The sequence below is a fragment of the Ruditapes philippinarum genome, unplaced genomic scaffold (assembly GCF_026571515.1).
Source record: "Ruditapes philippinarum isolate M1 unplaced genomic scaffold, ASM2657151v2 ctg1115_1_1_1_1, whole genome shotgun sequence".
Classification (NCBI taxonomy): Eukaryota; Metazoa; Mollusca; class Bivalvia; order Venerida; family Veneridae; genus Ruditapes; species Ruditapes philippinarum.
This window is the reverse complement of record NW_026861434.1, coordinates 110,304-182,392: the sequence shown is the minus strand read 5'-3', so window position 1 is coordinate 182,392 and position 72,089 is coordinate 110,304. Positions and strand designations below refer to the sequence as shown.

General features: G+C 32.1%; 4 protein-coding genes across 19 annotated transcripts in view; 2 read left to right on the top strand and 2 right to left on the bottom strand.

Annotated features, from left to right (window-relative positions):
* Positions 1 to 20,191, top strand: part of LOC132715604 (kielin/chordin-like protein) — a 32,333-nt gene extending 12,142 nt beyond the window's left edge. The window contains exons 20-46 of one of the 3 annotated variants that reach the window (XM_060698620.1): positions 1 to 49; positions 189 to 305; positions 713 to 862; positions 1,110 to 1,226; positions 1,719 to 1,868; positions 2,080 to 2,196; positions 2,598 to 2,747; positions 2,959 to 3,075; positions 3,560 to 3,709; positions 3,922 to 4,038; positions 4,275 to 4,424; positions 5,107 to 5,223; positions 5,614 to 5,730; positions 6,008 to 6,151; positions 7,182 to 7,295; positions 7,587 to 7,703; positions 8,817 to 8,960; positions 9,406 to 9,519; positions 9,940 to 10,089; positions 11,838 to 11,951; positions 12,543 to 12,662; positions 13,133 to 13,246; positions 13,557 to 13,700; positions 15,322 to 15,420; positions 16,114 to 16,254; positions 18,066 to 18,164; positions 18,682 to 20,191. The exon at positions 1 to 49 is cut by the window's left edge and continues 101 nt beyond it. In XM_060698620.1, coding sequence (XP_060554603.1) covers positions 1 to 49; positions 189 to 305; positions 713 to 862; positions 1,110 to 1,226; positions 1,719 to 1,868; positions 2,080 to 2,196; positions 2,598 to 2,747; positions 2,959 to 3,075; positions 3,560 to 3,709; positions 3,922 to 4,038; positions 4,275 to 4,424; positions 5,107 to 5,223; positions 5,614 to 5,730; positions 6,008 to 6,151; positions 7,182 to 7,295; positions 7,587 to 7,703; positions 8,817 to 8,960; positions 9,406 to 9,519; positions 9,940 to 10,089; positions 11,838 to 11,951; positions 12,543 to 12,662; positions 13,133 to 13,246; positions 13,557 to 13,700; positions 15,322 to 15,420; positions 16,114 to 16,254; positions 18,066 to 18,164; positions 18,682 to 18,692 — 3,243 coding nt within the window. In that variant the 3' untranslated portion in view covers positions 18,693 to 20,191. The remainder of the gene's footprint in view (positions 50 to 188; positions 306 to 712; positions 863 to 1,109; positions 1,227 to 1,718; positions 1,869 to 2,079; positions 2,197 to 2,597; positions 2,748 to 2,958; positions 3,076 to 3,559; positions 3,710 to 3,921; positions 4,039 to 4,274; positions 4,425 to 5,106; positions 5,224 to 5,613; positions 5,731 to 6,007; positions 6,152 to 7,181; positions 7,296 to 7,586; positions 7,704 to 8,816; positions 8,961 to 9,405; positions 9,520 to 9,939; positions 10,090 to 11,837; positions 11,952 to 12,542; positions 12,663 to 13,132; positions 13,247 to 13,556; positions 13,701 to 15,321; positions 15,421 to 16,113; positions 16,255 to 18,065; positions 18,165 to 18,681) is intronic. The other 2 variants (XM_060698623.1, XM_060698621.1) reach the window with 2 other exon arrangements.
* Positions 20,192 to 28,758: 8,567 nt separating this feature from the next.
* Positions 28,759 to 46,933, top strand: LOC132715605 (PE-PGRS family protein PE_PGRS16-like). 14 transcript variants are annotated; one of them, XM_060698624.1, is made up of 20 exons: positions 28,760 to 28,927; positions 30,317 to 30,430; positions 31,169 to 31,204; positions 31,895 to 31,909; positions 32,554 to 32,646; positions 33,085 to 33,219; positions 34,394 to 34,558; positions 37,074 to 37,307; positions 37,823 to 37,900; positions 39,201 to 39,299; positions 39,635 to 39,739; positions 40,266 to 40,385; positions 41,098 to 41,217; positions 41,539 to 41,658; positions 42,376 to 42,495; positions 43,261 to 43,377; positions 45,094 to 45,207; positions 45,534 to 45,644; positions 46,121 to 46,210; positions 46,485 to 46,933. In XM_060698624.1, the coding sequence occupies exons 1-20, from the start codon at positions 28,861 to 28,863 to the stop codon at positions 46,616 to 46,618; spliced, it is 2,187 nt and encodes a 728-aa protein (XP_060554607.1). In that variant the 5' UTR covers positions 28,760 to 28,860; the 3' UTR covers positions 46,619 to 46,933. The 14 variants fall into 14 exon arrangements, with proteins under 14 accessions (XP_060554611.1, XP_060554607.1, XP_060554608.1 ...); XM_060698625.1 differs by having other exon boundaries at positions 37,823 to 37,902; positions 39,239 to 39,299; XM_060698628.1 differs by lacking the exon at positions 41,098 to 41,217 and having other exon boundaries at positions 28,759 to 28,927.
* A 2,526-nt stretch (positions 46,934 to 49,459) lies between these two features.
* Positions 49,460 to 52,175, bottom strand: LOC132715603 (uncharacterized). The gene has a single exon (XM_060698619.1). It carries the CDS (start codon positions 51,774 to 51,776, stop codon positions 49,680 to 49,682), a length of 2,097 nt encoding a protein of 698 aa, XP_060554602.1. The 5' UTR covers positions 51,777 to 52,175; the 3' UTR covers positions 49,460 to 49,679.
* Positions 52,176 to 56,930: 4,755 nt separating this feature from the next.
* Positions 56,931 to 68,234, bottom strand: LOC132715601 (ATP synthase-coupling factor 6, mitochondrial-like). Its single transcript, XM_060698618.1, has 4 exons — positions 68,106 to 68,234; positions 59,432 to 59,590; positions 57,933 to 58,066; positions 56,931 to 57,143 (listed from the first exon to the last, which is right to left on the bottom strand). The coding sequence occupies exons 1-4, from the start codon at positions 68,201 to 68,203 to the stop codon at positions 57,082 to 57,084; spliced, it is 453 nt and encodes a 150-aa protein (XP_060554601.1). The 5' UTR covers positions 68,204 to 68,234; the 3' UTR covers positions 56,931 to 57,081.
* Between the last annotated feature and the right edge of the window lie 3,855 nt (positions 68,235 to 72,089).

Here is a 72,089-nt window from a genome sequence, read left to right as displayed (position 1 = left end):
TGTTGCAGCAATGGCTGTGGTCGTGTTTGTATGAAAGCGATAGGTGGAGGTAAGTGTGTTTTTATAGTTTTATTAATGACATTGATATATAGATGTAATTTAGAAAAATGTATACTTCAAGACTTAAATAACGGGACTTGGAATTTGTTTGTTAGTTTATTAGATAATACACCATTTATCATATATAGGAGGAAGACCATGTGTTCACAAGGGAAAAACGTATCAAGATGGTGAAAGTTTCAAAGATGATTGCAACACGTGTAACTGTAACGACGGTATTGCTGGCTGTACTCTTATGGCTTGTCGTAAGTTGATTGGCCAGCGCCTTTAAAACTCACCGTTAATACTGTCTTTTTAATACCAACATAAAATATGTTAAATCTTATTTGAAATACGAGGGTAGTAAATGTGATTCAATTAAATTTTGTTCTGTTCAAGTTTTGCTTAAGTCTTATTATAGCGAGTTTTGCTTAAGTCTTATTATAGGGATAAACAGGCAAAACGTCACTTTTAGGGACAGGCAACTCAAACATATAGTACGGGACCATCACGTTTTTCCAAAATAAAATCTTAAAATGTTTTAATTTTGGTTCTCTATAATCATGCAAACTTCTTGATACTGGTTTTAATTTTCTTTCTTGGTCTATATTGAAAAAAAAAACTTTTAGAATCGTCTTTAAATGATTTTTTAAAAAATGCATTTTGTTAATAGCTGACAGACCAGGGACTTGCCCGACGCCCGTCGGAGGTAATAATACTGGTATTTGTCTAGACGAATGTTTCGCTGATAGGGATTGCCGTTATGGTGAAAAATGTTGCAGCAATGGATGTGGTCGAGTTTGTATGACAGCAATAGGCGGAGGTTAGTGTCAATTAATAAACTTTCCCTTGAAGTGATATAAAGATGTATTGATGTTTTTTATTTCTATTATTATTATTATCAATATTATTATTATCTGTAATATTAAATTTGGATTTGTACCACGTTACAAATTTTAAATCTTGGAAATCATTTCCTGCACTTTTATATGTAAAGTTACAGAAAAGATTAAGAAAATGGTATCTATATATTATTGTATGTAAGAAATCTACCCATTATTCAAATATAGGAGGAAGACCATGTATTCACAAGGGAAAAACGTATCAAGATGGTGAAAGTTTCAAAGATGATTGCAACACGTGTAACTGTAACGACGGTATTGCTGGCTGTACACGAATGGCATGTCGTAAGTTCAATGACAAGTGGTAATAAAACCCAGCTTTAATACTTCCTTTTATATCAGCACATTCATTATTAACTACTTATCTATATTTTACTAACTTTTTTATTTATGTCTTTACTTATGTGATTCAGGTAAAGGGAGCATGTTTTTTTTGTTGTTTTATATTGTTGGTTTTTTTTTTTTTTTTTTTTTTTTTTTTTTTTTTTTTTTAAAATTTTTTTATTTATTTATTTATTTATTTATTTATTTATTTATTTATTATTTTTTTTTTTTGGGGGGGGGGGGTGTTTTTTGTTTGTTTTTGCTATGATTATAATGACCTCATAGATACAAGAAGTAGGTATGATCTTTTTCAAGCAATAAGTTGAAACGTCAAAACTTCTTAACCTCACTTTATAACTATTATTTAATTCATTTTATAAATATTGCATAAAATGATAATCTTATCTACTTAATTGGCTTTAATGACGATGATGATATTTTTTCTTTTAATAGCCGACAGACCCGGTACTTGTCCTGTGCCCGTCGAAAGTAACTCTATTGGTGTTTGTCTAGACCAATGTTATGCTGACAGTGAATGTCCATACGTTCAAAAATGTTGCAACACTGGCTGTGGTCGTGTTTGCATGAATGCGATAGGCGGAGGTAAGTGTTGATTTTAATTTTCACTTGCATTTATATATAAAAGTTTTGAGTTTGATGTTCGGAACTTATTCAAAATCTGCCTTTGTACAATGGTATCTTTACAATCATTAGTCTCAATTTTCAATGTATAAATGAGAAGACATAAAAGAATAAACGACTTGGGTATCTTTCGTTTGATTATTAGATAACATCTTATTGCTCATGTGTTTAGGAGGAAGACCATGTATTCACAAGGGAAAAACGTATCAAGATGGTGAAAGTTTCAAAGATGATTGCAACACGTGTAACTGTAACGACGGTATTGCTGGCTGTACACGAATGGCATGTCGTAAGTTCAATGACAAGTGGAAATTAAACCCAGCTTTAATACTTCCTTTTATATCAGCACATTCTTTATTAACTACTTATCTATATTTTACTAACTTTTTTATTTATGTCTTTACTTATGTGATTCAGATAAAGGGAGCATGTTTTTTGTTGTTGTTTTTTATTTTTTTTTTTTTTTTTTTTTTTTTTTTTTTTTTTTTGTTTGTTTTTGCTATGATGATAAAGACCTCATAGATACAAGAAGTTGGTATGATCTTTTTCAAGCAATAAGTTGAAACGTCAAAACTTCTTAACCTCACTTTATAACTATTATTGTATTCATTTTATAAATATTGCATACAATGATAATCTTATCTACTTAATTGGCTTTAATGACGATGATGATATTTTTTCTTTTAATAGCCGACAGACCCGGTACTTGTCCTGTGCCCGTCGAAAGTAACTCTATTGGTGTTTGTCTAGACCAATGTTATGCTGACAGTGAATGTCCATACGTTCAAAAATGTTGCAACACTGGCTGTGGTCGTGTTTGCATGAATGCGATAGGCGGAGGTAAGTGTTGATTTTAATTTTCACTTGCATTTATATATAAATGTTATGAGTTTGATGTTCGGAACTTATTCAAAATCTGCCTTTGTACAACGGTATCTTTACAATCATAAGTCTCAATTTTCAATGTATAAATGAGAAAACATAAAAGAATAAACGACTTGGGTATCTTTCGTTTGATTATTAGATAACATCTGATTGCTCATGTGTTTAGGAGGAAGACCATGTATTCACAAGGGAAAAACGTATCAAGATGGTGAAAGTTTCAAAGATGATTGCAACACGTGTAACTGTAACGACGGTATTGCTGGCTGTACACGAATGGCATGTCGTAAGTTCAATGACAAGTGGAAATTTAACCCAGCTTTAATAGTTCCTTTTATATCAGCACATTCATTATTAACTACTTATCTATATTTTACTAACTTTTTTATTTATGTCTTTACTTATGTGATTCAGATAAAGGGAGCATGTTTTTTGTTGTTGTTTTTTATTGTTTTTTTTTTTTTTTTTTTTTTTTTTTTTTTTTTTTTTTTTTTTTTTTTTTTTTTTTTTTTTTTTTTTTTTTTTTTTTTTTTTTTTTTTTTTTTTTGGGGGGGGGTGGTTGTTTTTTGTTTGTTTTTGCTATGATTATAAAGACCTCATAGATACAAGAAGTTGGTATGATCTTTTTCAAGCAATAAGTTGAAACGTCAAAACTTCTTAACCTCACTTTATAACTATTATTTAATTCATTTTATAACTATTGCATAAAATGATAATCTTATCTACTTAATCGGCTTTAATGACGATGATGATATTTATTCTTTTAATAGCCGACAGACCCGGTACTTGTCCTGTGCCCGTCGAAAGTAACTCTATTGGTGTTTGTCTAGACCAATGTTATGCTGACAGTGAATGTCAATACGGTCAAAAATGTTGCAACACTGGCTGTGGTCGTGTTTGCATGAATGCGATAGGCGGAGGTAAGTGTTGATTTTAATTTTCACTTACATTGATATATAAATGTTTGGAGTTTGATGTTCGGGATCTTATTCAAAATCTTCCTTTGTACAATGTTATCTTTACAATCATAAGACTCATATTTCAATGTATAAATGAGAAGACATAAAAGAATAAACGACTTGGGTATCTTTCGTTTGATTATTAGATAACACCTTATTGCTCATGTGTTTAGGAGGAAGACCATGTATTCACAAGGGAAAAACGTATCAAGATGGCGAAAGTTTCAAAGATGATTGCAACACGTGTAACTGTAACGACGGTTTTGCTGGCTGTACAAGAATGGCATGTCGTAAGTTGCTTGACCATCGCCTCTTTATTGCTTTTAAAAGTATATTATATTTGTATTTTCTACTCACTAATGTGCTGTTTCAACCGTGTCCCAGAGGATATCTGAACTTAGTACATTAATATGAAGAAATTGATGATTATGAGAAACTGATATAATCTTCATTTTATCTTAATAATAAATCAGCATTATTAGTGTTCATCATCACTTATGTTGATTTGAAGCTTAATACACTATAGCTGACAGACCTGGTACTTGTCCTCAACCAAGGGAAACAATTGGTCTTGGTGCTTGTTTAAATGAGTGTAATGCTGACAGTGAATGTCCATACGGTCAAAAATGTTGCAGTAATGGATGTGGTCGTGTTTGCATGAACGCATTAGGCGGAGGTAAGTACTTGACTACCCACATCTAGATCCATGATTAGTATTTGTATATTTATGTGAACAAGTGTATACTTTTTACTCACGAGAAAGTTTTATCACGTTTGTTCACGTGTAGTCGTGTATACTTTTTTCACGTAAACATTTGTTTACCTTTTATTCACATGTAAATATGTTGACGCGTAGTTTTGTAAATTATTCTATTTTGTATTCACGTGTAGATGTATATACTTTTTATTCACGTGAAGTTTTATAACTATTCATGTGTAGACAGATATTTGTTTAACTTATACTGTATTTACGTGTAGATTTCGAAACATTAGTATGATTTTAAATGATTGAAAAATTTAATGATTCCCACATTACTATCACGAATCTTCACAAAACATTTTATGCAAAAGCAATAAAGCTAATGCCTAGATGTAGCAGGACTCATACGTCATGTGTTATGGTTACAGTAAAAACAAAAACGGGGGAAATTATGTAAGACGACTGTTAAAATGTGAGTTCAGTCTCAGATTTTGGGTATACAGAAACATTTCCCAGAGTTAGTATACTATTTATGTTAATATTGTACACACAATAGCAATAATACATACACAAATGTACTGTTAACATAATTAAATAGATGCCAATATATGAAACAAAAAAAGGGGCTATGCTTATTTGTTCGTGTGAATATATGTAGGTGGACAGTCATGCGTTCACAATGGAATTACCTACCAAGATGGCGAAACTTTCAAAGATGACTGTAACACGTGCAGATGTAATAACGGTTTTGCCGCTTGTACAAGAATGGCATGTCGTAAGTAAACATCCATATTATCGCACAGTATTGCAGTGAGTTATTTATTAAAGAAATCAAAAAAAATATTAAAATAACCAAATGATCTGACTATATCTCTTAATGCTGACGGATATGTAGTTGGTTAATATCTATATTAATATACACTGTTTATTTAAGCATAAAATTCAAAGGGTGCTCATTCGAATTCAGAAAAGATGTAGAAATTACTATGGTGATCATCTATGTTGCTTCTCAAATAGTTAATCAGGAAACACGTATAAAAGACCACTGTCGCTTTAGTATGGGTTTGTTAAAATAGAAAAAAGTCACTTGTTGCTGATAATTTTCACTCTTACTTGATTAAAATCATATATTGATATAATGTTTGAGCCTTTGATATTTATCCAGCAAAGAAGCCATGTGTTTACTATGGTATCACCTACAGAGACGGGGAAACATTCAAAGACCAGTGTAATGATTGTGTCTGTAACGATGGTAATGCGGCATGTACAATGAAGGCTTGTCGTAAGTGCCATTGCTCTATTTATACTACTTTATAATACAGTTTAACTGAATTTATATAGTTTGAAAATATTGTAAAAATACACTTTACAGCGTACTTCTTGCATTTTATTGCACTGGAAATGAATGGACTGAATGGCATTAAGGTGTCCCGTTATCATTCATATCCCTAATTAAAATAACGTTTTATTCCCAAAATTGCTCTGCTGAAAATCGCAAAAAGAATTTTCCATACTACCATACTGTACTTTTAATTATATGCATATAATATTGTTTTAAGCCGAGGTGAAGCCAGGACAATGTCCGCCTGAAATATCGAGTGGATCATGTGTAAACAGATGTACGACAGACTTAAGTTGTCCGGGTAGAGAGAAATGTTGCTCTAATGGTTGCGGGACTTTGTGTTTACCGCCAACTATGGGAGGTAAATCGTGTACCTTACACCACTTAAAGTCATAACATTATTAAAAATCTTTGTCGTAAACACTTTATGTTTCGAAATGATATCTATTGACATTTCCGTCGTTCTTTTAAAAGTTAAGACATGATATAAGATAAATAACGGGTAATAAAAAACAATAAAAGGGACATGATGATGGTTAGATTCTACAATAGATCTACTTGTATTACCTCCAATAATGCGTATCTAATTTGCAAAAAAATGTAAAGTTTCTATCATTAGGTATAGTTGTTAAAAATACCTGTTTGTTTAAATTTGTTATTAATGTAGTCAGTGTCAAAAATAAAGTTTTCAATAAGTTATTTCCAAAATGTCACTATATCAAGCTGGTAGAAAGTGATACTCAAATTCAACTGATTGGAAAATATATATTCGAAGATATGATTGGAAAAAGGAAAATATATTGGGTGATATGATTGGAAAAATGCTCTCATTTGTGAAAACTCTACCTTCTTAATCTCAATTAAGAGTTTCGGCATGTACCTTAAGACTCGTGTTGTGTAAGCTAAAAATCAATATTGGTTACTTATCTGAAAATGTATGTAAACTTTCAATCATTTAAACAATATAAATTAATTTAACTGTAATAGTTGACGAGAATGTTTTTTAATCTAGCGATTTAAAGACTTTTGCGAAAAGGTGGGAAAAAAGGATATTTGTAAAATAATATCTGGTGCTATTTTTAACCAAATTATAGATAGTTTTATCATGAAAATTTGTCTGTCATAAATATATGTGTGCAAATGGTATATAATGATTTCTATGTTAACGGATCACTTAAATCTTGATATATTGATGTGTTAAACGACATATTTGGTTTCAAAATTCAGGCATGACTTACTTTTTAATATTTTTTAAATTCTCTTTTAATAAAGCGCCATTGCCAAAAGCCATTGTCAGTGATTTTTTCTTTGGTCAATGGTTATTTTTTCTCGTATTATACTAAATATTTCTTTTACATTTAGTCTCATATTTTTTTAACAATACTATATAGGTCGACCATGTTATCACAATGGACAAACCATAAATGATGGAGATACGTTCAAAGATGATTGTAATACGTGTAGATGTAGTGATGGGAAAGCCGCTTGCACAATGATGGCTTGTCGTATGTATTATGATTTAATTTTTTTCTTGGAAGAATCAATGATATAAGTTTGCAAAAAAAAAAAATCTACAATGATTAACTTCCAGTCATCACGTTAGATTTGCAGGTAGAAAGTTCATAGAATTAAGAAAAGTATACCAATTTGGATGCAAAAGGAGAACATTTTTCCTTACATCGTACAATAACCTATCTAATAACTACATCAAGGAAGCATAGTAATATACAGTAAATAGCCGACAGAAATGTATGTTTACCACTAACTAATAAGTAAATTAAATAAATGTGTTTCAGCTAAGAAACCGTGTATGTACAACGGTAGACTGTACCAAGATGGTGAAACATTTAAACAAGATTGCAACACGTGTACTTGCAACAACGGACAAGCCGCATGTACGAAAATGGCGTGTTGTAAGTATGCTGTTGACTCAAAGCACTCTTATCCTTCAGGCGACAACAAATTCATCCAATGCACCAATGTAAACTGAAATCAGCACCCACATTTGTGCAGTCAGATCATTGTCTACACGGTCCGCTATTCAATTTGAAATATATAAAGTTGTATCTAGTGGATCATTCTTGATTATTTTCAAATCACTGAGGAAGGCTGCGTTTTGATGTGCATTATAACCTTTTATTTTAATAACAAATTGATAATTAAGAATTTCTTGTCTAGCTTTATTTAAGTTCTGTATTATATATTGAAAATAAAAATGTATTTTTGATGCTAAGATGTCAAACGAATGGTTTTTAATTTCAAAGTCTGTGTGAAGGCCATTATTCCCCTTCCTATGTCTTTGTTATCTTTTGTATATGCCCAAAAATATCAATTCGCATAACAATATTGTTCGGTGCTATTTAAGTAAATAAGACAAACAAATTCTAATTAAATATGTAGAAGTTATCAATCTCATGTAAAAGCATTTTAGGCGTTTCTTGTATATAAATACTAAAGAAACATCTTTTTTTTCTTTCATGAAAAAACAAAACAACAAAAAAACTTAGCGCACACAAAATCTTTGTCAGCAGTTAGTTCCCCTTATCAGAGCAGTACTTCGACAAGGTCATTGTGAACGGTGGGACTAAAAGTCAATCCAATAACCTTTTTGAAAAAGAAATCAGTTCCATCCTAGGAAGATGGTTCGTGTGAGAATTTAAGAGTTTAAATTAGTAAATTTTCAAAATTCGGAAAATCGATCCATCAGTGCTAAATATATCCTGCACTTTTACATTTTTTTATATAAAAATATGCTTTTGTGACAACAACCAATAATAGAGTTCTTTAGAATGGAGCCTAAAATGAATTGTAATGATTATAAAAGAGATAAAATGCTTGGGTATGGTTAAACTAAAATTCTTAAACAGATAATAAATAGATTATTTCCATACTGTTTTATTTGCTTTATAAGGTATACTACTGAATGACAGTGATGGTTGCTCAATTATGACCGCCCTTTTTTCACAATTTTAAAAGGTATTTAAAAGTTGCCTAATTTTGAGGAACAATATCTTTTTTTGTTTTAGATGATGAGAAGGTTGGTCATTGTCCCAAGCCTAATGGAACAGGTATCTGCATTGTGAGATGTACAACAGATTTAAGTTGTCCAAGAGAGCAGAAATGTTGTAGTAATGGTTGTGGAACAGTTTGTATGGACCCGGTTTATGGCGGTAATATTTACTTAAAGTCGTATAAAATATTGAAGTGTGGGTTCTACTACTGGTAACTTAACTCATTGTAATTGACCACAAAATAGAACAAAAAATAGTGAATAATGATACAAATGTATTTGATATCAGACTCCTTGTGTATTCTTGTTTAGTTTACGTTAATGATTTTCTTGGTATCCTTACTTTCTCAGACATGTTTAATAAACTAGGTGAACAAAAAACTCAAATTTGTTGTAACAAATTTTCATGTGACAGTTTATCTTCAACAAATGGTCATTTTGTTTAGTTGTCAATACTAGGTTTGTAATGGAAAATTATTTATTTAAATTATTGTTGTCTGTCTTTTTTTTAAGTTATTCCACATAGATAACTTTTTATATAATCTTTAATCGGTTATACTTATGCTTATCACTCTTTATACGTATATAAAATATATATTGTTCAGGAGGTTCATGTCTACATAATGGTGTTGTATATAAAGATGGTGAAACTTTTAAAGATGATTGTAACTCATGCACATGTGATGGAGGGAACGCTGTATGTACAAAAATGACATGTTGTAAGTGAGCCACTTGTTTATCACACATTTCTATTAATTATTTCTCATTTTTATTTCATTTTACATTTTTTCAGTGTTATTTGTTCACGATTGCTAATAAAAAAATATTCACAATGTTCATGTTGCCCATGAATAATATAGATATTTTTCTGTAAACAATTTCACCTTAGATACTTGTCTTGAATATTATCTTTCTCTTAATTGAATATTTATTTTAACATGACATTGCTTAAAATACATGTACAAGTGTTTCATTTCCATAAATAATTTGTTTCATTTGACAATATGGAATTGAAATTGCATATTTCAATAAAAGAGATCTCTTTTTTTGAAAATACTAGCTATTCATTACAAAATAGATATCGGTATCATACACATTCTTAATAATTTCATCATAAATATGTTTCTTTAACTTTATAGCAAAGGATAAGCCTGGAGTCTGCCCTGCACTTAATAATAACACTGCAGGTATCTGTGTAAATGAATGTAATAATGATGAAAGGTGCCCTGGTATACAAAAATGTTGCAGTAACGGATGTGGTCAAGTCTGCATGAGACCAGATGTAGGAGGTTAGTCACTTTCATCTCTTCTTGTCTTGTTTTGGTAAGGCGATTACTGTCATTTATGTGAATAATAGCGCCGAGACATTCTTGACCAGAGCATTTTCATGAATTCCAATCCGAGAACATAATTGATTATATTCTTTAATGACGAAGTAAGCAAGTAAAGACCTGACTGGAAACACTTCATTTTCCAGTCTGTTTTCTTTTTCTTTTTTTCCTTTTTGTTGTTGTTATTCTTTTTAATGTTGTTGTTGTTGTTTTATTGTTTTATTGTTTTTGTTTTTAGGTGGATTTTTTTTTCATGTCGCATTAACTGAATTGATTCAAATTATTGAATGATATACTAGTAAACTATTATTATGGAACATGTTTAGAAAAAATAATCAGTGACACTGATGGAATCTCAGCGACGACAAAGGCGTGATCATTGTCATACCTTACCGAAATGTAGATAATCAATTTCTAGGCCCAGTGGTGATCGCCTGTAAATTCAAAGATTGACGATACGTTTTCCAAAATCTTTCGGAAAAACATGAAACTAAACAAAACTAAGAAGTCTTTTGTTTAAATATGGTTTAGTGCGTTATGAAAATTAAGATAAATACAATGTATTGTCTTATATTTATAAAAAGCAATGGAAAGCACTGACAAGTTTCAACTAAGTATAGAGTAAAAAGTTTATTCTTTTTATGCTCCCACAAAGTGGGGAGTATATAGCGTTACACTTGTCCATCCGTCCGTACGTCTGTCCGTCCGTACGTCTGTCCATCCGTCCGTCCGTACGTCTGTCCGTCCGTACGTCTGTCCGTACGTCCCGAAATCTTGTGAACGCAACTCCTCTTAAACCGGATGACAATTTTGCTTAAACTTCCAGGGATGAACAGCCTTAAAGTGTAGATGGAAGTAAAGGAAGGAATTTTTGCTGCGATCAAATTAAACAGAATATTGGCCCTTTGTTGATTTTTTCATTATATATCATATAGAATTTTGTGAACGCAACTCCTCTTAAACCGGATGGCAGATTTTGCTTAAACTTCCAGGGATGAACGACCTTAATATGTAGATGGTAGTAAATGAAAGAATTTTTGCTGCGACCAAATGTAACAGAATTATGTCCCTTTGTTAATTTTTTCACTATATACCATATAGAAATTTTGTGAACGCAACTCCTCTTAAACCGGATGGCAGATTTTGCTCTTTTACGACTTTAATCTTTATTTTCAAACTTTTATTTTACTATTAAGCACTAAGAGTATTCAAGCATGATGTCCATTTGACAGTCCTTGTATAAAACATCTTATTTTGAAATGAATCGACAACATTAATAATATACAGGACTCCTAAATTCCTTTGCAACTGCAGAATAAAAAGTTCCACATAAAAATCTTACATATATATATGCTTGTTTACGAGCACATCTGCACAGTGGAGGCATCGGTGTCCTTTGGACACAGTTCTAGTTTTTTCGTTCTTTCAATACAACCTGAGGTTTTTTTTTGTTGCTGTTGTTTATTTTCGCGGCGGTTGTGGAATCTCGAAATCAATCAATTCGTCTTGCAGTTTGTCCTTGCATTTGTCTTTGTATTTGGATTGGACTTAAGTTTCTATTCAAACATTATATATAAGCTTTCTTCAAGCCATCATAGATATGTTTAGAAATACTTTTTGTCCTTATTTTAGCTGTTAGTAATAGTTACTTTAGCAATTAACGACTGTCGTTCTGGTCACCAATTCTTATGTATTTATAATTTCAGGACAACCTTGTCATGTAAATGGTTATACGTTTCAACATGGAGAAAGTTTTAAAGATGGCTGTAATACATGCATGTGTAGAAATGGTAAACCTGCGTGCACAAAGAAGGCTTGTCGTAAGTACCAAAAGTAAAATAACAGCACTATAATTACAACAAACAGTATGGTGATTTAGACTGCAACAAAATTCTTTCTATGTCTATATTTTTTGTAAAGATAATTTACAGGTTGGTTAAACATTTCTCTTTCATAAGCTAAACGAGCATTGGTATATACTTAAAATATTTCAGATATCAAGTCAAAAGATAGTAGTACAGTTATTTATTTAAAAAAAAGGAGTATTGTTTCGGAACATCAATGTTGTTATATCTGATTCAAGATGTTTGGCGAATTGTTAACAATATTTCATTGAATTATTAAAAGATCTTAAAAGGGGATTTCTGTAGGCGTATGCCTTGTCTTAAACTTATTCGTTTTTCTATTGTTGTTGTTGCTTTTATACTACTACTAATACTACTACTACTACTACTACTACTACTACTACTACTACTACAACTACTACTACTACTACTACTACTACCATTAACACTTACACTACCTCTACTACTAATAATAATAAATGTATAACCTTACTAATGTGTATGTTTTACCTTCACAGAACAGATATTCTATAACTAAACATAAATGGATCACTTTCTATATTACAGCTCCTATTTTACCGTGTTACCATAACGGTAAGATGTATTTAAATGGAGATAATTTCACTGATGAATGCAATCGCTGCATTTGTAGAGACGGGAATGTGGCGTGTACCTTTAAACAATGTGGTAAGTTGAAAATATGTAATTTATATAAATATCGTTACATTACCACAGTCACCGTTACACTTATCACAGTCACCGTTACATTACCACAGTCACCGTTACATTACCACAGTCACCGTTACATTATCACAGTCACCGTTATATTATCACAGTCACCGTCACATTACCACAGTCACCGTTACACTTATCACAAACATAGATACTATCAATCACATCGTTATGTCCTCAAACTCAACTTTATATAACAACACTCAACTTTATATAACCACAAATCGACGTCATTTTCTTTGTTATAAAATTATCTTATTACAGAATGTTAGGTTAATTCTTTAGTTTTGTCATGTTTTAGACATCTCAATTGACTTTGAATAAATGGCGTTGAATGTACCTCGTGGTAAAGTCTACAATGTTGATATGCTCTTGTGTGACTGTTTAACATATAGTAACCGGCATGTTTGACTTATGATTGCTAGGTAAGACATGCACACATCAAGGCAAGACCTACCAGGATGGTGAAGGGTTCAAGGACGATTGTAACACGTGTCAATGTAACGACGGCAGAGTCACGTGTACATTACTTGATTGTTGTATGTATATCCCCTTTTATCATTATTTACAGTAATTGACATTTAATTTTTCATAAAGGAATAATTTGGCAAAAAGGTTTGCTTACATTTCTAAATAGTGCATGCATGCCTTTTGTTTACTCTTTACATACATTTTATTTTTCGCAATGTTTGTTTTTGCTATCTTTAAAATGTGCGTATTTACTACAAAATAGATTCAAGAAATTAATTATACTATTAAGATTTTGATTTATCAACTTAAGATATTCGTTTACAAAGAAAAATAAACTTGAAATGGATACACTAATAAGTTAGGTTATTTTTATTTCAGCTGGAGCTAAGCCTGGTACATGTCCTAGGCCGCAACTTTTCCGTCCATGTAACGATCGATGTGTGAATGATAAGGGTTGCCAGGGAACCAAAAAGTGCTGTAACAACTGGTGTGGTTACACCTGCATGGAACCAGTCAATCGAGGTTATCTTGAATATTATTTTTTCTTAATATCAGATGTATACTTTAAGCTTGATCTTAAATAACCACAAAAATGTTTTAATCTACTGTATACTTTGGAACAGAGTGGGTATTGTAATCCTTTATATTTAGCACGTGCACACGTGTAATATGTGCATGTATTTACTATTGAGGTAAGTGTTAGTCTAACTCTTACCCTAATCGTTAATACGTGCGCGCGTGGTTGTTAATATCTAAAAAAAGCAACAATGTTCTTATTTATTTTTACTTGAAACTTTTCTAGAAAATGCTATGTTTTTGTTATGATCTCTATACTTAGATTTCCTTCATGTCTGTTTAATTCATGTCATTATGAAAATTTGTGATTCACAATAATACAGTTCATTTGAGATATAATCTGTGAAAAGAATTCGACAATAATAGCACACAGTCTGTGTACAGCACAGTGACACCGTCAATCGTACCTGAATGACATCAGACATATGCGACACCTAGCAACTGATAAAGCTGAGTGTGACTTGCCTTTTGTACATGAGACTTTACCTTTTGGAAACTTTTATGTCTCCAAAGAATTTAACCTAATGACTCTATAAATATTGCTGGCAACACATCTAATTATATCCCAAATACATACGGAATAAATCATATCATTTGAAATATTTAAAGCTGAAGTCTGAATAAATAAATGCATAAAGATATGAACCATGGATAAATTATTTTTACTCTATAAAAACGTGACAATAAACCATTTGATTCGAATGCATGTTGTCGTTAACAATTCATATGCAAGTACATTATTTTAAGCTTATTTTCCTTGTGCTTGACGTTACATCTTTAAAAAATAAAGCTTCTATAAATACATTTTGTCCGAAAACGTCATATGATCCTTAACCCTTGCAACGTTAAATATCATATATTTCATTCTGAACAAAAACTGAACAAAATTTTGAGGGAAAACTCAAAATATGAACTGACTAAATAGCGAACAGGGCAGACCATGATTAGGCGGCATTAGTCGCATGGGCAGATAAAGTTGATGCCAGCAGGGTAAAGTTTAACTTGAGACTTGATCTCCTTGATGTTTTGTTTTCTGGTCTTTCGGGATCATCTATTCCGTCCCATGTTGTGTTAATGGTTGCACACTACTTAGACGGTGCTAGGGGACAATGGTGATATTATGATTGTATTAAACGATGCTAGGGGAAAAGGTGATGTTATGATTTTTTAGACGGTGCTAGGGGACAAGAATAATATAAGATGGTGCAATAGTGATATTAAGCTTGTACTGAATGGTGATATGGGACAAAGTGATGTTGAGACTGTATACTACTTAGACCGATGCTAAGGAATGTGGCTGTCGAGATCACACTTACTGAAACGGATGTGATCTAAAAAAAAATCTTTCTTGAATCGCTCACTGAAGCTTTCTTTTTCCGACTTTGTATAACCGGATCGTTTTTTATACATAAATTGGTACTCTATCGAAAAGCAACGAAAGAAAGAATCAACTTATTCGTATTGGCATTGAACGCCCTTATTGAAACGTCAGTCAAGTTAAATGTAGTCAATAAAAAGATTCTATAAATGACAATATTCAGTAAGAACTTGTTTTGTTTATGTGCAGACAACTGTCAAGGTATAATTTGTCAAGATATGGAGTGCAACCTGCCAAATACGTTATATACTATTCCTGGAACATGTTGCCCGATATGTCGACCACCACGTGAGTCTTAATATTTATCACATTGTAATTTTGATTTACTTTTTACCTGATGATTTGATTATTAAATGTTGATTAAATTATAATTCGTATATTAAATTTAAATGCAATAAAAGGAAGCATGCACTTTATTGTCGCATTGCTATCGCTCATTATTTTAATTGTAGCGACATTATTCAAAATCTTGACACTTATGAGGCCCAATTGTTTCTAAACAAAGCAGTTCATAGAAGTTCGTTTAACCAATTAAATTTAATTACATTAAATAAACATTGATGAACTAAAATTACTTGGATTTGTGAACAGTAGGAAAAGCTGAAGTTCAGAAGCTAAGATTTATGATGGCGACCATAGGTAGAGAAAGCAATCAGAAAATATAGAAGCATGAGCAAATGGCTATTTTCAATCCACTAATGTTGCACAATTAAATACCTGACGAACACCTTTGTGACAAACACTTCTAATTGTACTTTTCCAAGGGGAGCGGTGGCCTAGTGGTTAAGGTTAAGGTGTCTGCCTCTCAACCCAGGGATCATGGGTTCGAACCTAATCGGGTCACGACCATGTATCTTCATATGACACCAGTACTGGTTGGTTCCAGGCAGCGGACTCAAAAGTGACTAATATAAGTTGCAAGAACTTGTTTCGCAATCGAGCTTAAATAAATATGTTTAATTGTACTTTTTGCTATTTAAGTCGGTGATAAGCCTGGCAGTTGTCCTCGTAACCCGAGAGCATGGCTTTGTCTAGACCTTTGCTCAGCAGATTTTCATTGTCCAGGTCAACAAAAGTGCTGCAGTCATAGATGCGGAAAATCATGTGAACGACCAAGATTTGGTAAGATCATGGTGAAATTACACTATTCTTACTTTTGAATTCATAACATTAAAATAATTTTTTAATAAAGTTTCCCTTTAAAAGGAAAGGCTTGCACAGTTGTGCCTTCATCCCAACCCTTTAAAATTGTGTTGTTTTTTTGGGTTTCAATTTATTATCACAATTTTTTGAATTACGGTATTTGTATATCATAAAGGGTTTATTTAGTTGTTTTTTTTTTTTTTTTTTTTTTTTTTTTTTGGAAACACGAATATTTTTTGTCAAAACGATTTGAAATCTATTCTCTATTGTATAAAACTAATAAAGAAAATGATCAATCGTAAAACGTGGATATTTTTAAATATCTATCATACTGAGGGGAAACAAGTGTGCACATTTTATTTCCCTTTTTCGCAGAGAAATCATTCGTTTGCTTTATAGACAAGTAAATGCACTAAAATACTTCGTTACGTGGTACCAATTAATAAGCATATATCAACTATGTTACACGATCACAAATACGATGCGCTATCTGTAGATCAGCACGTGGCAAGGTTAATGATATGCATGGGCTATTTTTAGATTACCTCACGCGTTCAGTAGATCTAAATATAACTCGATCATGCGTGATTTGGTAAGCAGGACCACCCTTTGAAGACGGACTACTACTACAGTCACCATTCTCTATTGTATAAAACTAATACAGACAAAAAAAACAATTATAAAAGAAAAGAAACTAACTTTTGCGTCTTTAAAAACAATTGAAACGGAACAATTTCGTTTATAATTTATTACGGTTTAAACCGATAAATCGAGTAAAAATAGAAATCATTTTTATATAAACAAACTGGGATTACCGAAGTAACTAAAATAGCTTAGATTTCCGTAATATTACTTTGTCTGATTCCGCAGTATGACGGAATCGCCCGAATTGTCACGATTGCAATCGGAACTACATCGGCTATTATCATTTATCCGAAGAGTGACGGAAAAGGCCGAAAAGTTGCGATTGGCACGATTGCAGCTGGTTTCCCGTTCAATCATGCACCAACAGATGTAAGCAGGAAACCAGCTAACCGGAACAAGTTTTCCAAATGAAATGGCTGCAAGCCAAAAAGTGCCAATAGGAAGACGCCAAACTACGTTGTCTTTTATTTACTTGCACCTATTTCTTTTTTCTTTTTTTTCAAAAAAAATTAGGTTTTGTTTCGTGTATTTATCATAATCTTAATTTTGTGTCAGAATCCGACATAGTAAAAAAATTGTCAAATTGTGTAAATTTTATTTAAGTTAAGGGTTACGGTGAAGCCAATGTTTTGAGTAATAATCGTGCAGCATTTCATACTTTTTAAGGTTTAATGCAGTGTTCTCTTTTCTTCGTGGTTTAAGTGTTCTCTCTCCTCGCTGACAAGAAAGAGAAATGAAACATGATAACAGTACTATTTTATGTACTATTCATGAAACAATATACATGTATAAAGCGAGGATTTGTGTTGTTAAGTATATTAGAAGTAGTCCGCATATTGTCATTGGAGAGGTTTTGTTTTTATAGTTCTTATATCTAAAGTTATAAATGAATATTTACTTTTTAGGAAAACAAGTATTCAATAGTAACTTTACCATTACCGATTGAAAGTTAAAATAAGGCTTTCCTACTGAAGTTAAAGATAATTGTCATATTGTGAGAGAATAGACAGCGTTCCTTGAATATACATTGTAATTTAATAACTACTTTTTACTTGAAGGTAACGTTTGAAATAGATAAAAAGTAAATTAAACAATTTAGCGATGTTTATGAAAACTTATTTTGACAAGATAAATTTTATTGCCAGATCGGTGTGAAGGTATACAGTGTCCCCCGCTAAGATGTATGATTCAGTTCAGACCTCCTGGACGGTGCTGCCCTGTTTGCCGTCGACGACGGGAAAGAGGTAGGGGACAACTTCAGATCCTTTATTCAGTTGATTGATGAATGTAATATCACCAAATTAAATATCCGCGGGTAGCTTTTATTCGCTACCTTAAGTATTTTACAGTACTAGTTTGATACACTATATTATTTAATGATCCAAGCGTTCTATGTTAAAGAAATTTGGCAGATACATTAAATTTACTTTGATGTTTAAAAACATCCGTTTATTTTTTTAAGGAACATTTGTTGAGTCTTTCTGACATAAACAGTATGGACTCTAGGACAGGAACGAAGTTAGGGCACCTTACGATAATAAAATATATACCCGTATCTAAAGATTCAGTTATAAAAGAACTATGTAATAATACCTTTGTATTTTACTTACCTTATCAATATTTAATACATTTAGACAATGACATTTCCGATTTTTTTATTATTTTCATAAGAGATTAATTAGCGGCTTCAAAGACCTACAATTGACACATGGTATACTAATAGTAAATGTCAATAAACTCTTGGTTTTCTTCTGTTTTCAGAACAAAATTAGAAACATTACAAAAGCATGGACGAAAAGACTTTGAACAATCTCTACAATGATATCTAATGTACAGCTATACCATATACAGTTGAAAAAAATATTTGGTACAGTCACACGGCAATTTATAACCGGCCGTGTATATCTTAAAGAAATTTATATTGCAGAAAATATGTCTTAAAATTATTTATTGAACATCGTTTTGTATTTCTATAAGATTGTGTAAAGTTATCATGGGGGAAAATGAATGTTTCCTGTGTAAGCTGCATCGTAACAAATAATAAATACGTCTACCGGTGAATGTCAAACACTATTATCTTTATTTTATTTAATTGTCAAATTAGCTTAAATTTTAGATAATAAATATTTTATGGTCTCGTATATAATTAGCAAAGGCGTCATTTAAGATAATTCTGATGTTTATGATTAACATGGCAAGTAATTTCCTTACAACAGCATTTGTACTTGACAAAATAATAGTTGAAAAAATAAGAAATTCAATTTCTGCTCTTTAACGTCCATCTCATCAGGAAATTATAACAAATGTATGACATCGGCCAATAACATGCAAAATATGTTTGCATATTAACGAATAAAACGATTAAAATAAATCCAGATATCCTTTGCCAGTGCTCATGTAAATACAATACTGTATGCCATGTCCGAAATATCTTTAATTGGATATAGCTTACAACATTTATTTTTGTGTTGAGTAGACAAAAATGATAAAGTACAGCAAAACAATTATCGCTTCAATTTACTTACAAACTAGTGAAAATAAAGTATGTTTTAGTTAATCAGATACAAAAATTACAGCAAGAATCTATTTGTAACACTGTTAAACCATTCAAATCGAGTGTTTCCGCATTGGGGTCAATATAAGGTTATGTCAGTCATTTATAATCAATTTATGTTATGTCAATCATTTATATAATTTGTGTGAAGAATTCAATCAATGTTTTCGTATTTGGGTGAACTTTATGTATGATTGAATAACAATTGTAGCCAGAGTTATGTAAATTTATGTATTGTATGACCTAGAGGGAATTAATCAAGATTAACATATCCGTGCTTCATGTTATTTTATGTTTGATTGACACCTGTCATAAAATTATTCTTCATTATTAATAAAACTTCTAAATGTCATACATTTTTAATTAAGGAATTATAAACTTGCCAAATACAATGAATTACAACATAATGATATACATCTTTCATTAAATAACAAATAAGTTTGTTACCTCTAAAGGAATGATGTCTATTCCCAGAGGGTTAAGTTAAGATTTTTGTGTATTTGTTTGACTTATTATGCAATTAATATGCATAAGTGTTAATTTTCAGCTTTTTTGCAGATAACAAAAAAGAACATTGTTCACTTTATAGGCGTGAAAGTGTTTGAATATTAATAGATATGTCTTTGTTACCTTTATGATAAAATATGACATTTTACAACGATTTGCATGGCTATTGTAACTATGACAAATGGGATTAAACAGTTTATATATTCTAAACTTTGTTTTTTATTATAATAACTCTACCTCTGTCAACTGTATGCCACAATGTAATAAATAAGACGTACTTTGATCATAAAATCATCCAAACTGTCACGATATTTCAAAGTAGTTTCGAATTGATTGCATATCTCTTAAATTACTTTTACATCAAATTTTACGTAATGAAGACCTCTTTATGGATGAAAATGAAATTATGCATATAAGCAGACATTATGTAGTAAACATTTTCTGAGACATGCGCAAATTCTTTATTTATTATTATATTAAAGGCCCATTATCCTTTAGAAGTAATTTTATTTTCATTTATCGTGTACTTCTATAGTTTCCAAAAAGTTACTTTTTGGTCAATTATCTGGACCATCGTTTTCCTTCTGTTGCTTTTTGGCAATAAGTACAGTTATATTGATTAAGTATTTTGTATGGAAGTCAAAATATTTCTTTGTTTACATTTTGCTATTTTGGTATTTTTCACTGTTAGTTCTACTTTATTCAGGTAACAAACAATCTAAAATGTTCTTTAACCATTATTTAAAAGTTATGAAATAAATGTTTGCCCTTCCTAGAGATTTTCTTTTCGTTTCTAAGGCATAATGTGTCTTTAATATGGAAAATAACATACACTGCACATGTCTTTGTTGACAGTATGTTAACAATGAATACGAGAAATTTGCGCAGTAATATTTTATTTTTTATGTTTTATTAATACAATAGGGTAAATGAAGGCCAACGAACAACCATGGGGAACAAACCTCAGAACATTAAGATTTTATTTGGTATTCAAAAGGAATCAAAAGCCAAAACGGAAACAATTAATATTTTGTGTGACAACAACATAACATTCTTATTTCATTCATGTAATTCTAGAAACAATTACAGTTAATGATATATTCCGTGCATGAACCTGTTGATGATTTGACAATGTAGAGTGCTAGTTCCTTTGGTAATGGAAGAGCTGTTAGACGTAACCGGCCGCCAATAATATGCTAAATCTGTCCAATGGTACTTGGCAAGGGCTTCTTTTAACAGTAAATTATATATTTAAATGATATGTTGGTATGTCTATCCTGGTCTGCGAAGTCACTTGGACATATTGCTTTGTTATTTATCCTAATAATATTTGTTCAGAATTGTGTACTAGTATGAGGTTATTATACCTTGTTTAGTACAATGCTGAATTCTTTTGGACGAGTACACAGCTGTCAAACCTACATTAGACGAGACGCTAGTTGAGTCTTATAAAGATATTGTAACTGTGAATGAGACAAATTTTGTCTTACTAAAGTCTTTATAAAATTGAAATCTGACTTCCCACGTACTAGCAAGGCTTGACACAGATGTGTGCTTCTGAAATGGTATGTCCCCTACAAAAGTAATAAAAATAAATGTTTTGGGTTCATAATTGGTTGTGTTTTAGGGGTAACGTTGATGAGATCTATGCTAAATGGGGTTCCATCCGCCCTTTCAGGCACTAAATGCAACTTCCGCTGTCGATTGCGGACCCCGGACATGTCCCCAGTCATGCCTTAAAGAGTTCATTTTAAAGCACAAAGTTGTGATAATTTACTGCAATGCAATATCCATGAAATATTAGATTTAAAGTTTGAGCCAAAAGTAGTTCACTGTACGGCTGCCAACGAGAACCTAAATGTACAGTAATCTGAGACAATATGAAATTGAAAAGGCGGTAGCCCTTAAAAGGGCTGTTGGTACCAAGCAAATGTCTCTCGCACTAGTACATCATGGTCCTTGGGTAGAAAAAGTTACTTTTGTTATACTGACTAAATAGAATGTGAAACAAACTATAAAAGTCCTCAATATTTTCAATAAAAGACATCAGCACTGAAGAATATTTACTTCTGCATTAAAGAATTATGATAGTTTAACACTTGGATCTGGGTCTTTCATGACCCTCTTGTTGATATTGCCTTTACAAGTAAAGAAGTGTTTTTTTCTATAAAATACGCGAGTGATATAAATAAAATAACAGAACCTCGTTTCTATGTAAATCAAACTTTACTCGTAAAATCTTATATCGTAGTTTTTATTTTAACTTAATATTGACTCTTTTCAAGTATTCACGTTCGTTTTGTAAATTTTTCCTACTGCAAAATTGATCAATATCATGTATTTCCGGAATTAAAACATTACTATCGTAATGAAGATCTAAAATCACAATTAGATATTATCTTTTGTTTTTTTGATAACGAAATGAATAAAAAAAGAATTACTTTCCACACTTATATTTTAATAAATACATGTATATAGATATACATATAAAACACTACTAGATATACAACAATAAGAAAAAAAGATGCAATTAAATAGGAATTTTAAATGTCATGTCAACGATCTATAGAAATCAATGTAGATTTACATTCTATAAGAACAGTGTAATGTTTCAAAAAACGCAACATCAAATCATTTTATTTATAAAGAGAACACAATTGCACCTGTACATAGAAATGAAAGGGACGCAACGATATTATAAAATGGAGACATCAACAGTCACATTTACAAGAATATACTTTCCAAACTACGATTTAAGGATCTTACACCGGATGCTGGCACATACCGGAACATCAAGCTCGAGGACAACTTTTTACGGCGATAGGCTTTGTCGAGTTTCCGCTAAACAGTTACACGAGAGATAGATACTCCGGTCCGTTACGGCAGCCGTTGTTTGATTATTTTTCTTGCATATTACATAGAAATAATATGTCGGAAAAAAAACGAAAACTAATATTTCTATTAAGCACATTTTCTTATAGTAGCGTATAAATTCACAACTTCATTCATAACGTCAAAATGACGTCATTCTATGAACGCAATTCATTCAAAAAAGGCGCGCGAGCATGACGTCATTTGAAGCACGCGACATGTCTTACAGGGGGTGTAAGACAGGTTTTTCTTGCAGATAGGATTATCTACCATTTACACTGGTGCTAGAAAACTCTTACACCCACCATGTAAGACAAGTCGCGTGCTTTAAATGACGTCATTGCCGCGCGTCTTTTACGAATGAAATGCGTTCTAAGGATGACGTCATTTTACCGTTATGAATGAAGTTTGTAAGTTCATGCGCTACTATAAGAAAAAAGTGCTTAATGAATTTATCAGTTTTCGTAATTTCTGTTCCGAAAATAATTGACATTTAATATGCAAAAAAAAAAAGAATCAAACACTGGCTGTCGGTACAGACGGAAATATCTAGCTCTCGGGTAACTGTTAAGCGGAAACTCGGTAGAGCCTCGTTACCGCCGTAAACAGTTACCCTCGAGCTAAATATTCCGGTCTGTACCGACAGCCGGTGTAAGATACTTATATTCTAGCACCGCTATAAACAGTTGATAATCCTGACTGATATGCAAGAAAATTAATTCCGTGGTATTTGGTTGTTTTGCTTCAACATTCCAAATGTAATAACATTTAACACACTGATTTGTTTGATATTACGTTAAAATGAACAAACGGTGCTGTAACCAATTGCTAGAAAAAAAACAACAACAGAACTTCAGAGTAGATCTAGATAATTACAAGCCCTACGAAGCAGTAACTAATACAAACACAGTCTCGGTCCAAGAAATATTTGCGACTGGTATTGTAAAAGTTTACTCTTCTCTCAATGCACATTCTAGAAACGTTTGATTTATAAAATTCTAATGCAAAAATAAAAATTTTCTTGTTTAAACGCAGCTAGACGATATTGGCTTATTATCCTTGAACTAATGCAATATCATAAAACTATCATAATTGTGAAATAGCTGTTACAACAATGGTTGTTGTGTTTTAACAGAAGGAAACATATTTTTCATCTTTTTTTTGTGCTTTTTTCTCACCTTACCACAACAGTTTTCAAATTTTAATGGATTGTCATTTAAAATACGAGGCAAGAGAATTCATTATTTATATCATTCTTGTTAACAAGTGAAATTATATAACAGTGATTTATTTAAATGACAGCTATATCAATCAAACTTCATATGCACTATATTATTTAAATATATTTAGATTTCTTTGGGACCAAATTTGCTGATAAAAGAGATCTAGAGGAAAGGCCACCTTATCAAAATCGTTGTTATTAATACGCCACATGGCATGTAACGGCTAGTATCACCGGATGTTTAGATGGATGCATTATTGCAAAACCTACCAATTCTATCATAATCGTAGTGAAAGATAACAACAGTCGGAGTCCAAGTCCATAAATCTGTTTATATAATGTACATTGTATATCTAAATGTGACATTTATATTTTTTCAAATTAAATTCTTCTTACCGATTGTGCGAGACATACGGCAATTTTCAGTTGACGATTATCTATTTCATGTAACATACAGTGTTTCCAATGATCCAATTCCAAGCCTGGTTGTTTGACTAATCTCTGAGACTCTGACAAACGGCGCTTTTCATCAGTCATGTATAGACCGCCTGATGGTAATAATATTGGGCTCGACTCTGTTGGTGGATCACTCACGCGTAAATTTTTGGGTGGCATTTTGCATACGTGACATTGAGCCTACAATCAAGTATAATTTATCATTTAAAGATCCACCTGAATATTTCCTTTTATTTTATTCTTTTCAGTGGATTACTGATTTATCCGTGAAAATTATATTTGATAATTTCACAGTGAAAATTATCAAAATATATAATTTCACACTTTTCAATGACGAAACTACTTTTTTTTAGGATTTTCCCCATGTGGAACCTCAATTTTAAGTATCCTACGAGCAATAACTGCCATATGCTTTATGAAAACTTGAAAATCAGCCTGAAGAATAAGTAAACAACCCAGCGTTCGTAAGGCAGCCTTTTAACAATTCTCCAAGTTTTCCAATTTCTTAGCCGCTTTTTGAATGTTTTCACATCTGTCAACACTTATTTATTGTCTGTTACAATCCTCAAATAAGTTTTCTTTCTTTTAAAAAGGTGTATGACTAACAAATCCAAATGATATCCCACTGAATCAAACACAATTATTTTCCTCCCGTGAAATACACAACTTTTAAAAATGGCGGCAACTTACATTTAACAGAGCCAGGTCTAAAATAAATTCGCAGTAAGAAACAGAAATATGGATGGATGGTTGGACTTTTTCTCCTACTAGAATTGTTTGTTTTTATTATTAAAACAAGCGATCATTCATATTTTTTTAATAAAATGAATTATATCACCACCATTTAACGTTGATTGATTGTCGAACTTATTTTTCAGCCCAAGACTTCTTGTATTTAATGAGAAATTTGACTAAATGAGACTCTCATTGGGGAAAACAGATTTTAATATTAACCTTAATATTAAGGAAGTTTCGTTTAAACTTGTTTTGAAGCATAAAATAAAAAGAAAATTTGTTTGTTTGTTGTGTAAGATGTAAATTTATTTCATCGAGCGGGCTTTAAAAACAGTATTCTCACGAGTGGCGTAGCCACGAAGCTCACGATATCGTCTATGTACATAGCGGTGGTAATCACATTCGGTCTTCTTCATCAACAGTTATCATTGCAGATTCAAAATCATTTTTTACGTTTGCGAAAGATCATTCCAAATACTAAATTCATCTGGTCTCAAATTTTGCCCTGTCATTCTTGTTGTTCTTTTGGAAGAAAAGGTAAGAAAGCGCATTAACAGTACCATTAGTACATACATTATAAGAGACGGGTGTCATCATATTAATTATCCTGAAATATCTGTAACTAACCGTGGTCTTTTTGCATACGATGCCACGCATTTGTATCTTTTTGGGAACGATATAATGTTGAATACAATTTCAGAGGCTCTTTACTCATTTTCAAGATTAAACACGCCAGTATTTGCATTTCAATCGTCATGACTGGGTCATTAATTTGGTTTATATTAGCCCGCTGTTGGCGAAAGGTCCTCTCATTGTTTTTTCGAGACCCTTTTGGCTAATTTCTAACATAAATTTATAGGTTTTAGCTATCGATGGCGAGTCATTTTATGCCAAATCTACAAATAAAATAAGTAAATCATATTGTTCGTTTATTATTATTATTATAACTGGACCTTTTAAAGTGACTATGTTGAAAATAAATCAGATTTCTACTATAACTAGGTGTGTAAATGTTGTACCGACAACCGGTCAGAGACGGAATCTTAGTCCACTCGTTCGGCAATTGTAATATCGGCCACAGTTTTCCCCCAACCAGTCAGTTATTACCACAAAGTCGACGGCCGAGTCCTTACACTTGAATCTGACATTAAAACTTGTACCAATAATAATAGACTACAACTTTTTCTTCTACTTTTCTTCTACAAAATTTCTCTTTTTCCGAATGAAAAATAAATGCTTTAGTTTGCAGTTTATCGTATTTAAATCTATTTCCTTATACAGCGGTTTCTGGCTTAATGCAGGCAGTCACAAAATTAATAAATTAATGTCATTCTCGTTAAGTTATATATGACATAAACCCGGGATAAAGGTTGCGTTAATAAGAAAATATTATTTCAAGTATAAACTCGTTAAGGATATTAAAATGTGCACATCATGTCGCATCAATTTCTCATTTTCTTCGGTCTTTGTGCTATCAAAATACGTCAAAATAACTTGCAAAATAACCAAACCGCTGTTTAAAAACACCAATCATCCTAAATTTTAGGAGAATAATAACGTTATTGTATTTTTAAGGACATTTTATATTATTTGAATACAAATGTATGAATATCATGAAAATTTGGCATGACAAATTAATCTGTGGATAACATTTGTTGTGTACGAAATAATTTCAGAAAATACACTTGATGCTCCTGTATATGAGTATGATACTGTGTGCCGGGTTGTTGTACTTTAGCAACTATATCTGGAAACGGGGTGTTCGTTTGAGGGCGGTCAAGAGTTCATTTCGACATCGTTCAGCAATCTATCTTATTTATATGAATTAATATGATAGAATAATACTCCTGGGATTGAAATGGTGGGACATGTATGATAAAGAACAAAAAGAATATTTCCCCTTGACAATTTATCACACTTATCAGTATATCCGTATTTGGCTATCATACAGAGCTTAAGACCACCGGAGAAAACGATAAGAAAAATATGTGTGGTTTTAAACATTTCTATTAAAGCTATTTTGTCTCTATTTAACTATGACAAGGAAATTATTAGGCATTAAAATGACCTATACCAAGAAGATATCGACGAAAGATTCGACTTATTAGCAATACAGAAAAATCGTTGGCGATCAAGTAATTTTTACCTGGACTTAATGCTCGGTCCAATTGTTCATAATATTCCTGCTTTACCCGATGTATATTTTAAGACGCTGTATTTCCTCGAGAAAAATGCATTTGGGAAGGCTTCTTGGGTATAATATGTATGACGACGTGACGATGTTCGAAGTGGTGACCTTTCAAAAATCACATGAGGCAAGATTAGAACGGTAAGAGGGATCTGGTAAAGTTTCAATACTTTTGTAAAGAGCGACGGCAGATTTATGAGCAGATGCATTGTCAAGGAACTTGAATATGTGCACGCCAGCATATGGGAAAATAGTGCAAACATGATTTTGAGGTATGGCCCCTTAAACACTTTGAGGCATGCCGTCATATTTATCTGTCAACAAATTGTTTCTTTCTAAACCCATGTTTGATCGCCAGTCATGATTTCATTCATTTTGGAAAGCATTTAGTATGTACCGATCGAGCAATGTGTCGCAATTTTTATTCGTCATCAGCTTGGAGGTTGGGTATTTGCCAGTGCTAATCTTATGTAGCTTTAGAATGCCTGTCAGTAATGAAAAAAAACTGATGACAAATTTATACTACATAAACGACTTATGCCCACCACTGTAAAGCGGGCATCTTCCACTTTAGATGTTGCTGTTGCGTGACGGCAAAATCAGGGCTCATCTTTGAAACCCGTTCTTCCATATTTTCCTTACCAAACCCATCTCCTAACTAGAGATCAGACTCGGCCGAACAATGTGTGATCTTGACAATGCACTCTATGCACTTCTTTGAAATTGTTATCATTGAATGTCATTTTGAATTGCAATGTACATAACCTTAGTGGGTTCAAGTGATGGAACTTTCATTCAGTTTGAAATTTTCCCACATGTTCCTTGTGTAGCGGACAATCTTACCTTCCTAAACCTGTATTAAACTTGCCCGATATGCACTGAATTACTTTAAAAATGTTAACTGATAATACACTTAAATTAAATAGTGTATGTTCGAAAACCCTTCCTTTTCAGAGTATTGTTTGACATAATACTTCTTAAAACATTTAAAAGCATATTATAGAATAAAATAATTCAAAATAATACCGAAAGGTCATACTATGAAATATCTGATAATGATTTTGAAAATATTTTTCACTTTACACCACAAAAGAAATGTAACCAAGGTAATCTATGTAAGAGATATTCATGAGTTTATGAACATGCGCGTCACGAAACAATTTTAGCCGGAAATATAAATCATAACCTGAAGGGCGAGTTCAATGAAATTGTCTTATTGAAACGCAACATGACTAATTTACATATGTCTTTTTAACCATGACAACCAAACAATAAAAAATGCCTCTATATAAATATGTTGATGAGCGATATTCCTAGTCAGATCCGTCCCACCTTGATTAAGTGCAACGTCTAAAGTAACTATATATTTTCGGAAATTGTTGAGAAATTGCGCGTGAAAAGATAACTATGTTGTCTGTACGTGCATTACTCCTTCTGGGATGTGTGCTTGTAGTTAAAGCCGGAGATTCAAGGGGTAAGTCTATATCTATAAACATATCTTCAATTATCATTCATGTTTTTATTACATTATTATTCTTACTCTGTATTTATATACTCACATAAATGTAAAATCAGTTATCATACACATTTACATATACTGATGAGTTATCATTCATATTTTCATATATTTTCCTTATTTGATTGTTCTTATTCTTTATATGTGGTATACACATAAATATAACATGTATGGTGAAATAGCCTTACAATATTTCATATTTGTATCAACAAATACTGATAAAGTATTTTTTGCAGAAAAGGGGGCACTGTTTTAAATTTCACCATAACTTTGCGTTGGGTAATTCATATAAGAAGACTATATTTTGATAAATTATTTGATACCTAAATTTCATTAAAGCAATATTAATACAAATATATCTGTATATGTTGTATGTTTCTATAATACAAAAGAATACGATAAAGAGAGAGTTTAAGTTTAAGTTGTTATGTGTAAAATATCAGTCTTAGAATAAATATTAATAATATCTAACATCATAGAAATTCTTCTTGAATATATAATGTAAACAACTCATTTTTTTTAGATTTTTGAAGAAGTAATGTAGTATAATTCAGCATTATTTAGTATTTCGAAACAAATATAATAATATAATGTAAAGAATAAAGTAAAGAAATTACAAGTTTTATTTTCATTCAACAAGGATTTCATTGAGACATGTAGCACATTGACATAATATGACCGCAGTAAACATCCCATCAAGTATGGCAATATATTAACATGATGAAAGTGTTAACAATTAAACATCAGATTTTTCAGTAATATATATGTATAAAATATATTTAAACTCCCATCACTAGTCATCAAAAGTACAGTTTGTTTTGAAACATTTACAAGAACTAGTTATATCTTCAATTGTTTTGTTATAGCAATCAAAAAGACATCTTTTTTGTTTTGAAAATAAGTAATCATGTTTTGAAAATAAGTAATCAAGATCAATTTCAACTTGATGTACTTATATACCATTGATATACAAATATAACTATTAATATGTTGAATTGAACAAGATTTCATTTATAGTAAATGTATAGCCGAATCGTATACAACAAAAAGTATTGCAAGATTCATCCTGAATTAGATTAACTTTTCATCTTTTTAACTTTTTATCTCTGAAACGCCTATCTAATCTAAACTATTTAATAAATCAATTGAGACTTATTGCTTAAAACATATTTTAAGACAAATTTTATACTTAAAAAACGAACAAAAAGTAAATGAAAGCAACTATGATTTTCGGAATCAACAAACATTTTGGTGATGAGGTTAAAACACCGAAAACAATTCGACAACGGCGTATAGGGAAACATTGGTACCTCTCTTAAAAGCTATAATGATGTTCTTGTATTTCAGACCGCGGATCTTGTTCTTACCAGGGTGTGAGACTACGAAACGGAGAGGTAGTGACAGCAGAATGTGAATCGTGCAATTGTAACAACGGCTTCTTGGATTGCTCAAGCACCTGTGGCAAGTTCTCATTTTGATTCTTATTAATAACAATAGTAAAATATTACTGCTTGATGGCATACCGGTATCATTCAGTATAAATTGAAATTGCATATCCTTTCAAATTATTTGTATAATTTCTAATGACAATTTTTTTCACCTACTTAAGTATCGTTGTTTTATATTCAACTGAGGAAACTGTTTCAACAACTTGATTAACTTTAAAGCAAATGAAACAATATATTAATATTAAGCACATACGAGTTAACGAGTCAAGTTTGTATTATTTTGAAAATTAAAACCCAGAAAAAAACGGCTGAATGAAAAATTACTGAAGTCTATTCTTTGTTAATCATTATCAGATTTTAGAGTGTCATAGAAAAAGGTTTTGACAAGAATAAACTGTTTACGTATTTGACAATTAGCACTTTTACGTTTACAAAAATTATATCACGATGTAATATTTTCAGAAGACATTTTTCACTTTGTAAATCATCTGTTTGACTTTTTTCTGGTTTGGTTTACCCAGTTGGTCTGAAAACTATATTTTGCGGATCTTATTTTTCTTGTTTTCAATGCTATCGTTATGAAACATGTTATGCCAGTGAGTCCATAGACAAAGAATAATTCTATCTTTATACATATTTTTACGTTATCATGTTGCACATCGTTCGGATTGAATTCCCTTTGTAATTGAACAGTATTTTTAAAACAGATTCTGTTCATTTCAATACAATGATGTCTGATTATTTATATCAGGTGGAGGACAAGCTGGCGGAAATGGAAACAATGGAGGTACGTAACTTATCATTTATAAAAAAGCGAGTTTTATATTTCTAAGTTAGCGAATATCAGAGATCAAAATGCTATACAAATATAATATTTTCCATATACAGGTACATTGGTACAAACAAATGAAAACAATTAGTAATATCTTACAAAGTGGTGCATCAGTTGGCCCTTGATCATGTATACATTACTAGTATGTCAGATATTTTATATTTAACTCTTTATTAAAGGACTTCCACGAGGCCAAAAAAAACGGATAAAACATAAAATTTGAAATTCTTGTATAGACCAAGTGATGCACTTAGAAGGGATCAATTTGCAAATGATATTAAGAAATATAATCTGAGTAATATTGAATTTTTTGGGGGGAGGGGGGCAGGGGCAAGATTCGTAGCCTGGATTGAGTGAAAATCGCTGCATCGCTTTCATTCCTTGTCATTTTTCACAATAAAAAATATTAATTTGTGAAAACAGGATGAGGAAATGATCTGAAAGTTTGCACCCAAGTTATTATAAGTTAGACTTTATCAAATGGTATGCAAGTTTCGACCTTAATGTTTAAAAAAACCTCAGTGGAGTCCCTCTTTAACCAGTCTGACTTTGCTGTTACGTTACATATCAGACGTGAGAATGCTTATAATCAAAATATTGAGATATTCAAGATTATTAAGTTATATTTAATTTTATCATTTTCAGTTGCCGGCGGTCAAGGTAGGGAAAAGCTACTTTTTGATGTATTTATAAATATGATCTTGTCATGAAAATCACTAACAAAAAGTACATATTTAATTAACATTCTTTTAAATTTTTGTCATACTAACGTTCGGTGATATTTTTATTATTAATTCCTCTAACCGCCTACATACTAATTATAAAACAATTAAAAGTTTGTATATTTGGAAGTCAGAACTTGACCTTTTACTTTAGTTAACTAGCGTTTGAATTAATTAGAAAGATATTACTAACATAATGCTCGCATCCACGTCACGATTTCTGATTATCTAACCAAGAACCTGTAATAGTTATTGTACTGATAAAATTCAAATCCGAGGAACAATTATCCTTCATAAAAAAGTTATCTTTTTTCTGTAATCATGCAAATTGAGTCTCTGCCGCGTATAATATTATATGATACTGTAGGAACATTTAAGTCCTATCGCGGAAACTTTATTAAAATAAGAATTTTAACATCGTTTTACTCGGTTAAATTGTCTGAGAGATATTAAACAAAACTGTCAAATTAATCTAATATTCAACACTGAATGTATCCCAGCGGATCATGACTTTTGCCAGTATATTATCGCTATGAAACGCTTAAAAGTAACAAGTGAAATAAAATAATCTGCCAACCATAGGAAATAATGGAGGCGGCGGCGGTGGTGGCGGCGGCGGAGGAGGAGGAGGAGGCGGCAGCGGCGGTGGCGGTAGCGGCTGGGCAATGTCACAAGGTAAGAATATGTACCCAATTTTATCAACTCTGCTGTATTATCAATATATGTAGCAAATATTTTATTTAACCTTGGATATGGTGTAAATAATAACTTTCTAATAATATTTTACTAATCGTATATGAATATTCGTTTTCAACTAACTAAGACTTACACTTACATAAAGTCATGAAGATTTAATAACAATCTCTTCTGACTTACTAATCACTCACTGTTACTAATTCTGTATATCTAGAACTAACGAAATCTTTCAGGTTATCGCCAAAAGGCGGAGGTTTTACTAGGTATATTCTGTTCCCAAAGACAACGGCAATGCAAATTTGTACTATGTGTCACAAAATGTCTATATTCGAGTTGAATGTATTTTCATTTCTCCTACCTACAAACGAAAAACTAGAATGTAACAAAGTCCTCTTAAACAAATCGTACTAACTTTAGGGGGTCAGGGTGCTAGCGGTCAGGCAGGAAGCGCAGGAAGTGCCGGCGGTGCCGGTTGGGGCGTCGGCTCCGGCGGCGGTGGCGGTGGCGGCGGAGGAGGAGGCGGCGGAGGTGGTGGTGGTGCTTGGTCTCAAGGTAATACTTTACCATTAAATTGATTAAGTTTACTAACTTTATAGTGAAACATTTTAACCACTTGTTTCAGTCTTCCTTATGTATCTGTCTCTTACTAATCTGAATAAAAAAGTTGACAATTAATCACATAGAGATAATGTGGGTTAGATAAACGGCATTTGTAGTGATAAGTCCCAGAAAAAGCAATGTATTACTAAGTCCGAGGCAAAGCAATGTATAACTAAGTCTGAGGCGAAGCAATGTGTAACTAAGTCCCCGGCAAAGCAATGTATAATTAAGTACCAGGCAAAGCAATGTGTAGCAAAGCAATGTTTAACTAAGTTCGAGGCGAAGCAATGTATAAATAAGTCCCAGGCAAAGCAATGTATAATTAAATCCCAGGCAAAGCAATGTATAATTAAGTCCGAGGCAGAGCAATGTGTAACTAAGTCCGAGGCAAAGCAATATATAACTAAGTCCGAGGTTAAGCAATGTGTAACTAAGTCCGAGGCGAAGCAATGTGTAACTTAGTCCCTAGCGAAGCAATGTTTAACCAAATCCTAGGCGAAACAATTTCAGTTTGCCATGATCATTAACGCAATGTTTATCGAGAAATACTTTACTAAGTATATTGTAGATATGAAAAGAAGAAATAGGTAAAAGTTTAGGACTGCATGTTTCAAATGTCTTCAGTTCTCTTTTTTGAACTTAGATGCAATTGAATCTGATCAACTTAATTCTAAAGTTGTTCGGCTTAAATCACAATTCAATATTCTTTTAACAAGAAATCATTTATAACGGATTCAGTTAATTGATGGAAGCTTCTACTTGCTTAATTACTGATCTTCCCAGTTCTTTTCCTCTAATATTGCGTCCTCATAAAATGATGTCTTAAATGTTACTTTTTAGAATACAAACTTGTCGGCAGTTTAGATCAAAACGTTATAAAATCATTAGATTTTAAAGCTCAGTCCAAGTCACAGTTTCACACCTGTAGTATCCTGTAAACTTTCAGCCAAGTCCTGTAAACAATGAAAATTAAAAACGGAGGAATGACTGCTGATCAAACTTGATGACAAATCGTGCAAAATGTCCAAAAAAATATTCAGTAACGAAAATAAGAAATGTTAGAAAGATATTTTTAAAGATTTTTTTTTAAAAATACTAATTTTATAACATTATATACTAACTAAAGGGGGTCAGGGTGTTGGCGGTGGATCTGGTGGGGCAGGAGGTTTAGGCGGTGCCGGCGGTGCTGGAGGGGTTGGTTGGGGAATAACTTCCGGCGGTGGAGGTGGAGGCGGCGGCGGCGGCGGCGGTGGAGGTGGAGGAGGAGGGGGTGCTGGTGTATGGTTTCAAGGTAAGCATTTATAGGTCAGTTAATTTACTAACTTTTTTGTGAAACATATTAACACTAGTGTTTTGTCAATGTATTTTGCTAATTTCACTAATTAGTAACTCTTTTGTAACTCGATGAGATTATGGCATAAACATTATTGTGAACGAAATGAGATAAGATTTTTACTCTTCCGAAACATTGAATTATTATTTGTTCAAAAGTATGTATTAAAATTCTCAAAAACTAATTAAAAGACTTATGGAAAAAAGTGAAAAATTGATTTATTTATACACATTAAAGTCCGCATTTATGCAAAGAATGAAATACTACATGTGCAATTATCTTATAATTGTTATTTATGCGAAGTCGATATTTAAACAATAAAAACATTAGACGCTTCTTTTCATTGAAAATGAAACAATCATCTATATGAAGATAACTGAGAGTTCGTTAGTGAATTCTGTTTGATATGTTGATGGGTAGTTTACATACTAGATTAAGTTCCTACTAACAAAACAACTTACATACTTCTCTACTTACATTATTATCTACTTACTTACTGGCTTGGTGATTTGCAGTAGTCATTATTTATTCTTATACTTTTTGTCTGATGTCAATTCTTACTGTTCAGCTTGAAAATCTGCTCGTTAAATGTCTCACTAACTTAGACTAACGTACTGTTTCTTGATCTTTTCTACCGGGATGAAACACAAATTTGCGTGTGGCGCTCAACGAACGAAACTGTTACATATAAGATTAATAGTCAAAATGAAATAGATCCTATTTTTCAGAACTTGAACGTCATTAGCGAAGTGTCACAAAGGTGTAAGTGTGTATGTGAAATCGTGAAAGAAAGCCGTTATTATGACGAATAAATTTTAAAAGACATTTTAAAATATTGTGCCTTTAATACAAAAACGCCTAATATGTCCTATAAAACACCGTTCGAATGAAATTCACGTTAGAGCGATAATTGATGTAACAAGATGCAAACTGTCATTAACAAAAAAATCCCAACCGATGCAATCATAGAAACATTCACAGCAAATATTTTAACCATATACAATCATACCAAATTATACTTACTTAAGGGGCTCAGGGTATTGGCGGTGGTGCAGGTGGTGTTGGTGGCCCAGGAGGCAGTGGCGGGACTGGAGGGGCAGGTTTGGGCGTAGGCTCCGGCGGTGGTGGTACAGGTGGGGCAGGTGGTGTAGGAGGCACCGGTGGGGTCGGCGGCGTGATTTTGGGCGTAGGCTCAGGAAGCGGTGGTACAGGTGGTGCAGGTGGCGTAGGAGGCATCGGTGGAGCCGGCGGAGTAGGTTGGGGCGTAGGATCCGGCGGCGGTGGCGGTGGTGGGGGTGGTGGAGGAGGAGGTGGTGGCGGTGGAACCGGCGTAGGCTCAGGAAGCGGTGGTACAGGTGGGCCAGGTGGCATGGGAGGCACCGGTGGAGCCGGCGGCGTAGGTTGGGGCGTATCCGGCGGCGGTGGTACAGGAGGTGCAGGTGGCGTAGGAGGCACCGGTGGAGCCGGCGGCGTAGGTTGGGGCGTATCCGGCGGCGGTGGTACAGGAGGTACAGGTGGCGTAGGAGGTACCGGTGGGGCAGGCGGGGTAGGTTGGGGCGTAGGCTCCGGCGGCGGTGGTGGTGGGGGCGGTGGAGGAGGAGGAGGTGGTGGTGGTGGAAGCGGTATAGGTGTATGGATTCAAGGTAAGAAATATTGGTATTTAAGAATTGACTGAATGTACAATTCCGTTTATCTATTTATATTTTTTATTTTATCCAAATTATATCCAAATATCCTTATCATATTTTGAAAGTAAGATTATTTGACTGCTTGTTCCATTCAATATTTTTAGTGTTTAGAACTATACAGTATATGTAATCGGTGTTTTGATATTTGTTAGGCGATGTATGCAATAAGATTTTTGAACAAGTCAATTCTTACTTACTTACTTACTTACTTACTTACTTACTTACTTACTTACTTATACTTACTTACTTACTTACTTACTAATTTACTTACTAACTTACTTACTTACTTTACTTACTTACTTACTTACTTACTTACTTACTTACTTACTTACTTACTTACTTACTTACTTACTTACTTACTTACATTTCCTTAATATATGTGCTTATTTTGTTCTACCATATCATTGCAATGTACGTTTTTACTGAACTCATTCACGCTCATATCAAATATCAAACCAATATTTTGCCACAGACATTAACCACAGACATTATCCACAGACATTATCCACAGACATTAACCACAGACATTATCCACAGACATTATCCACAGACATTAACCACAGACATTATCCACAGACTTTCATTTATACAATGTATTTACTTTCTGTATCTCTCAAACGCGTCCTTCAACGTAAAATATACATGTAAAACATGTTAAATCTACCCATGCAGTTCTCCCTAAAGTTAAAACTATATCCGGCGTCCTTCTATTCCGAGAATATAAAAGAAACGGTGTAAGGCTGGTTTAGTTCTAACTGTTTAAAGCGTGTAAATACCAACTTTAGGTGGTCAAGGCGTCGGCGGTGGAACAGGGGGAGCCGGTGGATCCGGTGGTGTAGGAGGCACTGGCGGGACCGGTTGGGGTTTGACCTCTGGCGGCGGCGGTGGAGGCGGCGGCGGTGGTGGTGGAGGGGGTGGGGGTGCAGGGGCAGGTTGGGGTTTAAGCTCTGGTGGAGGCGGCGGGGGCGGCGGAGGTGGCGGAGGAGGTGGAGGAAGTGGTGCCGGTTTATGGTCTCAAGGTAAAACTTTCTAGGCCGATCAACTAATTAAGTTAACTAAAATATATCTAAACATACGTTAGCAAATCAATACGTATTTTACAATCGTTTTAATGTAACTATTTACTAATCTGAATAACAAGACTAGTACTTATGCGGTATTGCAGCATGGAGCATATACTTACAAAACCATGATAAGGCGTCACCATTTAAACATCGTCAGTTTAGTTCCTAATCAGTTGATTTACCCTGCATTTTTCAAGAGGTGTCGATATTGATGTGTTCAAAATATATCCCGGCATTATCATCCTGACACACATATATATATATATACTCTTTACTAATACACACGTATGCTATAATTTACCTTTGTCTATGTTTGTAATTTTAAGTGTTTATGTGTTTTATCTTCTACAACTTACTATACTTAAACTAACATGCAATAACTGATATTATATAATTATGTACTTTGAATGTATAGACGTTGAGTATTATGTACATATGATTTACTAAAATAACTAACAAATTAACTTCAGGGGGTCAGGGAGGATCTGGTGGGGCCGGCGGGACCGGCGGTGCCGGCGGTAGTGTCGGCTTTAGTTTAATGTCTGGAGGTAGGTTTGATTGTGATATAGTACGTATTCATTTCCCGCCAAAATAGCTGTACATGTATCTTTATCTGTTATGTAGTAATGACTTTAGCTCAACGGGAGTTAACTCGTTAGGTGTGAACTAGACAGCTTCTGGGATAAATATATCAACAGTAAAATATAGGCTCTAAAAGCGATGTATAGTTTCAACTCCCTATTATAAAATAACTGACCAACCTATTTTAAGAAAACTTTAAGTGTCGGTTTACAGCTTCATTCAGTGTATCCACTTTTGCTACAAGCTGAATTCTTGCCATTGTTATCGAAACATATTGCTATCAATGTTGTTGGTTCGACTCGTCATAACTTCATCTAACTACTCTACACAGTCACTGACAAATGATTCCTGACCTCTTGTTGTTATCACCGAAACAACCTCATTTAACGTCAAATTGAATTAATTATCACAGTAGAAAATTGTGATGCCGAAGACGAGGAGCAAGAATTTGGAGGTCTACACATGACAAATTAATCTTACATTACAAGTTAGACTTATACAAATAGCACATGCTTACAGTTAAATATTACCTAATGTTTGTGGTATATATGAAAGTGAAAAAGTTATACTAAGAAGTATTAATTTTAGACTTCTGCTGCCACCGTCTATCAACGGACCGATCTCCGTGATGAACTATATTGACGTGAGCTATATTTGGTGCTTAGCGATGGCACTGTGACCTGTGATTTGATATAATAAATTGACATTGACCTGTGATGTAAAAAAAATCAGTACGACATATTAACTGCTATGCTTACTTGTATTCATAATGGATTGAACTACAGATTGTAATTATTAAAGACATGTACCTTTTTTATAATATACATGATAAAATAATTACATTCAAAGTTTTGGAATTCATCATTATTTTTATTTTACAGCAAGCTTTGTGTGCACTATTTCATTTGACAAGTTAGCTTGACTGATGTTACAAAATAGTTGTAAATCCTTAACGTGTAAAACGTTAAGTGTATACAGTATAATCCATTACTTCACAATTTATGCAATACTAAAAATTATTAATAATTAATGAAAAGGTTGGAAACTTGATATAAAATGAATCGCTTAAAAGTTACTTATTACATGGATATCGAGTGTTTGTAACTAAACATTGATGTTTAAGTTTCTTATGTTTATTAACCTGGTCACAATAAAAAAGAATCCATTTATACATTTATAAAACATCTTTGTAGGAAACAAGGAGTTATAATGTTACTCCCACTAGTGATATGTGTTTTAGTTATTAACGAGTACATATTGTTATAGGTGGGGCCGGTGGACAGGGCGGTGCCGGTGGACAGGGCGGAGCCGGTGGACAGGGTGGTGCCGGTGGACAGGGTGGTGCCGGTGGAGCAGGCGGACAAGGTATGTCTTAGCTAACATACTCTATGTGTTATAACCTAGGCTGGTAGACAATCAACTTTTATAAGAGGTGAAATTTTCGAATGCCGTGCATTCTTTGGTATATTTAACCGCACCTGAAAGGTACCAAATCAATAATTAGCTCAGTCGTTAATAAATATAACTGTTTGAACCTGCACAGATCCAGTACAATCAGTTAAGGTACAATGCTGCCAGCGCGCCTTAACGTCTGCTTGGCTACTTTACCATCTATCAACATTTCTATCCAACAAATCAACAGCAGCATAAAACATAAGTTTACCATAATAGTTGACAGTTTTCAATATTTATATTTCAAGGTTGTTTCTATAAGAATATGATGAGACAAGACGGTCAACAATTCATGGATGGTTGCGACACATGTATCTGTACAAATGGCATTGTAGTCATCATCATTCCATGTCGTATGTTACATTTACTTATATATTCTTTTGTTATCCTTTGTGATAACATTAACTCATGCCATGATGTTGATGTTATATAATGCTATCACATCATTTATATATTATATGGTTCAACAAAGCAATGTTCTTAGCTTGTTAAACACACTAAAGTTAAATTCGTGTTAATTAAAGTTTGGCTGTTTCCTTTATGATAGCCTAAATGTCCGCTCATTTTACTATCAAAGCGTTATTCTTGTTTATCCCATTAGATTAAAGTTAAATTATTGTAAATTAAAGTTTGAATGTTTCCTTTATGATATCATAGTCTTAATGTCCGCTAATTTTAAACTTATAAAATGGCGTGATATATCACCATTTAATCATAACATAAAAGACAATGAAGGATATTAACCTGATTATTAGAAAAAGAAGGAACTTTTTTGTAATTATTAAAGCGGCATCTTTGAATATTTTTTGCTCTTGTTTGTCATAGAAGATATAACCCTTTATTAAATTAAATTAACTACTATATTTGATCCATCTTTAGCTCCAAAAGACTGTGTTTACAATGGTGTAACATATCCAAATGGCGCTACATGGCAAATTGATGAATGCAATACATGTTCATGCAGTGACGGAGGAGTAACATGTACAAATAACGTTTGCAGTATGTATATGTTTAATAATTAGATAAATATAACATTTATTTTTCGATTTCTGCATTTTACAAACGAAAATTAACAATATTGTACACACAAAAAAAAACAATAACAACTCACCAATGCATTGTTGCCTGTTACTGTTTACTGATTTCCTCGAAAGTTCAAGGTCTAACTTATAATATCTACATATGCACTTGATGATAAACCCAGTATATTGTTTTCGTATTACATTTTACAGATCTCTCCTTTTATAGTTTTTATATAGGATATCGCATGGATTGTCATAAAATATAAAATTTCAAGAAATTGTTTTAAAGCGACCTTTGCATGGTGATTATTTTAACATTTTTGAGACGAGTTTAAAAATAATCTTATTACATGGAATTATTTAAAAGTGTCTTCAACATTTATATCTCCCTTTTTACGATTAGCAATAACATTTGAAAATGTCTAAAAGCAATGAATCCATGTGCAATGATTTAAGTAGATATCAGCCATGGTTGGAAACCTTTATACCTAGTAAATAAAGATAATTTGGTTACGAAAAATAACGCTAAATGAGATAATGCGAATTGTGGCTTTTTATATTTCGAGATCTGAATATATTTCGCTTATGAAACAATTGATATTATATTCATTACTTGAATTCAGAGAAACGCACAAATTTGTACTTCGGTTTATGTTTAACACTTCTCAACGATGTTTTATTCCCTTTAGAGCCAAAAGATTGTGTTTACAATGGACAAATGTACTCACACGGTGCCACATGGCCAGTGGGTGACTGTAACACGTGTACATGCAATGATGGTGCTGTGACGTGTACAAATGATCCTTGCCGTAAGTTTTAATCAAATCATACAAATCAGAATTAATTATCATTGTTATTTAGTCGTGTGTGTTTTTTATATTTTTATTTAGCACTCTTAATAAATGTTAAGAATCTAACGTTCAAAATGGAAATATCCGTTAGTATTGTTTGCGTGAAAGCAATGTTATGGATAAAATCTTTTAATTTAAACATATTTCCCTGAAACAGTTGTGAATTATGGTTTATACCATTTCATTTAGCTGTTCTTACATAAGTGTAAAATGTATATGTAAATATCTGCAGTAAAATTGTATGTGGAAGATAAATATATCTGATCATAATTATTTCAGCGCCTAAAGATTGTGTTTACCAAGGTCAAATGTACCCGCACGGTGCCACCTGGCCAGTGGGTGACTGCAATACCTGTTCTTGCAATGATGGAGTTGTGACATGTACAAATGATGTTTGTCGTATGTATCTCTTTAAATATGACACTTTTTTAAGAGTTGCTACCCCGTTTTTGAACATTTGTAACTCTGTATCATATGCCTAGAATTATGAATGATATTAGCACATACATTAACTAAATTACATTCTAATGATTATACCCGTTTATATCAATATGTTTACATGTTAAAGTATGATTTTCTTTAAATAAATCAACATACGCAAATACCCGATATTACACAGGCTTGTGATACTTTAAAATACAATCATTCTGAAGCAACTATAATCTATAATTCGTACCTGAAACATTAGTGGAGTGAACTTGTATTACATTAAACTCATTGTAAAACAAGTGTTCTATTATATATTAAAACCCCATTATGTCTCACATAATCATTTATATTATTTCTCAAAAGCTTTTTAGTTTTGGTGTACTTTTATAGTATCAAAAGGTCATTGGCCAACTACCTGAGCCGTGTTTTACACCTGTTACTTTCTGGCAATAAATACAGTTATAGTAAATTAGTGTTTTGTTCGGGAGTCAAAATACTATTTTGTTAACATATTTGTTACTTTTATGACAAATTATTTCACGTTTATCGCTACTTTCTCCAGGTAAAAAGCATCTAACATTCTCTGAAACCATTATTTAAACATTATGAAATTCATGTTTGACCTTTCTATGTAAGTAAAAAAACTATTTATTTCTGAGACATGATGTGCCTTTAAATCAATTACAGCACCAAAAAGTTGTGTATACAATGGTAAGACGTATTCTCATGGTACAACATGGTCTATTGATGAATGCAATACCTGCTCATGTAACGATGGTACAGTAACATGTACAAATGATGTCTGCCGTATGTATCTTTATAATATATATTATACAATTACATGTTACTGTTCTTATTAATGTATTGTATGTGATACTTAGACTATTAATTGCCTTTTCTTCCACATTTGCTGCCATTTTTACTCAATCAAAGCAATAAATAGGTTATTACTCAGTAATACAATGTATATGTAAGACGTAGGGAGCCGAGAATAAAATATATTCATCTTTGAACTTTGCAGCTTATATTGGTGCAAAGATTCGTTGACTAAATAAAAAACTATTTATTACAGTCAACCTCAGAATTAGTATTTTTGAAGCCATAAAGTGTCCTATTAGAGAAAAGACAATACTTCTGAACTTCTAAGATTTGTCTAAGAACTGTAAATTAATTCACCATCATAAGTCATATATAACCAAATATCAAAGCATTATAACATATAACGGAGATATAATACATTGAGTGGCAGTTCCTGTGGTTTCATATTCATGTGGGAATTTCGAGATTCATTCAATCCTAAGGTTTTTTTAAAGATTCCTTAATCTTGAGTTTGCATAGAGAATCTAAGAAAAAAAACTAAAGACAGAGCGAAAAACATTGACAGAGTTCATCTGATTGATTCTGTATCATATAAGTATCCGACTAACAGTTTTGGGACATATACGTAATAACAGAAAACCTAAACAAATTGATAATAACAAGATGATGCTAACTAATCCATATGTTGTTTTTTTTTTTTTTTCATTTCTTAATTACAAAACATGATATAATCCAAATTGGAATTTCTTTTAGCCAAGAAACCATGTTTCTACAAGGGTGGTTGGAAACAGAGCGGTGAAATGTGGCAAGATGAATGCAACAATTGTACTTGTTATGACGGTCAAGTTAGCTGTACACAACTTGTGTGTCGTAAGTTATCAAATTAATATAAAGCATGCATATAGTACTTATCACAGTAGCAGAAAATATCAGCAAATATATGATGTTGTTACCATTCACCGTTGGAAATAATGCTCATGTGAGCTAGTAATATCGATTCTCAGAAATGCTCTTGTAACAACTGGTCCAACTTTGATGAAGATGTTTTGAAGATATTCTATAAGGTTCTATTCTGTTGCATATACCGTCTGTAATTTGAAAGCCATTTACCCGAAAACAACCAAAATTGTTCAGAAGCATTGATACTTTTGTGTGGCTTCATCTAGAGGCGCTTTGTTCAATATTGCCTATATTGGTATCATAATGACTTTGGTCATTTCTATCTTTAGATTAATCTTTAAATAATGTTGGCCTACAGTTAAGATCATTTGTGTGTGACATGACCTCTTTGTCCAGGTTTGTCGAAAGCATGACCCCGGAATAGAAATTTGTCGTTAGGACATTTATCAACAACCACGTACAGGCCTTGAATTAAAGCAGCATACCTAAAAAAATCATGTTTATATTCTTAAAAATTTTGAAAATGTTTTAAAAGAAAATATTGTGAAGTGAACATGTAATTTTCACATTGCACAAGGCGCTTAGAACCCACGTAAATTACCAAAAGGAGGTCAAATATATAAGAACAGCCTTTACTGCGTTAGTCACGCAGTAGAATACTGTAAAATCAATTATTAGTCGCCTATACATGTAAATTAATACTTGAATACTGAATCTTGTTACTTTTCTTAAAATCTTGGTTCATTTTTCTCAAGTTTGATTTTGTTGATTTATTTTGGCTCATCTGGAGGCATGCAGCTTTAACATACCTGTAGCTGAAAATAGCTACATAAAACAACTTTATTCAAATTATGACCCATTGATTTAAGATTATGTAAACACAAAATGGCTTGCAGCTTTGAGCTTTTTGCTTCAACATCAGCTTACTATACTCTTTTTTGTTATAAAAAGAAAAACAAATGAACAATGAAATAATATTTATAATAATTCAACCATTTGCTAATAACTTTTCTTGTACCAATCTGTGATATAATTACACATTCTTGTTATGTTAAATACTAAAAAAACAAGTAATATTCAATATTCCGTTTATCTTTGTTTTTACCATACAGTAATGATTTTATACGTATTAGTGTATCGTCTAAGAGTGCATGCACACTTGGGTTTTCAGGCGGTTATTAAGACGCTGATTGGATGTATTAACATTGGCCTAATTGTACAGAGTATTTCTTGACCAACTTAATATTTTCAGTATTTTCATTGTAAAAAAATTATTTTTCACTGCAGTGAAACAATGTTTTCCGTATTTTCAATGGTTACTTGCCAGACTACTTTCTTCTAAATTCATATCAAATATAGGAGAAGTCTTAAGAAATCAATGAAAGTCAAAAAAAGACAGATTTTTTTTCCCCAGAAATATGGGATTTATTAATTTTCATCTCGTGGTATGAAAATTATGAAATTTCACTTGTGCCTATACTCGTTAAGTATTCATTTTCATACTACTCGATGAAAATAAATCCTGCATATATTGTCGTACATCCATGCGGCGTCATATTTTTCTACTTGCCTTACATATATCATACATATAGTTTCTTCATGTATTCATTGAACATGCATGCACGGCACAATACTGCATGGCACAATAACGCTGCCGACAATCGGGTAAATATTTCATGTTTTCAGCAAAACCATGTTTTTACAACGGCAAAGTGAGACAAGACTGTGAGACTTGGCAAGAAGATTGTAATACATGCACGTGTAAAGATGGTCAAGTGACGTGCACAGACATGCAATGTCGTATGTTTCCGTTCCTAATATAGGATGTTATTGAACAGATGTTCCATTTTCAAACTTAAGAAAAGAATTATACTTGTACATCTATTCTCAATGGCCTCGAAAACATTATATTAAACTAAGTTTTAATGTAAATTAAAGTGAAAGAAGGCTAGAAAATAATCAAGATATACCTGATTACAAGAATACTGCCTTTACATAGCTGTAACAACTTTAAAACAGTAAAATTAGTAGATACAAAATAAATATTTTACTAAAGCAGACAAAGTATTAAGGGATTATTTTTACAATGGTTTTCATACTCTAAAGTACAATATTAATGTTTTCAGCAAAACCATGCTATTACAAAGGACAATGGTATCAGGACGGTCAGTCATTCAAGGACGAATGTAACACATGCACGTGTAACAGTGGCAATGTACAGTGTACTAATAAAGATTGTACGTATATTGAATGTCAAAACATCATTTATTACAATATTTTTTTCTCAGTAATAGCACAATATGATATAGCTGGAACAAAAAAGCATAACCGCAAAATTACATGTCTAATGTAAGACCCATGACGGACGCTTCAAGGTCACAGGGTCATATAAAATATTAAATCATTTACAAGTGCAAAAAAATACATTAATACATGTTAAAGTATACAATAGTCATAAAATATATTATTATACTTGAAATAAGAAAAATAAAAATGGCAAAATACATTACATAAACTGGTTATGGGTTAAAGATGATACACGAATAACTCATTTCATGTAATACTTTAGTTTACTTACGTTTAAAGCTTGATTATTAACTTCGTGAATTTAACATCACTTCCGGTTCCAGTAGATTCAGTGTGTTTTTACCTTATGTTTCGTATACGTAATGTTATTAATCATTAGATAACTAGGTATTTTTGTATTTTACAGGTAAATGTTATAACGTATATTGTCCTCCGTTGTACTGTACCAACTCATACGTGCCATACGGTGAATGTTGTCCAGTTTGTAAACCAGAACGTAAGCATTATTTAGTATAATATAAATGTCAGAATTATGATATATGTGTGAAATATTTTAGTGAAATACAATATTACTCTTCAAATTATATAAATTAAAATGACATTCTGTAAATGTAAGCCCTATTTAATATCTTTTATGGAATACTGTTTGGTCTATATATGCGTCAATAAATGCTGTTCAAAGTCTAAAATATGTATGTAATAATTAACATGCCTAATTTTTATTCTAGTAATATTTGTACTTTTTAAAAATTGTATAATTTCTTTTTCAGCTAAACCTCAACCCAAACCACAACCAAAGCCAAAATGTCAACAATCTAGCTGTAGGAAGCGTTCATGTGGCGGAAGTTACACACCTCCAGGAATGTGCTGCAGCGTTTGTCCACAAGGAAGCAGATACTACTAAACAAGTTCCCCAATGTCTCAATAATGATCGCAAGTTGTCACCGGAGCTTACAGATTATTCTCACATAAATATTGACATTATTTTCTGACATTCAGTATAACATTCACAATAAAGAATGTGCAAATGCAAATACGTGTTCATGTTACTTTATACCAGCTCTTAAACATTCTATTCATTAGCGTGTGCATTTGTATAGCTGAAATTCATGTAATTTTGTTTATATAGCTTCGTGTTCGCAGTTACTTATACACTCTTGTCTGCTGTGAATTTGTGATAAAGGTTAAATTGCCAATAAAGGGACAGCATTTAAATTTATTATTTTGTTGCTTATTATTACAGATATTAAACAAACGCACAAGCAAACCACTTACAGTCGACTCTCGTTATCTCGAAGTCATCGGGACCGTCCAAAAAATATCGAGATAACGAAATGTCGAGATAAACATATTAGGGTTTGAATAATGCAGAAACTGATTTTTACAAAAGACATGTGCATACCTTATGTCAAATAAACTATGATATCCCCATGTCTTGTTTTCATAGGCCTAGTCAATATTTAACAAAGTAACATAAGCAGATGTTTACCAGCGGAAATACGGGTGTCTGTGATAAAAACACATAGTGAGGTTAACTCAGTAATACACAAAAGGATTGGGTGATTGATCCGGATATCCTCCCGGGTTATTTATCGGGTCTTTCTCGAGATTGTTCGACCGCTGATTGATTTGGAGGTGATTTTGTGAAACAATATTGCTACGATAACGTTTCTATACTTTCACTTTTCTATTTCAATTACATTTAAAGTCATTATGAATTGATACAGTGTTTGAATATTTATAAAGAACGTCAAATTCACTCAATTTGGACATAAGTCAACCAACACCCTAATTAATAACTTTTATAATAACAGCTAAACTTGTTACAAACATAATCATCATTATGACACGCGCTATTTAGCAATTATCATCTAGTTTGTGTTTTTCACACGTCTGAAGGGAACATAACATAACATAACATAACATAATCTTTATTTCTCTCAATACATGTATACATGCAAATATGAGGAATTTACAATAAATGATATAATCATACGAGGCTCATAAAAGGTGACAAACAAAACATGCAAATCAATAATTACAAAATTAGAACTGATGTAATATAAATAACACAAGTATTTTCAGTGAATAGTTAAGTTCTTATTTTTTGAATAATACATTTAACAAATTTACACAATTTGAGAAATTCAGATTTGTTTTTAGTACACATAAGATTTTCTAGTTTAAAAATGTTTGGTCGTTGATAATATACTTTTTTCAAAAATTGTTTTCTTTCTTCGTTGAATTGACAACATTCAAGTAAATAATGAAATTCGTCGCCAATTTTATTTTGACAATTAGAACAAAATCTTTGGTTAATTGGAGTACTGGACCAATTTCCCGTTTCTATAGGAAATCGATGATTTCTTGTTCGAAATTTAATAAAAAAGTACAGTAACGAACTATCTAAATTTGCCAAGTACGATTCAAATCCAAAAGTTGTCTTAATTATTCTATAAAACAAACTGTTACTCGAATTTTCAATTTTAGAATACCACTCATTTAAAAAAAGATCTTTTAACTTTTGTTTAACAGAAAGTTTGAGCCACTCAGAGTTTGTAAATGTGTTGTCGAACCACACTTCTGATAGACCACATTTGATTAAAATAGTTTTGACATTAAAAAACCATGGAAATTTCTTTTTAAGCAAATTATCACTTAAACCAGCTGTTGGGTATAGTAAGTTATTATAGACAAGAATTGACAATTTATTTTTAGCGTTAACACCGTCTTTATTACATAATTTTGACCAGAATGATATTATCCTTTCTTCGATGTCAATAGCTAGAGGCAAACAACCGGTTTCTCCATAAACAAAATAATTTGCTGTTGACTTTTTTAATTTAAGAATAATTTTTAAAAACCTTAGTTGAACTCGCTCAATAATGTCGAGATTACCATATCCCCAAATTTCTACACCGTACAGTAAAATCGGCTTAATTGTTTTATTAAATAATTCAATTTGTAAATCTATTGGAAGATTGAGACGATTAGAATTTTTTACTAAACTATACATGGCTCTTGTAGATTGGCTTGCAATATGTTTTCATACATTTTAGAAAAGAACCTGTTTTACTAAAATAAATTCCAAGATATTTGTATTCATTTACTACCTCGATAGGTTCGTTTTTAAAAGTAAAATTATACATTTGTTGTCTACCTTTAGAAAAAACTACGATTTTTGTCTTTGACGTATTAACCTTAAGTTTCCAATTATCACAGTATTGTTCATATATATTTAATGCTTTTTGTAAATCATCTGCTGTTTCTGATATTATTACCGTATCGTCAGCATAGAGTAATATAAATAATTTTAAAAGACAGAAAAGCTCATTTGTATTACTTCCATTTACCAATGTTATTCCATGTACGTTACTATCATTTTAAAAAATACGATTCTAGATCGTTTAAAAATAATGAAAATAGCAATGGCGATAAATTTTCTCCTTGACGTACACCTATATTACAAGGAAAAAAATTAGAAAAAAAAGAATTTACCTTAACACATGACTTAATGTTACTGTACAAATTTTTTAATGACCTGAAAACATTTTCCATTAATATTTGAGTTTATCAGTTTTTCCCATAAACCATTTCTCCAAACTGTGTCAAATGCTTGTTTAAGATCAATAAAGGAGCAAAAAAGCTTTTCCATTGTTATTAAGATAATGAATAATGTGTTGCAAAACAAATAAACGATATGAAGTAGAAAATCCTTTCCTAAAACCTGCCTGTACATTGTTAATTATTTCATTAGATTCAACGTAATCAGTTATTCTTTTATTTAAAATACATGTAAATACTTTACCTAAACAACTTAACAAAGTTATAGGCCTATAATTTCCAGGGTCAGATTTGTCCCCTTTGTTTTTATATATTGGGTTGATTATACCAATAGTCCATGATTCAGGAATTATACCGGTATTTAATATTAGGTTAAAAAGTTTAACATATATTGTTTTCATTCATGGAAATGTTGCTTTAAGGTGTTCATTTACTACATTGTCATATCCACTGGCTTTATTATTTTTAAGGGTTTTGATTGCATACTCAATTTCATTGTCTGTGATTGGAACATTTATCTGTTCGTTACTTTCATTTACTTCATCAGAATTTGGTTCATCTATAATTTCATCACTTTCATCATTTTTAAAATTTACATTTTTAAAGAAATTATAAAGGTCAGTTAGGTCAGCCTCGCAATTTTGTTTTGTTTTTTTGTTTAAAATTTTCCAATAGTTTCGTGGGTCTTTACCTTTAAGATTTCGCAATTTACTTATACTTTCTTTTTTCTCATTTTTATAAAATTGTTTTAACGTGCCTTTATATATTTTTGCGTTTTGTTTCAAGTTTTCCTTTGTGGTTTCGTTTTTTCTTAATTTATAAAGATGTTTTGCAGTGTGAAAATTTTTTCTAGCCTTTTTGCATTTTGGTCCAAACCAAGGTTTGGAATTATTAGTTATTTTTTTGTTATTAATATCTTTTATTTTTGTGTGTCCAAAAATTTCACGGGACGTATTTGAAAATAATGACGATATGGTTTCAGTTATAATGTCAGCATTTTCTTGAGTGAAATTGTTATTGACTTCAAAGTTATCTAATGTTTCATTAATGTTTTGTATTTCATTAACATCTATCTTATTTAAAAACTCATTTGTTTTAGTGCTATCCCAAAGTTTTATGGTAGGTTTCTCCATTTGTACACTACATTTGCTCAATTCAAAGCTTAATTTAAGTTCCACAGGGTTATGTACGTCTGACATTAAGGGACAAAAGTCTAAAACATTAAGAGACACAATTTGCTTAAAACAGTTTGAATTACAGATAAAATAATCAACAGTACTTGTGCCTTTACACGTTGTTTTCCCCGGAATATCCATATTTGTTCTACCGTTTAAAATGTATAGACAATTAAGTTTTAAAAAATCGAGTAATTGGGATCCATAGTTGTTAGACGTTTTGTCACTATTTATACGGGTCCGTTTAACATTAACTGCCGAGTCGAACATACTCATCTCAATATTATATTCTGAACAAAGTTCTTCTAAATTTTGACTTTCAAAAAAATCTGTGTCAAGTATAATATAATCATCTAAAGATTTAGTTCTGCTATTGAAATCTCCAAATAGACAAAATGAGTCATATTTATCAATAAAATTACTATAATCGTTCTGTATCTCTAAAAAGGGGTCCTCAACTGAATATTCTGAATATTCGGGTGGTATATAAATAACACCACACAATAGATCATTATCTGTTTTACATATTGATTTTGACACGGTAAACCATAACACCAATTTACAATCTGTTTCTATGATCTTAACGTATTTTGAAATATCTTTTCTGACAAATAATGCTAAACCCCCTGATTTACGACGAGTTCTGATATCATGTCTATTTTTCATAAATACATCATAACCAGGTAAATCTATAAAGTCTAAGTTATCACATTTAGTTTCTTGTAAACCAATAATACAATATTGCTGTAATAACTTTGTAAATTCAGGGCATCCTAGTTTCGATTTTAAACCACAGACATTTAGAGATAAAATACTAAACAGTTCTGCAACTAGAGAGTCTTTGTTGCTCAGTAATTCGGGTTCAGATAAATTTAAGTAGCTAGTCGAATTACCTCCCTTGTTTACATCAACCTCATTTACAGTAAAAAAGTTTAAATCATTAAATCCGGTGCAATCAATTTTATGGTTAACATTTGGGCTAATATACCCTGCATTATTTAGGTTACTATTCATTGTATACAAATTCGTAAAGACATCATGACTTGTTAAGTAGTAATAATAAGAATTTTCCCTAGGAGCGTAATTCGCATATAGAAAATGATTAACATTCCAAGGTGATTTAAAGCTGTTATAACAGTTATATAAATACCATGATCTGTAACTGTAAAAATAATACATGTAGTACATACACGTTTCATAGTAACTGACAGACAAATAATAAGAGTTTAACAAAGCATAATAATTGTAAATGTCTAGTCCGTTAAACACGTTACTGTTATCTGCACTACACTGTTTATATTTTGGTATTTTTTTTGTCTGCATTATAAAAGTGAGGTTCCCCCTAGGGGGTTACAATAGTAATAGTCAAAATCTTTGAGATAATACCGTGTCAGCATCTTATCGATCTGACTCTTTCTCAATAAGAACTCCATTGTTGTTGATCCATTGCACACAATCATCAGCTGTAGCGTTCCGTTTTAAGTTGCAATCAGACTCTAGCGGCGAGCGTTCTTTACGTTTTTGAGACTGCCTATCATTATCCATAGTGTCGTTATAAAGAGCATTAAATCTGTTAGGAGTTTCAAAAGTTAGTGTTCTAGTATTGGTGTTCTGAATATGACGTGACTGCACTGCACCAATTCGTTGGTTTGAGAACTCCTGGGTACTACAGTACTCTACTCGATCCCCAATGCGTTCACGAGAATTACCGGTTGGATTGGGATGGCGTACATAACATGTTCGTCCAGTTTTGTCAGTGAAGAAAGAAAACTATTAGTCGAAATAAACAAAGGATAATAGTGTGAAAATAACTGTTTGGGCTAAAATTTTACATCGAGATACTGAAAATATCGAAATAAAAATATCGAGATAAACAAATATTTCCAATATAGATAAAGAAGGAAGGAAATCGGGACTTTTAAAATTTCATCGAGATAACGAAATATCGAGAAAAGCGATGTCGAGATAACGGTAGTTGACTGTATTAACAATTTTTAAATTAATCATTACTATTAAAATCAGTATTGTCTTGTCAGTATTGTTTATCATATAAACAGCAATAATTGTATATATATTTAATCATATGAATATGGATAAACTTTACGTACACTAGATATTATCCGGAACTCGGTAAATGTGGGGTTTTCCATGCTAATCACCCGGTACAAACAAACTTATACCGTTATAGCTTTACGGTGCTCTACCGATCACAACCTGTTGCGCTTTTTTCGAAGCTGTAACTGCAAAAGTATGTTTGTACCCCCAGAATAGGTGGGAAACCCCAACATATTCTTTATTCCGGAGTAGGTCTATTAAAGTTTGCCTGAAAATCACCTAGAGCTATATGTTTATAGCATAATTTATCCGAAAATATTTCAAAGAGTCTAAGCACCTTTTTGAGAAGAAAACCTAGTAAATAAACACTATATTGTCTTCTGGCGCTTCCTCCGAGAAACGAAATACACATGTAGAAATTCTTATGATATCTTAGATTTCATATTAGTCAACGATAAATATCGAGACCCCTTCAATTAAAGGCGAGATACATTATCATGTTCTAAGCTAAAATTACACAATGAACATTCGTCAAATTTGATCTTCGTCACACGTACAGTGCATATTGAAATTAAATTAAAGCATGAAATATATTTCCCATATTTAATGTGCCTAATGTTTTTAATATATTATGCAAGAAATATCAAGATAAAACATGTTAACATTTTGGAAACGTTTTTGATGAACTCATCCGTTTTAATTATAATTCCATTAATATAAAATGTGTATGTTTTGAAGCACTCTTCAGACATTGGAAAATGGTCATCAAACATACTGTGAAAGTCATTTCGACGACCATATAAATTTCTCAAATAAAGGGATCCAGAAAAAATCACAGGGACTACAAGGGTCTTGCCAATAAAGCGAGTGGGGAATTTGAAATAACTATCCATTGCAGTAACGTAATGAATAAGGCATGCAAAGACTTCGAATCTGCATTGTTATCTCCGGCCTTTTGAACTTGGATGTCAACTATAGGACGACCAGCTATGATAAAAAATATGGAATGTGGATTTTTTCCCGCTCTTTTCATGACCTCTTAGCAACTGCTGCTTATTGTTTCGTCTCTTGGGCTTAAACTTAAAATCCCAATTTTATCAACAGCAAGAAATTCTTAAAAGTTTATTTATTTACTTATAAGCTTTTATCAAGTGGGACCGGGGATTTAAGTAACAATGAAACTTTAAATGTCATAATGCGATTTTCCATTTTTTACTGTTGGAGGCCCTCCGTCCATTGTTTCGTGCACAACAGGGCACCTGACAGAACTCGCAGAGTTAAGAGACAAATGGTTCGAAGTCACAGACATTAACCACTTGACCACTGAATATCGGCTGTTAAGAAGTAATCTCAGAGAAGCCAGCATCTTTTTTAATTAACATCACATTTTGTAGCAGCATTAGAGGGCTGACAGGAACAGGGATCATTTCTTATGCTACTTAAGTTATTTGTAATTTCTTGAGTCTCATTAAAGTTGACCTTTAAAATACAATAGAAACAAGATACATTTTATATGACGGCACATAATTGGATTGACAATGATTCTTGACAGACAAAATGAAAATTTCATTTATAAAATTTTGTGCCATTATTTCTTTAATAGACACGTGGTTCTTACAACGAAATAAATTGAAGTGGTCGCATGACCGAATGGCAATTGTCGGACTAGTAATCTACTGACCGGCAGCTGCATGGGTTCAAACCCATCAAGTGCAAGTCGTTGTCTCCTTGATACTCATTGCTCAGTTCTGGATGGTTCCAGGTACAGATTCGAAAGTCTTAGTGTGTCTATAAGCTCATAGCTTCCTATTTGTGACGCACATAAATACGTTACTTTAAATTAGTCTCGTCTACATAGTGTCCTAACTCACTCTCGGTCCATTGCTAGAAAAAGTATTAATTTATACAATGCTGAAGTAAGTTATTTGGTCAAATTTTAAGTCATCGAAGGACATTTTTATTTTACAAACTGCAGTACATAAGTACCAGTGGTCAAAATTTGAAAACAGCCCTAAATACGTATTTGACATCAAGAGCATGAATCATTACTTTAATTTCCCATATGACTGGACCTTTTTGACCCCGTAGGGCATGATTTGTCGTGTGTTTTTTTGTGAAAGACAACACGGTAATGCTACATGCCAAACAATTTAAGCTCTTGGCATTAAAATCATATAAGAAAACTGAAAATGTTTTCTGTTTTCCTTTAGAAGTCAACAAAAACTACATAAACCCCAGGCTGGACCAATTTTGACTCCAATAGCATAATTCGTAGGTCATACCACAAGGTAATGCTGCATGCCAAATATCTAAGCTCTGGGCATTCATTATACAAGTCTATGTAAACTAAGAGGACTAATTTTGACATTATTTAACATTTATCGAGTTCCACCGGGAAGTGCTAAATACCAAAAAAATTTAACTCTAGAATTGCAGTGTCACAAAAGACTTATAAGTATTTTCTTAAATAAGTCAATATCAAGATGTCTGGAAAATTTTGATTTCGGGTACACGATTTATATATATGTATACAGGACCAAAGGTGATGATGCATGCCAAATGGCTGGAAATTTTCCGTGGAGACACTTTTTAGCTCGACTATTCGATAAGAATAAGTAGAGCTATTGTAGTACCCGAGTGTCGGCGTCCGCGTTAAAGTTTTTGTAATACCTCAAATATTTTCAAAGTCCATTGACATATGGCTTTGAAACTTTGCACACTTGTTCACCATCATGACCCCAACCTGTAGACAGGAGGAGGTAACTGTATCAAGCATTTTGACAGAATTATGCCCCTTTTTCGACTTAGAATTTACATTTAGGTTTGCATACCACCTCAGATATTTTCATATTCTATTGACATCAGGATTTAAAACAAGTTGAAATTTTATACTCTCCTTTGAGAGCATAATAGGACTCTCTAAGGCCTGTAACTGTAACATGGATTTATAGAAAAAAATTCCCATTTGTTAACTCAGAAAATTTTACATTATCAAGGCTCTTTTACTATCAAGCACTAAGAATAGTCGAGCGTTGCTGTCCTACTGAAAGCTCTTGTTTCTATACAAGTCTTTGTTAACTAAGTGACTACCAGTGCATGGCCATTTCTAACCAAGGAGCACAACTTACTAACGGTTGTACAGGTCCCCAAGATGATGTCACATGCCAAGTATCATGATATGTAATCGTTTCTGGCCGATTTGGAATAGTTCCCAGTTTTGGAACTGATTTGGATCTATTGCACCGGATCAAGATAAATTGATAGATGGATTTTGAGCTTGTCGAGTTGACATAAATTCATTACTTGACAAAACATTTTACTAAAACCACTTAATTATCTCAGATTTTTTTCTAAATTATGAGCATAGATTACCTTAAAAATCAAATCTAATTATGACTTTTTGGCAATTTTATTTACTACTACAAGTACTTCAATGGCATGTGCATTTTTTCAATTCCAACTAATAAAAGACCGTTAACAAACCTATAAAAGTTTTATATGAATTCCTTAAACATTGCAATGTTCTGCGCAAACAGAATATTCAAAGACAAACAGATGTAAATCTGTTTATTTTCTATATTTTCTTACCTCATCAAGTTTAAAATCCATTTCATCTTAATCCGGTGCAAAAATTCCAAATCAGTTCAGGAACGGTCAGCCCGAAATGATTACATACCGCGAGTATATAAGCTCTAGGCATTGCAGTTTCACAATAGAAGACATTTATTCCTATATAAGTCTATATAAACTAAGTGACCCTAGAGGCAGGGCCAATTTTAATTCGAGGAACATGATTTATATTACTTTTGTAGAGGACCATAAGATGATGCTACATGTCAAATATCTGAACTCCAGGCATTGTATATGAGAAGACTTTTAAAGTTCTCAAAGCGTCTATGAACTACTTATGTATCAGACTGGAACCACTTATACTATACATCTTTTGTAGAGGGCCACCGAAGGAAATTCTTGAGAAGTTTTGTCAAAATTCATCAAGTGGTTATTAAAGAGAGACATGTTGTTTAAGAAATTCTGGATAAAGACCATGGCAGGTGGAGAAACTGCCATCATAAAAGCAAAGTCTAAACACCTTGAACTTAGTTAAACTAAATCAAATATTTAAGCTCTGGGCATTTCAGTTTCTTAAAGACTTTACTAAATATCTTTTTTTTTCCTACAGTAGCCTACATGTCCTTTTATATTTATATTCCTACAAATTTTAATCAAAATATAACATGTGATAAAAATAACCTATAATGCACAGCTTCCCATAGACATCACAAAAGCTCACCTCTGTGCACTAATGCTCATGTGAGCTGAAAAAGAATAATTGCATGTATTTTGATAGTAAAGTTTATTCCTTGATAAAATGGAATTTTCAATTTGTAATGACGTGGTAAGTTAAACACATAAATATACCACTTCTTTTTCAATTTTAATAAAAGGTAATCTTTTTGCAAAACAAATACACACTCATTGTATATATCAAACTATCAGTTTATGTTTTCTTAACAGATTTTCCTATTTCCTGAAGTTTAAATATAGCTATGTCTCTACAGTGTTTTCATGATGATTAAAGTGGTAGATCTGTGGGACCTTTATCTGCCTGTGACTCTACTCGTTCCAACTCTTTATCTACAAAATAGTCAAAACATTGCACATATTAATCAAGGGCTTTCAAGGGCTATAAATATCCAAATGTCACATAATAGAAAGTTTTACACAAAACAAAAGTTATTCATAGTCTTATGTGTAACATTTCCTATATCATGTATATACAAATGTAATTCCATTACTGATTATCTGTAATCTGTTAGAATTAGTATTTTAAATAAATGAAAATCATTTACACCAACAGGTTCCAAAGAGTCAAGAGATATGTGTAAAAGTTTCCAACCTACTTGAACAACAGTTGTCTGAATGACAATGATTAAATACAGCCAATCTTTTCTATGAATGGTCGAAAGTTCAATAATTGGCATTATTGGCATGAATTTACACATTTTCCTTTAATTTCCACGCCTCAAGATGATAACCAAAAATTTATTGTGGTACTTTTAATTCAAAATCTCTCTTCAAATGCATAAAATTGAAATATCATATTCAAATGTGCCTAGTATGACAATTTTCTTCAAAAACAGTCAACATTTCTCCTATTGGTATATACCGTCTTTAATTATACTATAGAATTCTTTCATATATATAGGTTATTTCTAGAACCACATGATGGTGGAGGATAATATCGGGATCATTGTTTGTATAAGGCAAAGATGTTGAAACTATAATTAAACAAGCTGACTCAAGTATACCACCTTCTACTTTTGTTTGCATGGGAAATTGCATGTGGCACTGATGTGGGGACCTGCATGCAGTTGAATAGGACAGCTCTTTCATTTATATAATAGTCAAACAAAATTATCATACCAACAAAATTAAAGGAGGGAAACTTTGTCATATCTTGGTCTGTAGCTTTATACTGATTTTTCAAACGATCAATTTCAATCTGGAAGTCTTTTGTGGTTTCTGGACTAGCATCTACTAGTTTTCCACCAGCTGCCCTTGAAAAAAGAAGGAAAAGATAGTTATGATTATAACACTATGCTGGTTTTACAGCTACAATTCTTTTGATGCACCTACTCATTTGTTTCATACTTTAGCTTCTAAATATTAATGTGACAAAATATTAAGACAGGAATTATTTTCTGCTTTACAACCACTGTACCTCATTCTAATTAATAAAGTAATATATCTTCAGAAGTTTTCAATATATTGCTTGTGAAATGTCAAATACCACAATGTATGGCCATACTATATCAATTTTAATAAAATCTTACAAACCAATCCCTACTTTATAGAATTTTCTTTGAAAAATAGCTATTTTCAAGTTACACTGGTCATTTCTTAATTCCTGTTGAGTTCCAATCAGTTGTAAAATGCATATAAATTTGTCTTCAAACAAGAGGGCCCTGATGGCCCTAAGCCACCTGTCCTATTTTTTCAAAGCAAAAGTAGGTTTTTGGGGCACATTTAGACATGGGAATTTTTTATCCTTGGACCATGATTTATGCAACTTTAATGGAGGTCTGCATTGCTACATGCAAAATATTCAATCTACATCATACATGTAGGAGATATACTTTCACACAAGGAGATTCAAATGTGTTTTCCAATCCATGTCATCACCTTTTAAAGTGCAGTAATGGACCTTTTCAGTGTTTACAGTTTTATGTAAATTGGCTAACTTGTTATCCAATTGCTACACTGAGATAATACATAGTCACTGGTTGACCTGGTTTGCACAAAAGAACACATGGTTATGTTTGTGATACTGTTTGTGAGCAGTTGACATAGCATTGAATGGAAAAGGTGTGGCTAAAGGTTCCGCTACGAAAAACCGGAAAGGTCCATAGGTTAACTCCTTTTAAATTCTATAGAAGTTAGCCAGTTACTGCACTATGGTGATTATGTGTGAAGTTTCAAATGAATTCCTATAGTAGTTTTGAAGATCGATCTTGCATGCAACACTTTAAACAGGGATTTAATTTAGCTCACAAAGGTTTATTTTTACGTCAAAATCCATACCAAAGAAATGAGTCTTGTGTGACCTACAATTATGATTTGTAAGATATTTGTGAAGTTTTAAGTGGGCACTTTTGATGGTTGATGAGATATGAAGTTGCACATAAGTTATCTGCAAAACTTTAAACAAATGAAATATTTGAAAGAATAGAGCCAAGAATAGCCAAACTTGAAAACATTGAAAATTGTAAAAACAAAACATGGAACAAAAATTTTAGTTATCATATGATTGCTGATGACATTTTGAAAATACCATACCAACTGATATCTTACGCTGACTTCAATTTTATTTGAGCTAAAGTACAACTCAAGTAATATGATTTTTACATTGATCACATACTTACTTCTTCTTTTGTGCATATTCTCTAATTTTGTCAACAAATAACTGTTGTATTGGATCATCAGCTTTTTGGGCTAAGACTGCTGTTCCACTTACATGCCGACTTGCCTGGTGCCTCAAACACTGACCAACTGTCAGGCAAATTTTAGATGGAAACTTCATCCTTAAATATATAGTATACATTGTATAACATTAAACTGTATCTGACACTTCATTTTTTTAAGTTTTTATATATTTTCATCATTTGGTTAACATTTTTTATGTTTATACTTATATGGATATTTTAAAGTTGATGAAAGCATGTGAATTTGTAGAGAAAGGAAGAATTTACCATTTATATCATGTTTTGCTCACTTCAGATCTATTTTGAAGAAAATATTGTTCAAACAGCAATGGGTGTTATATTATAATGAACAAAATGTGTTTTAAGTCACAAAATTCAATCTAAAAACTTTTTTTTATATATCAATCATTAAACATTTGTTCTTGTTATGTCTTCTAAACAAAACAATATCAACTTTTTTCAATTTCTAATTTTTTACATTTTATAAAATTATTCAGAGTTAAAATGATGATTAACAGTAAGTTAATCATCATATTAACTCTGAATAATTTTATAGTAATTTACTCCTTTAATTATTTTTATTAATTTAATAAATTTTAACTAAGTAATCTATATCCCAATAGGTTTTTATGAGAGAGCAGAGTTGACAATGACAGGTGCCGAATACACCCATTGACAGTCTCTATATGAACTACGTAAAGAACCGAGGTATATCGTGTGAAAAAGTTCTTTCCTTATCTTCAAGTAAAATCTATAACTCTATTGCTAAAACAATGCAAATTTAGTTTTTAAACAGCTAGTTTGGGGCGATTTGAAATTTATTGCACCAATGAAAAGCTTGTGATCTTAGCTTCATCTCAGTATATATTTCAACACATTTTTTGACAATGAATGTATTTAAATCTAGGAAGTGGCTCATACGGCTAGCCAAAAGTTCTAGCCGTACGTGAGTTACGTACGGCTAGCCAGGACACAATGTATTGTTTAGCCGTACGTCACTTTTCAAAATCATATGAAAGTCGAAAATGCATATTTTAACCAAGTCCCCACACTTGTCCTTGTGTGTTCAGTTCCGCCATTTTGTAAAAAAGATGAATACAAAGGTAATGCAAGCATTGTAATCTTGATAAAAATGTCAAAGTCGCATGTTATAAGTTATAACGTCGTTGTTTTTATGCTTATGATTTGTTTTATTTGTATGAAAGATGAATTATTAAATCATTTTTTCACGCCATCTGGAAATGACAAAGATAGATATTCGTACATTCTTTACTAAAACCAACAGGACGGTAAATTTCTAAAAAGTAAACAGAAGAATACAATTGCTGTTCCTTGGTTAAAATCCTTGCTTAAAGTAACAAAATAACCTTTGCATTTTCGACTTCTATATAACTTTGAAAAGTGCTGTATGGCCAGGCATTACAGTGTGTCCTGGCTAGCCATACGTGACTCACATAGGGCTAGAACATTTGGCTAGCCGTACGGACCCCTACGGCTAGCCACTTCCTTAAATCTATGGTTTAACCTACCACAAGTCAGATTATTTACATATGTTTTATACAGTGATACTGATATACAAAATCTTTTATCTTTATTTGCAATTCTACTGATAAGAATAGCCTGTCATCTGCTAGTTTGGAAACTGTCCTTCCTTGTATTGGTCCCGGGACGAGTTGACCCTTTCACTATTCATCCTCAATTAAATTTATATTGTTTAGGTACCATATTTTCTTGCAACTTTAATTAAATGGTTAATAATGTGGTGTACACGACAAATATATTTAATATACATGTTTTCTCAGTTTATAAAGATTGTTTATATAATGTTAAAATAAAACAAGAATTTGTAACAGAGTTACCAACGTCCCCCGTCTCGGGAAGTTTTATATGAAGCATAAAATTGTGCTATTTCAAAAGATTGAGGTATGGATCTCAGGACATTCAGTCCAAAATTATGATCAATGCTAGATCTACAAATGCAACAATAAATTTGTTACAAAAATAAAATGAACACAGAATTTAAAAATCTATCATGTTAAGCTTTGACCTCTTAAGTGTGACTTTGACCTTGGAGGTAGGGGAGCAGGTGTTGTGCATGACATAACGTCTTATTATTGAGACTATTTTTGCCAAGTATTTTCAAAATCCCTTGAACTATGAAGAAGTTATAGATTGGACACAAAATATACCCTATAACGGACTATGTAAATCTTTGACCTCTAAGTGTGACCTTGACCTTGGAGGTAGGGACACAGATGTTACGCATGACATATTATCTAATCATTGTGACTATTTGTGCCAAGTATTTTCAAAATCCCTTAATCTATGAAGAAGTAAAGGACGGGACACAAAATATACCAAATAACAGACTCTGTTAAACTTTGACCTCTAAGTGTGACCTTGACCTTGGAGGTAGGGGTGCAGGTGTTGTACTTGACATATCGTCTTATTATTGTGACTATTTGTGCCAAGTTATTTCAAAATCCCTTGAACTATGAAGAAGTTCTAGATCCGACACAGGGTTCTCGGGGACGCTTATTTTGGCGTCCCGGTACGCATGTTTATTACAGCTGGACGCAAATATTTCAGAGCAAGGATTCCACATACGCTTAATTTTGCCTGGGGACGCATAAACATTACCGATTGTTTACAACCACAAATACACAAATGCGTCAGCGCGTGTCAGTCTATAGGTAGGCGGTCCTATGCACATCGACCTGTGAAGCGATTAGCCAATCAGCGATAACGCTTCCGATCATTATCACGCAATAGTGATCAGACTAATGTATACACGCGCTGTACATGTAATTACCAGATATACTCGTGTATAATTTTATATCTTTGATCAACTGTAGATTGGAAATTAGCAAATTTTACCGACAAAAGGATAAAATTATCGACTATTTACGCCGCAAGTTTAAAAACTGTTAAATGAGTGTAATTTTGAATGATTGTCGAATATTTTCGGCATTTTCTAGGCACAATTTTGCTTTAGTTTCATTCTTGCAAAAACTATCTATAAGAGTATTAAGAATTTAAAATATTTTGCCGAAATGCCAGGACAACAAACAAAAATACAAATACCCTTTTCTTTGATACTGCAGTATCCGAAAATTGATCCCGAACATCGGCGATTTCACGTTCGCCAGAAACCCTAAAATTTCGCAAAAATTCTCGGTGTCCAAGCCAAACATGCCAATGAATTGTTCCTTTATTATTTAATCAACATTAAATCTTTAAATATCGATCTTCAATTGCCCCCTTTTGAAGATATTTGCTAAAATAATTGTCGATCGGATGAATCTCTTACACACTGTGTGAAGCTGTACACGATTTTCCTATTCATTCCGCTAAACGCTGCCTATATATATTTACGGTTTTTTTTTACAAATATAAACTTTTTGTCTTTAGAATGGACTTATTTAACCAGAATAAAATTTGATTTGGTATAAAAGTGAAAAAAAACGATTTCCATGTGTTGATGCATTATAATGAAATAATTTCATAATAAATATTAACAACAAAACAATAATTATACTATGTAGTTCAGAGTTTCTTTTGAATAACTATAAACTTTGGAAGTCTTTTGAAGATTCAAAATATCAGCAATGCTATTGTGAGCATTGAATGACTAATCTGTAAACACATTAATTGCGACGCGCTTTTGGACTCCAACTTTTTCAGGGTTGGGAGTCCATGGACTCCATGTTTTCAAGTCCTAGTGAGAACTCTGCGACACAAAATATACCCTATAACAGACTATATTAATTTTTGACCTCTTAGTGTGACCTTGACCTTGGAGGTAGGGATGCAGGTGTTGCGCATGACACATCCTCTTATTATAGTGAATATTTGTGCTTAGTATTTTCAAAATCCTTTGATCTATGAAAAAGTTATGTACCGGGCACAAAATATACCCTGTAACAGACTATGTAAGTATTTGACCTCCAAGTGTGACCTTGGCCTTGGAGGTAGGTGACCGGTTTTTGCGCATGACACATCGTCTGATTATTGTGAACAATTTTGGCAAGTATTTACAAAATTCCTTCATAGATAAGAAAGTTATTGACCGGACACGACATATAACCTCAAAAAGACAATGTTGACCTTGAATGAGCAAGTGCGACCTTGACCCTGGAGGTAGGGGTCTGCTTGTTGCGCATGACACATCGTCTTATTATAACAAACATTTGTGCCAAGTTATTTCAAATTCCTTTTATAAATGACAAAGTTATGGACCGGACACGAAATATACCCTGTAACAGTCTATGTTAATATTTGACCTCAAAGTGTGACCTTGACCGTGAAGGTAGGTGACCGGTTTTTGCGCATGACACATCGTCTGATTATTGTGAACAATTATGGCAAGTATTTACAAAATCCCTTCATAGATTAGAAAGATATGGACCGGACACGACATATACCCTCAAAGAGACAATGTTGACCTTGAATGAGCAAGTGCAACCTTGACCTTGGAGGTAGAGTTTTGGTTGTTGCGCATGACACAGCGTCTTATTATAATAAACATTTGTGCCAAGTTATTTCAAATTCCTTTCATAAATGGTTTAAACATATTTATTTAAGCTCGATTGCGAAACAAGTTCTTGCAACTTATATTAATCACTTTCGAGTCCGCTTCCTGGAACCAACCAGTACTGGTGTCATATGAAGAAACATGGTCGTGACCCGATTAGGGCTCGAACCCATGATCCCTGGGTTGAGAGGCAGACACCTTAACCACTAGGCCACCGCTCCCCTTTCATAAATGACAAAGTTATGGATCGGACACGAAAGTGTGACGGACGGACGGACGGAGCCTATTTCTATATCCCCCTTATCATTGATTCTCCACTAAACGTGCAAATTAGAATATATTCTGTCCCTCGAGTATATTTTGTTGCACTGCAGTTGAAAAATACTTTTTGGGCATTATATTGCTTTATTACATGGTCATGTATGTAAAGCATTCAAATTAATGACTTAGTCTGTTGGATTTATACGAAAATATTATCATGCAGTGGTGCTGTATAACCCATTATGTAATGTCCCGAGGCTTGGGTCCCATATTACTGTTGGTTTTACATAATTTCACCTGAAACGTGTGTTGAAAAAAATCCTCTTAAGTATTAAGTTTTAGTTTAAATGTCTAAGTGAGCGATTTTTATTGTTTTCTACAGTGAATTTGGAAAAAAATACCAGCTAAAATGCATGTCCCTCATATATTGAACAGAGACGTTACCACACTTGAGGTAAACCTGAGTAAGAGTAATATGAACTTGTAACATATTAATAGTTTGCTTTTGAACTCAAGTTTTATCATATTTCATTATTCAAAAATAAGTTTGATTACAATATACATGCTAGAACCACAATGACTTTGTAATAATGAGGCAATTTGGATTTTACTTTAAAATGAAACAGATACGTTACCATAATATCCGACTGAGAAACATTTACTATTACCAGCACTTAAAAGTAGGATCGCATTTATGCATTATTTAAATATGTGCTTTACAAACCTTTATATTTTAATATATTTGGCAAACATATGTGTATATCTGACATATTTTAACTTTTTGACCAACAGATACGTTACCAACAGATACGTTACCAATATTTATTGTTTGAATCTTAATTGACGATTTTGCTCAGTTTTGAAATGGTTTCATGTAAAAAATCACAACATAACGTATGTGTAGCCGATAAATGATGCTTTGATCTCGATTTTATTGGAAAACTGAAAATGTGAATCAGGAATTTGAAATTCAAGGATTAGTTGAGTTTTCTAGAAAATAAAATGTTGAAAAACAGGAAAGAAACATATAAAGATTTACTGTTTTATTTCCTGGAATAAATATATGTTGATATATTTTTGGTTTGCAAAATTTGTATTAAAAATAAAATGTAGAGGACTGTATAACTTCTGGTAACGTATCTGTTTATCATAGTAACGTATCTGTTTAGAAAGAGATTTGAGTACTGTTTAATATATATAACTAAATCTTCAACAAAACTTTGGTTTAAATAAGTAATATGTGGTTAGGCAATATATAACAGCACTGTAACTTAATAAAAAAAACATATTAAAGTATTTTTAAATGAATGCCCGTTAGTTTCCAAATTTTAGTCAGCGTCGTATCAAGATTTTCTGTCTATGGTAGGGATGGACTAATTTGAAATAGCTCAAAATCTTGGAGGTGCACATATATATATATGGATTGATTATTACTAAGTTGGTTTTCTTTAAACGGTACCATTGTTTCTGATATAATGTTGTTAAATGTAGATAAGCATAATTATACATGTACACATTGGCTTACACATATCACCAAGTATGACAAAATCAAGGATCGAGATTGTACCAGTATATAAAGAAAACGTATATAGAAAAAATAAAGATAATTGAACAGAAGATGAACGAAAAAGGCAAACGAAATACAGAATGAATGTCAATTCACACTATGAAACACTCACATTAATCTAGCTGTTACATATTCTAATAGATGAGTGTCTTTATTTAAATGTTCTTGTTAAGTTCAATCTGTTTCTTAGTCACAATGTTATTTGACTATTTGAAGCTACACATAAAACAATAAAACCTAAAAAAAACTGAAAATGATATTGTGTGTTCTGTTTAATATTAAAAGTACTGGTTCAGACATATTATTTATTGGTCAGTTGTTTAAAAAACTTTATGAATATCTACGTGTTCGGGGTTTTTCATAATTTTGTTTATAGTAGAACGGTGAAACAGATACGTTACTATGATTTGATATTCGTTTCCACTTAGCGGAGTAAATTTTTACTGTTAAGTAAATCCATGCTACATTGTGTCAATAGATAACTATGGAACATCAGTATTTCTATTGACCTAAAATGCTTTTATAAATAAATAATGTTTTTGAAATACCAAAGTCTGATTAATAAGTAACATTTTCATCAGCTTCAGTTCACAAGCTATTCATAAATGTAGATTTTTTTAAAATGCATATTGATGCATAATCTTTTGTTATATATACTGGTGGTATACTGGTTGGGGAGATAACTTCGGCTGGTTGATAAACTCGGCTTTTTGTAATGAAATCGAGTTATCGGAATTTTTAATCTAATCAAGCTCACCATCTCATACTATCACTGGAATTCGACAATATCTGTAAATTTTGTCAAGTTTGGTAAGATGTTTAAAAAATAACACAGACTTTTACCTGTTTGTTTACAAAACATGCCTATAAAAAGTACGGGAATCCCATTGTTGTGCGCATGTGCAGCAGATGCTCATTTTGAGGCCCGCACAGGGGTACTTTTATATATTGACCGACTACCGGTAATGCAGACGACGTTTACGTATACATTTTGTAGATGAAATTCAAACTCACTTTTGTCTTGCTAACTCAGAAAAAAGGCTGATTACACAATTGTAATCTTTAAGTGGAATGGATTGAAAGACTGATGTTAAATGCTCCTTTTATAATTATGTTAATGTGTAGGTTGAATACCACTAAATTAATTTCTTCTTCACTCTGTTAAGCTAAGCAAAAATAAATTTGAATCACTAATTCTTTAACTACATATTTTGTTATACGTTTATTAATGATAATGCATGTGTTTTTACGGAAAAATGATTTATATGTTACATAGTACGTTGCATATAAATATCGTGTTATAGATATTCATTATACTAACGTAATGCTCGACAATTTTGGTAACAAATATTTTATATTTGACAAAAATGAACAGCAAAGAAATAATAAAATGTCTAAACATGTTATTTTACGTTTTAACTTACTCATTTAAGAAGAAAAACAAAGAGCCGGAATTATCTACTCGCACGCGTTTAAAATATCCTTTTTACGTACCTCTTCCAGGGCCTCTCAAAATTACCCGTTATGTTTCTAAATATAACTTTTATGGTGATACCGGAATATCGAAGAGCTGAAGTTTATTATGGTGCAAGATTCATCAGAATACATAAACAAATAAATGAAATATGCCCCCAAAACACTGATTTTCGGTCGAGTTTATCTCCCAAACCAGTATTGTTGAAAGAATGATAATTAATTTCTAAATCATGTATATTCATGCTAATTATTTTTATCTAGTCTCTGAAAGCAATTGGAAAAATGGTAACATATCTGTTTTTGCACAAATCTCGAATTCTTGGTAACTTAATTTCAGGAAATATTACAAGTTTTTTGGTGAAATGTTAAAAGAACCAGTATGTGTTCAATGTTATACATGAGTTAAACCAACAAAAAAAGGTGTCTTGGTAACTATTCGCAAATGTCAATTATTCACTATTACTTACAGCCTAATTTGAATGTTTAGTGGAGAATCAATGTTTTTTCTTCGAAAAGGCGGGGGACAATAAAAGTTCATATTTTTTAAAGATCTAGCGGGCGGTCGATTTGGTAAGGGGCCGAAGCGTCCCCAGACGACGAATTATATAGTGCCGTTAGTGGGTGGGGAATTCACATGCGTTGATATTTTATACATTCAAACACATATAATATGCAACATGTTATATAAAAATATATAATATTTAGATAAATTTAAAAGAATTAATAATAATACAAGTAATTGCAATAATATGTTCTTAAAAACCAATTTGACATACATTCTAAGGTTTAATTTGTCCTGACCGAAGGGTAAACCAGCCTTAGTTGAAAACACGAAATGCACCGGCTTATTGTGCGAAACAAACGAAATGAACATTTCGCGAATGAGTGTGGAGTAATGATTCTCTTAAATATGTACAATTTTCAGTAAAAAAATCATGATATTAATAGAAGCATACAGTAATGTTATTAAACTTGCTTATAATTAGAAAGACCCTGCTATGTGTGGCGATCTAATTTAAGACTTGAATTAAAAACGTCTTCAAAGATATACAGCACGGTACGTAATGTACTTACATTAAACAAGTTGTAAAAATATGTTAAAACAGTTTAAAACATTTTGAATTTTTTTGGCCGGAGTTTCTAATTTGCACTAAAAAATCAGTCATTTACATTTTTAAGCACAAGAATGTATTGTTTTCTTTTTTCTAATTATTTTAGAAAAAAAATGCTGATATCAAACTAATTAATGCGTCTTGAACTAAAGACATCTCACCTCTAAACCGATGTCTTACAACTGGACCATGGTCCTTTAAATCGCATGTAGAATCACTCATATCCCGGGACAACCAATATTCAATCAAGTAAGCTGTTTTTAGCCAAGAATAAATGGAAAGGGAAATTATACTTTAAATTCATTTTAGCTATTAATGCATCTATTAACACTTATTCATTTTCAGGTTGGTACATTTTTAACAAGTCTTGATCTTTCTTAAAAATTCAATAAAAACAATATGACCCACTCGGGTTACTCCCAGGAATATTTTAACCTAAATTCAAACAGCAGGGTAATCACCATGGAAAATTTGTTAAAGATAAATCAGGGCCACTAAAAATTGTAGAAAATTTCACAATAGTCTATTCAACGATTTTCAACAGTTTATCAAGATTTTAAAAAAACTTACACTTAATGTTATAACATATGTACAGCACAATGCCTTGGTATGACTACTGTTAATGTGTATAAAAAGGCAGTTAAAGGTGTCACTTCTAAGTACGCTATTTGGGGTGCAAAATGATAAATGCATCCAATCTTTACAGCCATTTTACCTTTCCCACTTTATAATATTAGCAAATATGGAAATTTGTCTACATCTGCTAGCTGGTATCGCTTACAAAACAATTATTCTACAATCATCACATGAAAAATTTTGATAACAATATAAGATTTTATAAATAAGGACCCCCATGTAAAGTCTGATGAATATTTAGTGGTACATCATATAGATAAATGTTTTAAATACACCTAGGACTGAGATAAATGGTAAAACTCTTTAGCCAATACTTTATAAAAAAAATTAACTTGCTTAGAAAAATTTTTACCACTATTTTAAACAAGTGACTATTTTGATATAGTGAAAATTGGACAATTTATATTGTGTCACTTAAAACAAACAGTTTCTTATTGTTTTTCTGAAAACATCTGACAATTAATCAAGTGTGGCATTTCTGCAAGTTTTAAAGTTAATACAACATGTGACTTTATGCAATTTAGTCAGGCATGACATCAGTGCCACAGAATAAAGAATGTGTTTGAATTTAGGTTGTGATTGAAAATTGGTTGTTTCGGGATACATAAATTAAATGTAACATATAAAAGGAAATGCCACTTTATCAAGATCAAAATATGGCCTTCAAAATTGTATCCTTATGTCTATTTTTATATTTCGACCAGACTTTATCTTAGTATACAGCTAGTATCTCTCATTTCTGTTATGTTGATTTAAAGCAGAAATTGTTTGGACTTTTAGAATTTTTTATAAGTGCTTCAATAAAAAAAACATTTCAGAAAAATAACCAACCAATCACAAACTTGTAATTCAAGAATGGTTAACCAATCACATACGACTTACATATCACGTGCACTTCACGATACCCTCCATGCCTAAACCCTGCGGGCCGGCGTGACTGATATGCGAGGTTGATACATTTTATTAGAAAACCCTGGGATTCTGTCCCAGTGAATACCCAAGTCAAATTTCAATAACTTCCAACTTTATTAAATAAACAATTACAGCTGAGTTAAACGTGACACACCAAAAAACTAATATTAGTCAATTTTAGAGCCAAGTTTTACAATGATATGCTATTTGTTACTTTAAAAATTCTTAAAAATATTTTGGTTACATTGATCAATGTTCTTATAGAACACGTTTTGCCACAATATTTAATGTGAATTAATTACTTACAACTGCATTTAAGAACTATGACATTTTCTGGCATTGTGTTTCAGATGAGCGACCTGGGCCATCATGGACCTCTTGTTTAGGAAAATTGGTTTGTCAAAAGAAAGCTTAATTTATGCTTTATGAATATATGCTAAAAAGTTACCATTTCAAGTACCTATGATTGTCCTCTAAAGTATACCCGGAAGAATATTTCTCTTCAAGATTGTGATTTTGTCTGTTTTGTCTGAACTTCTGTATATAGAATCAGCAATTTGCCTTTTTAAACAAAACATTTACGTGCATTATTGTTTCACTAGAGACGAGGCGAGTACGTGCAATTACATTACTAACAATGAAATTCTGAAGCAGATCCAATGAGATAGAAGTAATAGTATTCGTCTAATAATGATATCAGGGTCATAGTTATTCATAAGCTTCAATGACTGTTCTATCCCACTGATAGATACACAAGCCGAACTGCATACACAAACTAAGCAAAAGAAAATATCTATAAAAATATTATTATACTTATTTAAAACAATGCCGTAAAACAATATAATATATTTCATATACACTAATTACAATGTAATTAATTAATCAATTATAAGGTGAGTTCACAAAGATACGCATCAGTAACCCAGGTTATATCATTTGTCACCAAAATAATGTTTATATATAAGTTCTAAAAGTTCTTAAAGTCCTAAAACAATAATTAAAGTAGGTGTCTGTGAGAAAAAGTAGTTCCTTGGATCGGACACATGAAAATGGTACTCCGAATGTTAACAAAACTAATAAAAGATTACATGTGAGGTTAAAACAAATTTTCCTTGCACAGGAACAATGTACAAAATTTCATTAATTTCCAACAAAATTACAATAATTAGCTCCGTTGAATCTTGGTAAATTTAGCAATGAATATAATAGGAGGGGCTATATTTTATAGGTACAGCATCGCAGCTTTCGCGTATTTTGTGCAGTTGTGCGTCTGTGCAAGAAATTGAAAGAAATGTACATGATAAAAAAGTAAATAAAAATTGTATTTCTCAGATATTTGAAACATTTTGAAAGTGTATACATATAAAACAACAAAAAAAAAATCTGGAATTCGTTAATTAAAATTTTTGTTTTGTATACAGCTATTCGTGTGAGAATCAATTAGATACTTTATTTCCTTCAATGTACATGAAGAGCTGAACATATATACAAACATATAACTACAAAAATTAACAAAACAGTTTAACAGCTAGATACAATAATAACATGTAGTCAAATATATAACTGTAATCATAAAGCAATATCAATTTACAGAAAACAGCAATTCAGAAATCAATATTTCTAGAGGCTTACTCATATTTAAGGTAAATAGATAAATATGTAAGCTATAATAACAGACACATAGATAATTATTGATTGATTGAATAAAGGATAGAAATGTCAGCTCTGTATAACAGCTTTAAAGAATTTGTCAGAATGCTTGTAATAAAGCTTTCGCGTATTTTGTGCAGTTGTGCGTCTGTGCAAGAAATTGAAAGAAATGTACATGATAAAAAAGTAAATAAAAATTGTATTTCTCAGATATTTGAAACATTTTGAAAGTGTATACATATAAAACAACAACAAAAATCTGGAATTCGTTAATTAAAATTTTTGTTTTGTATTCAGCTATTCGTGTGAGAATCAATACATCTAATACATATTTACATCTAATGTTTTCCTGATATTTGGATATCTGTTAATGCTTTTTAAAATGTTTTCAAATCGTTATATAATGTTTTACGCTAAATATGCGCTGCAAAAATTATTGTATGATTTTGT

What these genes read in the sequence shown, in the direction of transcription:
- LOC132715605 (XM_060698624.1), top strand. Translation starts at nt 28,861, where the DNA reads ATGTTGTCTGTACGTGCATTACTCCTTCTGGGATGTGTGCTTGTAGTT. An exon ending in TAAAGCCGGAGATTCAAGGG is followed by an intron (nt 28,928 to 30,316) that starts GTAAGTCTATAT and finishes CTTGTATTTCAG; the next exon opens with ACCGCGGATCTTGTTCTTAC. An exon ending in CTTTAGTTTAATGTCTGGAG is followed by an intron (nt 37,901 to 39,200) that starts GTAGGTTTGATT and finishes ATATTGTTATAG; the next exon opens with GTGGGGCCGGTGGACAGGGC.
- LOC132715603 (XM_060698619.1), bottom strand. Translation starts at nt 51,776, where the DNA reads ATGCAGACAAAAAAAATACCAAAATATAAACAGTGTAGTGCAGATAAC.
- LOC132715601 (XM_060698618.1), bottom strand. Translation starts at nt 68,203, where the DNA reads ATGTTCATTTCGTTTGTTTCGCACAATAAGCCGGTGCATTTCGTGTTT. An exon ending in GAATATGCACAAAAGAAGAA is followed by an intron (nt 58,067 to 59,431) that starts GTAAGTATGTGA and finishes TCTTTTTTCAAG; the next exon opens with GGCAGCTGGTGGAAAACTAG. An exon ending in TCCCTCCTTTAATTTTGTTG is followed by an intron (nt 57,144 to 57,932) that starts GTATGATAATTT and finishes ACTATTTTGTAG; the next exon opens with ATAAAGAGTTGGAACGAGTA.